At 37.1% G+C, this 72,089-nt stretch overlaps 1 protein-coding gene and 1 long non-coding RNA gene across 3 annotated transcripts in view; both read left to right on the top strand.

Moving 5' to 3' along the window:
* Positions 1–4,364, top strand: part of LOC139709264 (uncharacterized) — a 23,790-nt gene extending 19,426 nt beyond the window's left edge. Inside the window, exon 3 of the long non-coding RNA XR_011709395.1 lies at positions 4,280–4,364. This is a non-coding gene — a long non-coding RNA (uncharacterized lncRNA). The remainder of the gene's footprint in view (positions 1–4,279) is intronic.
* A 15,210-nt stretch (positions 4,365–19,574) lies between these two features.
* On the top strand, positions 19,575–70,173 carry LOC139709268 (TOM1-like protein 2). Of its 2 annotated transcripts, none has more exons than XM_071621217.1 (14): positions 19,575–19,778; positions 33,575–33,659; positions 37,452–37,530; positions 42,702–42,824; positions 43,791–44,000; positions 45,708–46,046; positions 47,432–47,510; positions 48,269–48,432; positions 50,562–50,784; positions 51,886–52,024; positions 54,189–54,285; positions 62,293–62,376; positions 63,192–63,258; positions 66,218–70,173. In XM_071621217.1, the coding sequence occupies exons 1-14, from the start codon at positions 19,727–19,729 to the stop codon at positions 66,373–66,375; spliced, it is 1,899 nt and encodes a 632-aa protein (XP_071477318.1). In that variant the 5' UTR covers positions 19,575–19,726; the 3' UTR covers positions 66,376–70,173. The 2 variants fall into 2 exon arrangements, with proteins under 2 accessions (XP_071477318.1, XP_071477317.1); XM_071621216.1 differs by having other exon boundaries at positions 62,290–62,376.
* The last annotated feature ends 1,916 nt before the right edge of the window (positions 70,174–72,089 follow it).

Here is a 72,089-nt window from a genome sequence, read left to right as displayed (position 1 = left end):
TCATTGTATTATATCCGAGGACCAATATAGTTTTATGAAAAATCGTTCTGCATCAGAGTGTATAAAATATACGGACAGTTCAGGATGTAATTGATTACTGTCAATGTACTGAAACACCCGCTATTATTATGTCATTGGATTTCAAGAAAGGTTTTGATACTATTAATCATGATTTTTAGTTTGGTTTGTTGAAGGAACTAAGATTCAAAGAATCTTTCATTAGATGGATCAAAACGTTGTATAGTAATGCTAATGGTAGAGTAATGAATTATGGTTGGATATCTGAAGAATTTTTTATTAAAAAAGGTGTGCGGCAAGGATGTCCGTTATCAGCTCTTTTGTTTATCATTGTTGCAGAAATTTTAGCAGCAAAGATAAAGAAGAATGTTCAAATAAAAGGTATTTTAGTACCTAATATTGAATCGGAAAATGAGTATAAAGATATTCGAATTATTCAATTTGCTGACGATACCACAATTTTAGTTGATTCTGTTGATTCCTTCACAGAAGTAATGAAAGAAATAGAATTTTTTGGTGAAAATGTTGGCCCAAAAATTAATTGGTCAAAATCTCAGTTTATGAGACTGAACTTAGATATTGAAACTTTTGGAGAATTAAATCTCACAGAAGACGCCATAAAATGTCTCGGTATATATGTTGGGAAATGCTATAAAGAAGTTGAAGACCTTAACTGGGAAGGCAAAATAGGGAAAATAAAAAATACACTGGATTTATGGAGAATGAGAAATTTGACATTGTATGGAAAGGTGACCATTATCAAACAATTAGTTACATCTCAGTTAGTATACACAGCTACAGCAGTACCTGTGCCCTTAAAGATAATTAGGTCAGTAAATAGATTACTGTATTCTTTTTTTATGGAATTCCAAACGGGAAAAGGTAAAACGCACCGTATGCTGCAACCCAGAAACAGGAGGAGGACTTAAAATGGTCGATTTGCTTTCAAAATGTTTATCTCTCCGTTTATCATGGATTAAGAAGTATTTTTCTGAGGAACAAATGTCATGGAAGATTTTATTTCAATATTGGACCCAGAAATGCCTTTGTGTTGGAAATTTAATTGCAAGAAAAATGATACATTAAGAATATGCAGAAGGAGAAAAATACCTGAGCTTTATTGACCTTTTCTGTTCATGGTCTGAGTTAAAGTACATAGATATGTTTAATATTAATGATATAAAGAAAGAAGTTGTTTGGAATAACAGTCATATTAGATATGACAATGAAATGTTATGTTTCCAGAGCTGGATAAAAGAAAATGTTATCACAGTGAAACAGATTATAGAAGATGGGGAGTGGAAAGACGTTACATTCATAAATGAAACCTTCCGAGACAGGCAGCTGCTCGCCTCATTTGAATTGTCTAAGTTAAAAAAAGCATTTCCCAGGTTTTGGTTAGACAAGTTACGTAATAATAGTAATTTCACGGTTTCAAATGGAGTTAAACAAGGTGGTATATTGTCTCCATGTATGTTCTGTCTCTATATTGATGGGCTTCTGCATCAACTGCAGGCACTCGGTGAAGGATGTTACATGGGTCAAATGTTTAGTGGCGTTCTCTCATATGCTGATGATTTGATCATTTTATCCCCAAATGTGTCAGCTCTGAAGGAAATGATTACTATCTGTCAAAAATATGCTTCTCAATTGGATTTGAAGTTTAATAGTGACAAAAGTCAGCTTATTATATTCAAATGTGATGGAAAAGAAGTTGTAGATCCAAGGATAACAATTAACGGAGAGTATGTGAAAATTGTAGACAATATATGTCATCTTGGTCATATTATTACAAATGATATTATGCATGCTGATTTGTCTAAAATTAATGGTGATTGTAACCGTCAGTGTAATATTTTACTGAGTAATTTTAAATATGCCAAGTGTGAGGTACGTAATGTTTTGTTTCAAAAATTTTGCTGTAGCTTTTATGGCTCTCAGTTATGTCCATTATATGACTCCTCTTTAGATGCGTTATATAGACACTGGAGAACTGCTGTTCGAAGAGTATGGAAATTTCCATGGCAGACACATAATGCATTCTTGCCTTTTTTAGAAGGTGTTTTTAGAAGGTGTTTGAATTTTATAACAAAATTTTTAAACACAAAGAATCAGATTGTTTCTTATATAACACGAATGAGTAGATTTGGTGCATATTCTGTACTAGGTGGTAATTTGAGATTTTTGAATAGTAGGTATTTTTTAGACCAGTCGAAGATAAACGAAAGATGAAAGGCATTATGCGGTGAAATGGATGAAGCCATGAGGAATGCCGAGCAAATAAGGAAATTGATACATATGAGGGATTACAAAGAATTTTCTTTTTTAAACTCTCAAGAATGTAATGAGTTGATTTCGTATCTATGTCTACATTAATGTGGCATAGTGTAGCTGGAATGAAATACTTTCAGGGAGAATGCAGTTTTTTTACTGGTCACATTATTATACAGAATATAGAGAAAAGATGCAATTTTTATTTTTTATTTTTATATCATCATGACTGTTTCGGGGACAGTTGCTGAATTTTATACATATGTTGTGCTGCATGTACACATAGTTATATACATGCACACTGTCATATTGCTGGTATTTGCGGGAGTGTGTGGGGGGAGTGAGTGAATGCCAAATTGCGAATGCATTCGAATGTGCGTATATGGGTGCATAGTAGAACATCGTACTTATTGAACAATGTGTGCATGTCTATGAGGGCATGCACGGGCGCACGTGCGCACTTGTGTGTACACACCATGTACTAGTAGTCAGAGAGTGAGGTATATTGTGCTGGATTGGGTACGTAGTTTTTTAGCCGGGATATGGATGGGTGCTGTACTCCACTCTCTTCCCCGGACAGTCGGAGTGGGCACGGGTGAGGGAGGGTTGATGGGCGAATGTATTAATAACAGAAAATATGTGGATTTCTGTTGGATCTCCCTGAGGGCATTTTTAGACTTATGTGTGTGTCTGTTTATTTTTTTTTATTTCATTTCTGTATCCATGTCTATACATTGTATCTGCATGTTTTTAGGAATATTTTATTGTATATACTATATCTGCTTTGTAAGAAGCGAATAAAGAATATAATAATAATAATGATAATAATAATAATAATAATATACAGACTCCTGTACTGCTGCACACAGAAGAATTTGATGCTATTGAGTTGTCAACAGGTGATAAAATCAGTGTACAGAAAACGTCAGCTAAACATTATTATAGATTATTTTTGCATAAGAAAAAACAAGAACCTTCATGTTTATACCCTGTGATTTTGATTGGAAAAAGGCATTGCAATATAAGTTTCATCAGATTAATGATAACAGAATAAAGCAATTTAATTTTAAGCTTTTTCATCGAATACTTCCCAGTAAAGACAATTTGTTTAAATGGGAAATTTTGAATGATAATTTGTGTACTGTATGTAATTGTAAAGAAACCACTTGTCATTTTTTGCTGAAATGCAAAAAAATCAAAATGTATTGGAGAGTGGTTTCGGTTTTAATTCGAAATATTTTCGATCTTGTAATAGATATCAATGAAAAATTCATTATTCTCGGATATGATATAGGTAACAAAAAGATGAAATTAGTAAACCTTTTTTTGAATTATGCCCAATTCATTGTCTACAGGAATTATGTCAGAGAAGGCAATGAAAGAAACAAATGTTTGTTCAATGTACATCATTTAATAGAAGATTTGAAAGCGGAATTAAGATTTTATATCAGTTTGAAGTGCAACCAAACGAGATTCGATGATTTTGGATTAAGAAGAATACGCAATTATTTTGGTTGGTACCATTGATGTACCCTTCTATTATTTTTTTCCTGTCATAATGATTATGTTGAATGCCTTTTGGATACTTGCAGATAATGTGATTGTAAATATGCGAAGATATGTGGAAAAATAAAGTACCTCAGATGAGGAAAATAGAAAAAAAAAATATGGGTATTCTTGTACTGCCAAATTCTGGCAGGATGCATTTATGAAATATGTCACAATCTGACAAGTTGTTGTTTAATCAATTAGCATTTTTTCTTACTTTCAGCCAAAGCAAAGAATATTGTGAATTGTGAATTATTTACGATATTCTCAAGTTCAGTGACTGGGCTGCGTGGTGATAAGATGTTCGATGAAGTGTATCTTTATGATTGGTGAAGTATAGATCGAGTTAAAACACTACCTTTCATTATTTTGTAGATGCGTTTAGAGAGATATCGTTATCACAAATTAACGTGAATATGTTGATTATATCCGTATATTTCAGCGTTAAAGATAAGAGTCAACGCAGTAGTCGAGGAGACTGGGTTCTATGTCATCACCGCCACCGTGGTAACACCAATCAAAACAGGTTGGTTTCTAGTTCTCAAGAAGACATATTATACACAATGGTTGCCATGGTTTTAGGATCAGGTGCTGGGGTGCTATCGGCAGAAGACATGCGGTCTTCCTCTTTACTTTTATCACCTTAATAACGTTGGACATACATGACGTCACAAACTGATGTTGTCTTCTCATCCAGTGACGGCTGCACTGAAAATTTTAAAATTCATAACTTTTTACGGATTGTCCGATTTCCTCAAACTTTCACTTGATGCAAACTTTGAACTTGCTTTATAGTCCCTCAATCTTTATTTTGGTGAACTTCTAATAATTGTGAAGCCCAGGGTCTTCGTTAAGATTATTATCATTTTTTTTTATTATTATCATCACTATTATTTATTTGCTTTTGTTTTGACTTAAGAGGAGATTGTTATACTTTTCATTCTATATTTCAAGGGAACTGCAATCTGTAAACCAAGCTTGTTATCGTGCAAGCCTCATTCATTTTTCCAATGCACAAAATGTCCCGTTTATTTATTTACTTACTTATTTACTTATTTATGTATGCATTTATTTATTTATTCATTTATCTATCTTTCTATTTATATTTTATACTGCTGGGTAGTCCTGTTCAGTTTGTAAAACTGATTTCCAAAGGTACCCTGCAGTAATAGCAAACATCATGACTGTTACATGAAAATACTAAGCTATGTAATATGAAATATGTATTTCCGAAACTTGCAGTGAAAACATAAACACATTCTTGTAACATATGCACGACTGAAAAATCCAACGATTTTAAGTACAAGAGAGGACTAAGTAAAGTCTTCATAGAGGGCACTTTTCTCTTGTCTTGTAAAGTATTGTTTGACGGCTCCTTCGCTTTCTTCTTGTCTATAATAATGTAGTGAGTGTGATTAAAGGGTGTCACACATTGTGGTAGCAGCAAGTGTAACTATAGGGTAAGTACCACGAGCCCCATTCGATGGAACACATGTGGCAATGCCCTTTTGAAAAGCAGGTAAAAATGAAACAATTTATACAATTTATACACATACATACATGTAAAATGTATAATGTTTAATGTGTGCTTTATAAAACGATTTCGAGGTAAAAGCTGTGTTTATGTTTTTTTTTTCTCGTCGAAACTCACACGCACTGACTGATTATTCAGTTGCATACTTTCATTTATCGTTTGTTTTATTTTGTATTTGTTGGGGTTTTGGGTGTTTTATGGGAAATTTACATTCATCCTGACTGCAACACGCAATGTCAGTGCAGATGATAAGAAATATATTATATTCAGTGATTTTTGATAGGTTAAGAGTAGGCCTAATTACACTTTCCCTTCGACCGCGTGCAACCTACAATCCGTATCTATTCAATTTCGTCTGACATAAGATCGTTTTATATAGAACAAATTCAGTATTTAAAACATAATAAAATGTATCTTGTGAGGCAGGAGAGAAACCCTTAGTCCAAGTTATTGACTTTGAATTTTGATATTGGGCTGACCAGTCCTATAAATATGTCTCTATAAATCATGAACATGATTAGAAGGTCGATATAATCTTGATCGTTGTTTTTGTGTCTTTTCACTACCGGCTATTCAGGAATCGATAGGGTTAGCCCTCAAGATCAACGGGAGTTCTACTTATCCACGCACTGTACCTATGTCGCTGTAAGGCCAAATTCGCTGTATCTCATCGTGGGCTCCAAAATCGTGAATTACACTACGCAAATTGGAGAAGAAGGGTTAGCCAAAGCCTAAAATTTTAGGCAATTTTTTTTTCTTTCTTTGCCTGTATCCCTTTTATCTGACATTGTGTTCAAGTAAATCAACCGAACTATACTGTTATGGGATTCCAGCATGTGGAAGGGCCAGCAGGCGTATATCTTTCCAAGCCCTCTGATCCTATTTTCGCTTTACAGATTTTTCAGAAGACAAAACATGCCAGTATAAGAAGAAAGAAAAAAGAATAGCCATGACACGTTAAAAGAAAACTTTGTATCATCTTAAGTTTGTATTGCATCTTCCAATTGATACCCTAAATATAATGCCGTTCTTCTCGGAATTTGATTCTGCAGTATAGACCAAGAATTGTATTCCTCAAAGCATTCACCTTATAAAGCAGTTATTTTATAAAATGAATATTATTCGAAATTACACGACAGTTTATAAGGCTCAGAAGAACTTGTAATAATTTAGACCAACATTATATCTTCTATTTCGTATTTCTGTATAATAGTGCATTTTGTCTTATTTACTCGAATCAACTCGTTCACTGGTACTTACTTCTGACTACACACTCAATGAGTAATGTGTCATGTGTAAGTCCAAATTGGAAAATACTTGCAGAAAGTCAAAAAGAAAAAGGAGACTGCAATTTGTGGTTTGGTGTATTATGTTACGCGATATGTTTTCTATACCAATTACACTGCACTATCGTATCCACTTCCAGGTTGCAAATGAAGTATACTCTAGTTGATTAATTCCCTTTTGCTTTGCCTACCATGTGTCACTCACAGATTCCGGTATTTGATTGGCTCTGGGTCAAAGTTCACAAGATGGCCGCCACGAGGTGGGAGGGCGAGGATTCTGAATACGTTCAGCAGGACGCTGACAGTCTCGGGCTGCAGGGGATAAAGTGGGAAATAATGAACGATGCATCTCAACGGACAACTTCGCCACGTATTTCTGATATATACACTTATTTGCAGATTATTCTATGACTTTGTTTATGTTGATTACGCTGCATGAATATACAGTGCACTGTGTATCCTATTGGGATATGGACAGAAATTAGCGGAATCTGGTTACAGTAAATCATCTAAACTCAAAAAAGTTCTGCAAGTCCAATTTGGCGTACCATATTTCTTTCAAAACTATATCATTTCATTTAAATGTGACATCATAAGAAAGCCTGATTACTTATCTTTAAAATGACACCCCACTTGCTATGATTGGGTATTACTGGAATGCGCAGTATGACTGAGAATGAGGAAAGGCCAAATGTGAAATGTTGCAAAATAGAGCAAACATGTTATGTCAAACAGTGTAATTCCCATTTGCTTTGTCATTTCAGGGAAGGAATGTGCTTGAAAAGAATGCATTGTGAGATTATCATTAGATTCCAGGCTTCATCCATGAATTACAAAAATGCAGTAGTATCTGCAGATTAAAATTAAACATAAAGGTTGACCAAACAGTCACCTAATGTCTAGGAAATGGGAGTTTTTGAAAGTGCTGTCATTTCAGCATTGCTTATTCCAGTGGCCTTTTTTCATCAAAACTGTACATTATCAATAACAGAATTGTTGCGACTTTTCACTTTTGATCTGTCCCCATACTCAGCTGTTTTGCACATTCCAAGAACACCCAATCATAGCAAGTGAGGTGTCATTTTAAAGATAAGTAATCAGGCTTTCTTGTGATGTCACATTTGAATGAAATTACATAATTTTGAGAGAAATACGATACGTCAAATTGGACTTGCAGAATTTTTATTTTTAGGAGTTTAGATTTGCATTTGTTAGAATATGGCGTCAACTCGTGGGTCAGTAATACCGCTTACTCATTTTTGAGGCTTCAAGAAGTCGTCAACCTAAAACGAACAATGTAGGGCTGGCCGGCGGATATGGGGGCCGGGGAGAAACCCGCAAGTGACACCAGAAGTTGCGCCCCCTATAAGTTTTATTTTTGCCTCCACTTTTTAAAACGTGGCGCCGGGGCCATGCAATAATGTGCGACCAAATATTAAAGGAAAAAGACATTTTATAATCTACCAGGTGAAATACTAGCAGCAAATTACGAAAATTACAACAAACAAAATAATATGCATCGTCAAAATGCTTTTCTTGAAGTATTTTGTATATACGAGATTCAGGATTAGATATCGAAAGCGTAACAACCGCGATGTGTTATTGAGTCGTGGCAAGCTACAGTGTATATAAGTGTCTTTATACGACCAAGAGTAGTTCATACACAGATGAAGAGAGTGAAGATACACTAAGTATGAAAGCATGCATCATTATTTCAGTTGATTTATATAGAGCACCATGGGCTTGACGTACACACCCCTGAGAAGACTTTCGACTAAATAAATAAATAAATAAATAAGAACAGAAAATAAATTGAGGAAGAGTTAAAAACGCCACGACGCTTTCAATTATGATTGCTCAACATCATGCTCTAACAACTACTGTACAAGTTTATTTTCTTCCCATCTCTAATATTATAAGCAAAAGCACATACGTACAGGGGAGAGAGATGTCAACATAAGTAATCAAAAAGGGTACGATATACCATTAATGATAATACATTTAATATAATAATACCTTTTACCATAATACCTTTAATAGTGGCTGAAGATTGGGGGGGGGGGGCACTAAAAGTATCAAGGGCAACATATTATGTACATAATGTATCCATCGACACATACAGATATTTTGTAGCTTAAGTATCGATGTGTTATAGTCTACCAGAATTGACATTTCCCTAGCGTTTACACTTAAAAAGTTTTCCTTGTGGTTTGTTTCTCAAGGCGTATAATCATACACGAAGTATAACACACAACATTATTCATCTTTTCTTCTCACAGGTATATACTGTGTTTGTTTTTGTTCATGTACACGTTTCGTATAGTTTAGGACTCTCATATTGTACACAGTAGGTGTGCGTAGTTGAATTAATCAAACATCGTAGATTGATGCTTTAACACTTCAAGTTACTCAGAATAAGGACGTATAGTCTCATTGGCTGTGTGTGATACCAACTCTTTTCGAATACGTAACATGTGTAACAAGCTCATATATTAAAAAAGACGCAATTCAGTGTAAATATCACTTCATTCATTCATTTCCACATACTGAGTAAAACGACAACAATATAGCATACATAGATATAATGGTACATTAATATAGCAAAAGAGGAGAAATCAACAGGAATAAAAGCTTTTTAAAGGTTAATCTCTGTCAGACAAGTTAACTATAACACGTGGCTCAAGTATGACAATACATAAAGAAATCCGCAGGATAGCTGAACACGTACAGGGGAGCTGGCCGAGTTACGTGTACTGTGTATTGTCTTTGTTGTCATAGTTTGTGGTTTTTTCCCATTAGTCATTAATCATCAGATTTCACAGTAAATTCTTGACATTGTCATGTGAGTTTGCGCTTGTGTTTGATCATAATAAAGAATGTACTTTTTCTTCATCATGAAATAATCCACTTGAAAAGGTTTATGTTTCGTGTCTATTATATATGAACAGTTTGTTCGCAAAAACCGATAAGTCCATTTTTGAAGATTTTGAAGTACCATCTCTGTTACAAAGTACAAAATAATACCTTTTAAATGATATATTGGTCACTACGTACATTATTGAAGTTATGGTCAAAAGAAGCAAAAATTTTCTTATTTCCTATTCTCTTTATTTTCTTGACCTTTAATCGAAAATTTCTCCATTTGGCAAATATGGACTTATCGGTTCTTGCAAACAAACTCTTCATATGTATATATATACACACAAACATATATATGAAGAGTTTGCAAAAACTGATAAGTCCATTTTTGAAGATTTTGAAGTACGGCTTCTGTCATAAAGTACAAAATAATACCTTTTAAATGATATATTGGTCACTACACTAAAGGTACATTTTTGAAGTTATGGTGAAAGGAAGTAAAACTTTTCTTATTATTCTCTTTATTTTTCTTGACCTTTAATCGCAAATATCTCCATTTGGCAAATATGGACTTATCGGTTTTTGCGAACAAACTCTTCATATACATATCATATATGATATATACATACATTTGTGTGTGCAGAAGGGCTTTAGTAACGCTGCTAAGCGTGATTGCCAGCAAAATGAAAGAGATGAGTTTTCGACGAACCCCCTCTGACGATGACTTTATGTTATGGAGGATGTGCATGGTGGAAGGATACGGTTTTGATGTAAAGTGTTTCGACCGAGCAAAATATGTGAATGATGACATTTCATCTTCAAATAAGCACGGCGTTAGCGGGGGTGGCTAGTAACTGATCAGTGGGAATCAGTGGGAATGCTGGGGGTGGTTGTTCCAGTTCTTGTGGGATTCATTTAAGAGTACATCATATATCTATTGTGTGAAACTTAGTTTGCTTCAGAATGGTCTCATATTCAAGTATTGTGCAGTCTAATCGCCCCGTCATTGTACAGGCATGCTAACCTGGAAACAATAAACTGCACATTACTTGAATATGAGACTATTCTGAAGCAAATAACTTTCACACAATCATCCCCTAGCATTCCCACTGATTCCCACTGATCAGTTACTAGCCATCCCCTTTAAAGGACAAGTCTACCTGCATCGGTTCATGAACATGTGGATTGAGAGACTGCAGCAATATTAGTAGAACACATTGGTGAAAGTTTGAGTAAACTTGGACAATCCCTTTATAAGTTATGAATTTTTGAAGTTTTAGTTCGATGATCGCTGGAAATGAAAACTACTAAAACTTGTGATGTCTATACATAGAACGATATGAAATATATAAAGAAAAAGCAACATATTTTCACTTTTCTCGCATATTAAAAGAGCACATGAATTGCCACTTTCAATAGGCATGCAGGGAGGATAATAATACTCTCAACATAAATGTCTGTTTGTTTGTTTGATTGTTTGATTTTTTGATTTATTTTTCTTCCAACACAATTTCATACATAAATCAAGATTATTTTCTGTAATATCACATGGAATATCAGCAAGCAGATTACAAGTACATGATTCAAAGAAGGAAAATCGATGTGTAAATTAATTTCATTAACAAAATATAACTCGTATTACCAAATTTCCAAATAATTATCTGAGAAATTATGCAGAAGAAGGACTGCCACTATAAGCAAAAGCTTGAGCACGTGGCAGCCCAGGGACCTATCTACATAATACACACACACACAAAAATATATTGTTTGCGGAATGGACAAATACTACCAAATATAAAACACTGTAAATGCATTATGTTTTTGTATTCCTAGTGCATAGATACGAATAAGAGTAAAGTGAAATATGATGATGATGATGATGATGTATGATGATGTTGACAGGGTAATGATGAGGAAAAATGTGATGATGAAGATGAAAGTGGTGGTGGTGATGCTGAAGATAATGGGAATAAAATGAAATGATAGACACAGAAACATTGCGTATATTTATTGTAGTTTTAAATCCAATTTACATGAAAAGAAATGTGCTCAAATAAAACAAAATATATATTCAAATGCTATATTCATAGATTGTAATCTGACAGTAATGTAGTTTTCAATCTAGTCTTGAAAGAATATAAAGTTTTACATGATTTAACATAATCTGGGAGTGTATTCCAAAGATTTGGTCCATTATGTCTTATAGATTTTTGTGCAATTAATGATTTGGGATTTACTAAATGAAATTTTGCGAATTACGAGTGGGATATGAATGAACGGAATAATTCAGTTTAAAGAAATCGTGAAAAATGTTTGGAAGTAAGTTGTTCAAATACTTAAACATAAAAAGCAAATGAAAGGTATTTATATCAAATAATTATATTCAGTGTCTTTTACTGATAAAAAAAGTGAACTGGTGTGGGCTAAGTATCGTGATCCAGTACAGATGCGAATGGCTTTCTTTTGTAATAAATAAATAGGGTTGAGTTTAATTTTTGAACTTGTAGCCCACACTAGATTACAATGCGTAATTATATAGTCGGATTAAAGAATTGTAAAGCATAAAAAGAGTACGTTCAGGAAGATAACTTTTCATCTTTGAAAGAACACCTATATTTCTAGAAATACAGGTTGTAACATAACGTATATGACCATTCGAGGTTAGGTTTTCATCAATAAAAATGCCTAAAAACTTAGTAGAACTTTTACGTTCAAGAAATACATTATCAATCCTGATATTATTTACGAAATCATCTGTGTGAGTTTTCATATGCTTAAAATAAATATCATTTGTTTTATCAATATTAAGTGATAATTTATTTTTTTTTAAACCAGTTTGATACATTTGGTAACTCTGCATCAAGTGTGGATACTAACGTTTCTATATCATCGTGGGAATAAAAAATATGTCAGTTTAAAGCTGGGGGAATTTGTACTTTTGTCATGAAATGAAATTTAGTGTTATTCTCTTTATATTTTTATACTGCTTTACGCATGTGATCTTTACTGTACAGTAGTCTTCTCATCCAGCAGTGACTACACAGAAAATGTAAAAATTCGTAACTTTTTAACAGATTGTCTGATTTTCCTCAAACTTTCACCGATGCACGTGTTCTTTTGATATTAATGCATAAGCTAAATCCACATGTATAAGAAGGTGAACTTGTCCTTTAAGTGCAGCAGAGCCGCAGTGGTGTAGTCGAGACAACAGTCTTATGAAATCATTGTAAGAATTAAAAAAAAAATCGGTCAGGAATGTGTCTACAAAGTAAGGATGAACAGTTGTGAAAATAAAGATTTGTCTATCTAAAATGACAAAATTAAGACTCTTGCCAGCAAAACAGAAAAGCAAAATAAAATCTGTGTACTGAAACTGACGTTATCGTTTATCCATCGTTTACTACACTATTCCATCCTCAAAAACATCTGATCAACGAATAAATATTTGATAAAATTATATAGGCCTATACCCCGATCGATAAACATATATTTTGGTAACAAAACGAGAGTACGAAGTGGTTAACGTCGTCGAAACCCAGACCGGCAACACGCATGGACCTCAGATCATCATCCACAGCTCAGCTCAAACTTGGCCCTCGCACCCACAACCGTTACGGTGACCGCGCTTTCTTCGTTTGTGCCCCCCCCCCCCTTCTTTGGAACAACCTCCCTACTCCACCTCTGTTGACATCTCTAAAAAGAAACTTAAAACCCATCCAATTTTTAGAACAGAAGGAATGATTATGTATTCATTTGTAGTAGATTATTTGTATTCTAAGCTGATTTATATGCTTTGCTTGTCTGTTGGTTTTGATAATTGTAAAGCGCTTCGAAACATATTGTATTAAGCGCTAAATAAATATTTCATATTATTATTGTTATTATTAATGTGGATAGTTATTAGTCACAAAAGAAAACATTAAAAAAGATCAATTTCACACTCATAAGGAGTTCCATAACACAAGAGCTTAAAGGAGGGATTGACATGGTACGATGATATCGTTTTCAGTGGATCCTCATAGGCCTACATACCATTTTCAGAACATGATAATTTTCTCAGGATGACTTTGCATCAAAAGCAAGTACTTACGAGCGCGTGGCTCATGTGACCGATCGGATCATTGAAAAAAAAAATGAATTAAGTTGAACTGAATTGATTTAAAGTATGTACACCGGTTTTTACTTCGATTTGTAAAACTTAAAGAAGTTCCCTCATGAGACAATTCCAGTCCATTTGTAAGATAATTGTATAAGAAAGAGTAAAGTCTTGCAAGTACAGCTGCAGTGAGAAGTGATCAAACTCGGATAATAGGGAAGATATAAAAAACTGTGAAGTTCAAGAAATTACTGCAAAACGGTTCTTGTGCAGTTTACATGAATATGCAAATTAGTGAGCTGATGATGTCATTGCCTCACAATTTTCCATTGATCACACTGTATAGGACCTCCAAAACAAAATAATGAAAATTCAATTTTTTTCTCATTAAAGTATCAAAAATAATGCTGTTCCAGATTGAATAAATGAAAAAAAAACACAATTATCTGTCAGATATATCAGGATTTTAGACTGGTAAAACTACGTTTAAAATTTCACAATGAATGTAGTCCTATACACCCGTCCTATATATGGAAACTTGTGAGGGGCTGTCATCACCATTCCACTATTCAATCGCCTATCATATTCAACTTGACTGTTTACGAACTGTTTTGGGACAAATCAGTACATAATTTCGTAAGTTCCCATCCAGTATTTTCGTGTCCGATTTTGGTCCTATTTTCATTGTGCAAAGAAAACTGCCAGCTCCTTCCTTTCAAATAGTTTTCAACTCCACTGATACTCTTTGACCTAAAAAAACACACTCTTTTTTGTCCTCGATAAATCTTAGATTCTCAAAGGAATGTTGCTGAAAACAAGTAGACTCATATCAGTAGGAAATGTTATGACGGTGTAATGGATATTTTTAGTTATGGACACATTAATTATGGTAGTTTATATTCCATGCATTTAGTGGATCAAAATAAAGTAACCAACATTACCCCTCCCCCCAAAAAGTAGCTGCCAAACCAGATCGTTCGACCCATTATTAAAAGGGAAATGAATAATTAATACGGTGCACTCCCGTTATAACGAAATGCTCGAGCGGGACCGGCAGTTTCCTTTCGTTATAACCGAACAAATACAATATATAACGAAAAAAAAGGAAATCACGCATATATCATATATATATATATATACTGTTTGTTAAATACTCATCATACACTAGAAAGCTATGTGAAATGGGAAGTTACCTTTTTAATTTCATTGAATATTTCATTTAAAAGAGAGCATAATTATAAAGTTGTTTGTATTGTCACACATGTAAACTGACGGTTAAGGATTCGGTTACAATTCGCTACGCCAAAGGTTCGTTCCCTACAAAAGTTCTTTACTTCGAAGGCTCCTTATTCCAAAGTTTTGCCATTCCCGGGATCCCGAAGGTTTGTTCATTTGAAGCTTCGCTCTTCCGCAGATTCGTTATTCCGATAGTTCATGATTTAGATATTAGTATTTGGTTCCTGTTCTGAAGGTTCGTTGATCGGAAAATGAAATGAGCAAGTTGGAAATGAGGTTCGTCATTCCGAAGGTTTGTAAATCATAAAATGAGAAAGGTTCACTATTCCGAAGATTCGTTGTTCCGAAGGTTTTTTTAATCCGGAAATGAAACAAGGTTTGTTATTCCGAAGAAGGTTTGTTAATCACAAAAATGAGAAAGGTTAGTTATTTCGAAGGTTCGGTTATATTCTAAAGACGATTATAATGTTTGCAATTCCCAAGTTTTGTTAGGAGTCACCTTTTTCACTTTTGGATTAACGAAACTTTTTTTTTAAATATTCTAATTAACGAACGTTTGGAATTCCTATCATTTTTGGATTAGCGAACCGTCGTAATAAGAACCCTATTTCATTGTCGGATTAACGAACCTTTGGAATAACGCCAAAAGATCGTTAAAGGAAACCATATTTCATTTCCGAACTAATGGACATTTAGGTGTATCAGAATCTGTGTGTTTTGTAATAATAAGAACCTTCGGAACGATAAAACGAACCTTATTCAATTTCAGATTATTTTATACAAAAACTCAAGTTCCCGCGAAAAACTGTGCGTGACACACGGAGCGAACACAATGTGATTGAAGCGTTCGCCCATGCAGAGACGCTTAAAAATACTTGTTCCGCTATGTATATTTACGACAGCGATCCGCATTTCGTTATAACGAAGCACATTTCTTTTGTTTTTCTTCATTTGTGGCGCTCTGAAACGACTTCGTTATAACGAAAATTTCGTTATAACCGTGTTCGTTATAAGCGATTTTTTTTTTTTTTTTTACAATAGACTTTAATGGCAATAATTTTTGGACCAGAAGTTTTATTTCGTTATAACGAAATTTCGTTGTAACCGTGTTCGTTGTAACGGGAGTGCACTGTATAATATATATAGGGCCTACACAGTGACCCAACAACAGCATTGAAATCAGATTTAGATTTAGCCATTCATAATTATTTTTTTCACTCGCAGATTGTGTTACTATAGCTAGGTTTCCTAAGCCCATGACGCGATCAAGGAAAAAATGAAGACACTCAAAAATCACGACTGGAGAGCTAAATTACAGTAGGGCCTATGCGAGTTTAAAAAGAGAGAGGGAGATCGAGAGAGAAGTGAATTTTGAGGCCTGAATAGTCGGCCTAGGGCCTACTGTGAGTCTACTGATCTAGGCCCTACGTAGTTTTCGTTTGGACTGTAATTGGCCAGGGAACTTGGTAGTCAGGCCTACGAAGAAAAATTTTTTTTTTTTTTTTTTTAAGATTAATGACATTTAATAGGCCTACAGGCCCTATAGGCCTATCTAAAAAAAAATGGAAAGCAGATCTCTCCAATTTCATTTCAGCTTAAACAGTTTTCAAATCTTATCCATCATTATTCTCTATTTTTTAGAGCCTATAGGCCTATGTGGTTTGTTAAACTATGTATTTTGATGTGTGGCGTGTGTACAAAGTGTCCTACTCAACACTCGTATACTGAACATGTACATTGTACACAATGAAGTGAATGATGAATGAATGAATGAATGAATGAATGAATGAATCTGAATGAACGAATAAATGATTTATTACCAAATTTAAGTTCACGTTTACAATCACACATAATTTATACAATCATTGAGAGTACAGTAATAATAATACAATTAACAGGAATACAAGACATGAAAGTATAGAATCAAACTTATCAACAATATGAATATGAAAGTACAAACATATTTACAAATTAGGTAAAAGAGTCCAACAAATAGCAACGCTATAGTGGACGTTGGCCCTTGAATACAGAAGAAGAATATATAAATTCAACAAGAAAATTATTTACATCATAAACAAGTGTATTTACACTATGTACAAGATTAACATTTTGAAATTGATAAGTGTACTTACATTACTTATATTACTAAAATTGAAGTTTTTGCTTTGTGAATTACAAAATAAACAAGTTTATTCCAATTATGTGTATTCTTCCAAGCTATTCCAATAAATTCTTTTTGAAGACTTTACAAATATTTTTACGAGAGGATGTATAACGTAAATCAGTTGAGAAATTGTTCCATATTTTAACACCTGAATATGCTATTGATCGCTTCCCTAATTCTGTTCTGACAGTTTTTAGTTTAAAATTGCACATTTCTTTGTTTCTTGTTTCGTATGTATGGTCAATATGAGAAAAATAATACGATGCTTTGTGAGGTAGGTCATCATTCAATAGATCATAGATAAATATTCCAATTAGGTATCTATATTCCTTAAATACATCCAATAATTTTAGTTCATGTATACAATAAAGGTGCTGAGTGATGCCTGAAACTTTGGAATGTTATCATTCTCGACATTCTCTTTTGTAGAATTAGAATAGAATTTAAGAAAGTTTTGTTTGTTCCGCCCCAGACCTCCAATCCGTAGGTTATGTGAGGTAGAATAAAGGCATTGTATAACAGTAGCAGTATTTCTTCAGAAACGAAGTGTCGTATTCTATACAAAAGTCCTTTTTTTTTTTTTGCTTAAAACAGTGCATACATTATTGATGTGTTTCTTCCAATTTAAATTTTCATCAATACAGATTCTGAGAAAAGATATTGAATCAACTGACTCTAAAATGGATTCGTTAATTGACAATTGACCAAATATTTCAATTTCTACGCCTACTTTTAAAAATCATAATTTTATACTTAGTTTTATTGATATTAACTGTTAGCTTGTTTGAATTACACCATACAATCACATCTTTTATGTTCAACATCTGCCAAGTTTATATTATGCCAATTTGTCTTGAAAGTATGACAAAGATTAGAATCATGCATCGGCAAATAGTCTAAAATTTTTAAAAAAATATGAAGTTGAATTGGGCAAATCATTAATATAGATGAGAAAAAGTGTTAGACCTAAAACAGATCCTTGAGGAACACCACACGAGATCAATTTATTTGAAGATATGCAGTCATTATAACATACAAATTGTTGCCTGTAGTCCTAAACCATTGTAAAGCTAAACCTCGGATTCCGTAATGTTCGTTGACCGCCATTCATCAGTACTGTTTGTAATTTGATTAATTAGATTTAAAAGTGAAAGTTTGGTACTGTATCCATGCCTGAATCCATATTGATGTTTATATAAAATTTCATATTTTTCCAAAAAATCTACAACTCGTTTATTGATTAACTTTTCAAAGAAGTTACTTATTATCGGTAAAATCGAAATTGGTCTATAATTATACCTGGATTACTTTTATCTCCTTTCTTAAAAATTGGCACTACCCTAGCTATTTTGAGCTTATTCGGAAAAATACCTCTTGAAAATGATAAATTTAGAATGCTAAAGGTTCACTGACGAATTCCTTTGCATCAACTAACATTCTAGCAGGTAAGTCATCCTACCCGCTTGCTTTAGACTGATCAAGAGTACAAATCATTTCGTTCACATCTGAACTTACAACTGGCAAGAAAAAGAATGTTTCTTGTTGATACGGACCGAGATGATTTGCAAAGTTGTCATTATTAATCTGAATTTTACTTGGTAAATTTTCACTTACGTTTACCAAAAAATCGTTGAAAGTGCTTACATATCTGTCGATGAAGTAACTTTTACATCTGACCCATCATTTCTTTCCTGACTAATTCATCAATTCTTGTGTTATTTTGCGAAGGTGTCTTTTTCAGAAGTTCATTTATAAGGTTCCAGGTTTTTGTTTTTTTTTTGCCGTTTTTTTTTTGAAATAATTTTCCACAGTAGGGCCTAGAGCTTTTTAGCTGTCCAAATTACTGAAGTCAGTGTGTTTCTAGATCTTTTAAATTTGTCAACATGTGCTGCATCAAACCCAGACTAGATGGTTTTTTGATATAAAACATGTTTTTTTTTTCGTATGGATTTTGTTATCCATGGATTTGACCGTTCTTTGTTGAACTGGTGCATGTTTATTGCAGACCTCCAGGAATATAGTATAAAATAATTCATAAGCTTCATCAGGATCAGTACATTTAATAATACGCTGTACATAAATTGCTTTCCATTGCACAGAATTGCATTGAATTATACGCTGTTACGTCTTCTGAATTTGCCTTCGAAGCTTCGTCTTAGTGTGGGTCTATGTTTAGCGATGACATCATTTTCCATAATAGCATATAACATCGAGCTTTAACCACGTACCACCCAACTAAGATTTGAGGTAGAATTTGATGACAAATATGTAACAAATGATAAGATCCTGCTCATTATGAAGAGTTGACATGTTTATCAGTCCAAGATGATTGAAAAATCGGGGTTTGCTGCTGCTGCATAATTTTCTTGTTATTAAACACTGACCTGTCGAGCTGTCGACTCGAAAACGGGAAATACATCTGGCCGTAGTAGTATAGTATGCAGCATGCATTGTGAGAGCTAAACGCAAAGACAGGGGCCGATCGACGCACTCCCACACACACACTGCATACACGTCGCACTGCACACTAACATAGTCTTCGGTGATCTTGTAACACCTATCTGTATATGTGGGACCGTACACTGTATGTGAGATTTGACATTGTATTCAAGTTGTGAGATTCCAGTGACAGGGTCGCTGAGAAGATATTGAGTTGATGTGACTGAAACGAAACTGCGGCTTATGCATACGCACCAAACAACCGAAAGACAATCATGTCGTTCATGAGAACAAATCCTTTCACCTCGCCTGTTGGCCAGAGGATAGGTAAGTAAAGTGCTTTGACTGTTTCACGAAAGACAGCCGATGTTTTGATATGCCTGACAAATGTCAATCAGACCATTGCGGCCACTGCAGCACTGGCCTCAGTATACCACTGCACTGGCGATGGCCCGGGACACCTGTGCACAAACGTCTGCTGTGTTCAGTGTGGTAGCTGTGTGTGTGACTGTGAGAAAGCTTTTAGTGTCTGCCTGCAAGCCAGTTCTTGACCAAACTTCAGACGATCAAGTTTCTGTAAATCGATTATTATGAGTTCTACATTCAAAGTCTAGAATAGTCTAGACCTAGCCTAGTCAAATGTTAACTGGATGTCGATTGATCACGAGTCACACCACAGAACTACAAACAGAGTAAAAAAATAGACCCCAAAATAGGCAATATAAAGCTAAGCAAAGAAAGCAACTGTACAGTAGTAGTAACTACTAGAACCTAGACTAGTAGAACATAGTCTAGCTCTAGTTTCTACTCTTCTCTCTTCGCGCAATGAACACCAGCAGTGCAGTCCCTGTCTGGTTCTTGGGGTGTTTGACAGTATCTGCTTAAAATCATAGCAGAAGAAGGAAGAGTAGAGCATAGTATAGAGGATGGAGTAGCCAACATAGCACAGGGTCTGATTACCACGGTATGTCAAATATTATTATTATATTAACGTAAGATGTGTTCTGGGGTCGGGATCTCAACTCTATCCATGCTGTGAGTTATGAATACTTGATGACCCTTTTGGGGGTAAATCTAAGCTCCTTATTCCAACTATGTACAGTCCACCATGTGGTGCATTTTTGTACTGTTTGGTAAAAACTATACACAGCCTTGCTGTACACAAGTGTCGGCATCTGGTCGGGATACTGTTTGGCAGGTCTTTTACTAGTTATGAATAGTGGCACTGTGCAACCACAAAATAAACTTGGTGCAGCTACAATGTAAAAAACAGCACTCCCCTTCTACCGGTACTACAAGTTCTACTGGAGCATGAGTTTCTGGAGACTGAATCTCCTGCCTGAAACTGTTTATAGCAGAGGTACATTTGATCCTATGGGTTCTAGAGTCCTACTGTAGTACTGGTACTTTATACTATTGGTACTCTAACACTGCATGGAGTTGAGATCACTAGCGAGCAAACAATGCAAGCATCAACAATGCCCCAGAAAAAGCAGTCCATAACACCTGTAGAACTCCAATATTACGGGTGCTGTTCGTTATTCTGCAGGTTCATTATTCCGAAGGTTCGTTGATCTGAAACACGCAAATTCTCTATACCTAGAGGTTCGTAAATCCGAAAATGAAAAAGGGTTCGTTAATCCGAAAATTTGTGGTGTTATTCCGAAGGTTCGTAATTCCGAAGATTCGTTAATCCGATAATGAAATTCGGAACAATGAACCTTTGGAATAACGAATCTTCGGAGTAAAGAGCCTTATTCGGAATAACGAACCTTTGGAATAACGAGCTGTAACCAATATTACACTGTGACCAGCCCGAACTGTGCAACTGAGCACCATAGTACACTGTACAATATAGCTAGGAGCTGAAGTGTATGATATAAAACTTTGGGTTCACAAAATAAAGGTGTGTCACATTCATTCACTAGCAAATGGCAGACACAAACTGAGTTTAATACCTCTTTATGATTAAAAATATCGATCATTTTTTATGAGATTTCAGTTTGTTTCAGTTGCATATAGCCCTACATGGCACTATGCTCAAATTCCAAACAGTCTTTATCTTTATAATAAACTACCGGGTACCTAATATTATCATTATGCTGTAGGTCGGGGTAGATCAGGGTTTTCTCTGTGCTCTTCATGTAAGGCACACAGCTTTGTAAGCCAAATGTTGCACACATTGTGAAACAGGGCACAGCAGCCTGTATTTTAATAGACCTAGCATATATCCTTCAAACTGGTATGAACTCTGTGCATTAATTGACACTTCTCACTTTCGTGATGGTGTTAAAATAACAGGGATAAATTTACATCTCACAGAAGAATTTCAATCCCAGTGGCGGATCCAGGCGAGCTCGAATGGAACGCACCCTCCCCCCCTCCCTGTATTTTTTGTGTTATTTAGAAAAAAAAAATAAGGGGTGGGGTGCGTGTGCCCCCCTCCCCTTTGATTTTGTAAAGGCGCCCCCTCTTTACGGAGTTCCTGGATCTGCCCCTGAATCCCATGTACTAAACTGACTATACAGTTGCAACAGGAGTATAATGGCAAGGCCATCTTATTTTTCTTGATTTGTGTACATAGAAAACATGGGGGGGGGGGCACCACTGACCCTTTACCCTCACCCTAAGAAACATTCCATGGCCCTAGCATACATTAACAGTATGTCTTCTGTATAAAGGAGGAAAATTCTTAATGTTTCTCTTGTCTTGAAAAGTGCCATTACTTCCTTCTCATTTGCTCAATGTGGTACTCTATGGAGAATACAGTTTACGCTCACAAAATCAGTTTGGGAAGTCCCAATTTGGAAAATATTTTACTTGTGAAATAAAGTTGATATGGTACACATAATTACATTAGGACCATCATTTGGTAGTTATGGATGCAAAATTGGTAGTGCACAATTTCCAAAAGAAATATGCTGAAATCAAAAGTAGAAGGTGAGAAAAAATGTTAAAAACATTTAGCAGTAGTCTTCTACCAGGAGTATAATGGCAAGGCCATCTTATTTTTCTTGATTTGTGTACATAGAAAACAGGGGGGGGGGGCACCACTGACCCTTTACCCTCACCCTTAAGAAACATTCCAAGGCACTAGCATACATTAACAGTATGTCTTCTGTATAAAGGAGGAAAATTCTTAATGTTTCTCTTGTCTTGAAAAGTGCCATTACTTCCTTCTCATTTGCTCAATGTGGTACTCTATGGAGAATACAGTTTACGCTCACAAAATCAGTTTGGGAAGTCCCAATTTGGAAAATATTTTACTTGTGAAATAAAGTTGATATGGTACACATAATTACATTAGGACCATCATTTGGTAGTTATGGATGCAAAATTGGTAGTGCACAATTTCCAAAAGAAATATGCTGAAATCAAAAGTAGAAGGTGAGAAAAAATGTTAAAAACATTTAGCAGATGCTACCAGGAGTATAATGGCAAGGCCATCTTATTTTTCTTGATTTGTGTACATAGAAAACAGGGGGGGGGGGCACCACTGACCCTTTACCCTCACCCTTAGGAAACATTCCAAGGCACTAGCATACATTAACGGTATGTCTTCTGTATAAAGGAGGAAAATTCTTAATGTTTCTCTTGTCTTGAAAAGTGCCATTACTTCCTTCTCATTTGCTCAATGTGGTACTCTATGGAGAATACAGTTTACGCTCACAAAATCAGTTTGGGAAGTCCCAATTTGGAAAATATTTTACTTGTGAAATAAAGTTGATATGGTACACATAATTACATTAGGACCATCATTTGGTAGTTATGGATGCAAAATTGGTAGTGCACAATTTCCAAAAGAAATATGCTGAAATCAAAAGTAGAAGGTGAGAAAAAATGTTAAAAACATTTAGCAGATGCTACCAATGAGTTTCCATCAAACTTTTGTTGTAGTGTTTTATACTCTGGCAGAAGATAGAACAGCCTGCACTAACATATGCATGCTATACAACCTGTATGAATGAATGATATTTAAGCTTGCACACGGGATATTTCATCTCCTCATTAACCAGACGGACTTATGAAATCTTAAAATTTCCATGAGGCAGATAATATTAAAGAATGGATTGTGGAATTTTTGCAGTCTCTTTGGTTGAGAACTCTGCAAAGATGTTGCCAACCCTATGCTTTATATCAAATGATTGTACAGTACTTGTATGATCTCTGATGAGAGCCACTGTAGTGTAAACACATGTAAGAGTTTGAACACTTGTAGCACCAGTTTGTGTGCTAGATTTAACTGGGGATGATTAGCCATGCATCCAGTAAATTAACTGTGCATCCTGTACACAATGTATAATAATATATACTTAAATGTCTTACTATAGATATTTGATGTACAGCTAGCCATGCATTTAGTAATTGCCATGTGTTGGTAATTAACGCACACCAGGTCGAAAAAAGAAATTTGAACAAATTTGTCCACTGTTTAATACATATCCGATACGATGTCATCAGTAGGAGTAGTGTGCATTATGAGGTAACAGTGGAATCTTCTTGTGGTCTGAACCCCACTCACTTGAAATTCACAATTTGAGAGCTTTATATTAGAAGGTTGCTTCTAAAAGAAATAAATTTGTGCAATTATCTTAATTTCTTATTGATGCTTTTGACTGATGAATGTATCTGCCACTGGAAAGAACATCCATTTGGCAATTGCTTTGGAGTCAAATTCTGACTGATATCTTGACAATTTCCCCCATTCAAAAACCTTACTTCAATAAGCACAATATTCTCCTCACAACCTCAGCTACAATTTTGTACATCCAGACACAATTACACCTGTATATGTTACTTTATATTTTCAGTGCTGTAGTAAGTGTTTGATTTTTGAAACATACAACAAATACTTATAGAGCGTAGCCACGTCCAGCTTCTACATGTAAATAGTTGGAATTTTAAAGGCATTGCCTCAAACTTCAAATAAGAGATGTTTTCAACTGAGATTAATGACTCTAGACTAATTTTGAGCAGTTTATGCATCATACAGTAAATATGAAAAATTTTATTTAAAGAAAAGCATGACACACACAAAAAAAATGTGAAGATATAAAACTAGCATCTACAATGGAATGTCTGTCTGTGCAGTGCGTATTTTGTCCTTTAGACAGCTGCGGTCATGCTACGATGGGGAATGACTGGCTGTCTCAATGATTTGAAAATTGATAGTGATTAGAAATGATGATAATACAATTCATAAGAGGTCTACTATAGACATCTATTAATACAGATCACTAAGCACATGAATACAAAGCGAGGCATAGTTTTCAAACAGCCACACAAAAGCAATGATACTGCACTGACGTCCATCAATGCCCACTAAGGCTATGACAGCAAGCGTTTAAAAAGTACAACGTCTCAGTTTTGTTGGTACTACGACTATAAATATATGCAGGTACATAATGTACAATATGTTTGCACATCTGTCATAGCGTAAGAGACAGGAATGCATTGATCAAAAGTTAGTGCAACCATCTGTTCGTACCATTTGGAATGTTTGTGAGAACGTACTGTATACAATGTACAGTGTTATAGAAGTGGTGATATCCAAATTTCTATTTACACTGAAGATTAAACTTTGAAAATGTCTTCAAACTTTCAGAGTTTGGGTGAAAGTTGCTGAGCAGCCTTGCAAAATTTAGTAGAAGAAAAAACGCAAAATATACCGAAGTGTGATTTTTTTTTTAAACTTTGTTTCTAACTTTGCAGAGTTTGGTGCAAGTTGTCATGTGTGAGTTGCTCACTACAGAAACTTAGCAATTTTCTCATGTGACTTTCGAAAGGACAGATTTAGTACTGGAAAAGATGTACACTTCCCACTGGAGTATCAAAGGAAACCTTTCCATGTGGAGACAAATCAAGCCCAGAATGCTGGAAAAGACACCTTTCCCCCTCTTGCCATTAGGTGTGTCTTCATCAGCCCGAAGTTTCAAAATACAAAATTGTAGCACGCTAGTTTGCTGTTACTAAACTAGCCCGATGTCAAAATAGCGCGCTATTTGTATTGTGAAGATGCAAATTAATAGCACACTATTTGATCGGGAAAGTTTTCCCCCAAAGCTTAGGCTAGTTTGTGAACTAGCGCACTAATTTGTTTGCATAGACTATCAGCCCAAAAATTTCACGATCCCACCATACATGCCATGCACGGAAGCACTGGCTGGTGCACGTAAGCAACAGATGTTACAAACTGTTTACTTCATTTTGCTTTCCGGCGAATAGAAGCCCGCGTCTGCTTATCACGGATAGGGTGTTGATACGATTTGCACACTAATATACAATGTAACAGGATGGTAGAAAATAGACCTGAAAGCTCATTACAATGTATTGTGTGCACGATCGAGATCAACGCGACGAACATGAGTCGATCATGCTTGTTACTATTCTGATACCTACTGTATACCTAAACGAGTGTCTGTACCAGTCTTTTGTGTATCGTACATGCAGTGATACGGGAGATTCGAACAAGGAAATCCACTTTCGAACTGAAGAGTGATGCAAAGTATGCATTCCTTCAAATTTCAGGCTAATTTCCCCAAGCGGGCTGTTTTGAGCTGATGGAGATGCACATTCGCAATATCGGGCTATTTTCCCAGACTGCAAAATATCCCACTCATTTGAACTTCGGGCTGATGAAGACACACCCATTGTGGGTTTTTTTTTTTTTTTTTTTTTTTTTTTGGGGGGGGGGGGGTTCAGACCTTTGGGGCCTTAAAGAGAATCTAGTCTTGTCTCAACACGGAAAGAAAAAAAAAATAGTTTCCTCGATACCCCAGTGGGAATTGTTGTTCTCCATTAATACGGGTCTACAGTGCTCTTCTGAACTCCTTGATCAATCGTGAATGCAGATCTTATTTTGCGAGGCACAAATTTGTAAGCCAGTTACAATTGATTATATTGCAGGCTCTTATTAATTGTAAACAAATACAGCAATGCTGCAATACACGTGTGTATGATACTGCACATATATCTTTTTTATTTGCGCGGGCACTGAGCAAAGCATTTCAAAAGTCATGTGAGGAAAATCACACAGTTTCTGCAGTGAACAATTTAAACATGAAACTTTGCGACATTAGAAAAATTGCACCCCACCGTGCATTTTTTTCTTGGGCATGATTTTCCAAGGTGGTCACTAGGCAAGTTTCACCCAAACTGTGCAAAATTAGCCCTGGACAAAAAATGCCAAGTTAAAACACCACGAATGGAAGGGCTGAAATATGGCAATTGTACGTAAATGGGCCTATGATAGGCCATATAAGTCTGTCCATAAAGAGTTTCTTTGTGTACATGTACAGTATGTGATATGATCAACACATCTAGTCAAAGCCTAATAGAGGTAGCTGTCTGAAAAGTACTACATGTATCAAGTATAATAAGACAGTAGGCATGCTCACTTTTGAAATTTGACATATTTGATCTTAAAACTATTCAAAAAGTCTTAGATGTCCTTCGGGCAGAAAAACTTCACTTGTTTTGTGTTCAGTTATTTCAAAATGATGGACACCGGTTTGTAATGACAAAGAGTGTGTTTGCTCATATCTCGAAGTCTGCCTGTAACCTTTGAACAATCTGTTCTGTACGTCAAAAATTACCTTCCACATTTACACCACATTCCATGCATGCAGATACAGTGTCATCTGTTCACGTTTGTCCTCGATATCGTGATTTACTGTAAATGTGTTTCCATGCGATGTGGATTAAAACACTCTGTACCAAAGGCTCATGAATTTTCTTGAAGAAATTCTTTTAAACACAAAAACGTGTTTGCAATCACAGTGGAGGGGCTGTGCGAGATAGAAGATAGTAATGCCATAGTCTTGATTCTAGCCTGTCCATATCCCCCACCCCCAGGCACTCCTGTACTGGTATGTAGCCTGAATCATATGCATTTACAATCTAATATTGATTGCGATATTTTTCCAAGACTCATCTATCCCATTTCTCTCAGCAAAGTATTACACTGCTGCTAGCATCAGCAGTTAAACACACTTCTTGCTGTCTCAAGATAATTTCATATACACTGTAATAAAGGTAGTCTGTGAAGTAGACTAGATTGGATACACCCATTGGTGCAGGTTGGGGAATGACAGCATACCAACCTATGTACCTGTTTTCAAGTCTCATTTGTAATTATCTTACACCAGTCATACAGGCTTTTGTCCCATGTAAACAATGGTCCAGGGCAAATTACGAATGGGATATTTTTATCTAAAGGGGGGTGTCATGCAACTGGAAGAGCATGATTTTAGAAAAGCTTTTGCTGTACACACATATTCCATGTCTGATATCTGATATAAGGTTTGGTCACAGCAATATAAAGTGCATTGTACTGTATATATATTTTTTTATTTTGCGAATTTTGCGAGTCAGGTGCTATTTGCGAAATTAAAGACACGCAAAAATAATAACTGATCCCGATATGAATGTGACGCACACGTACATGCTTCTCCGTTCAGTATAGTACTCCACGATCGCGAATTTAACCATGGGGTCATATATTATGGGCTGCAAAGTGTCTCATGGATTATTTTGTTATGAAATCAGTCATTTCGTCGATGAAAGAACCATTTCATTATTAACGAAATTATCATTTTGTCGACGAAATGTTCACGAAATTTTGTCATTTTGTTGCAAAATAATCATTGCAAAATGACTGATTCTGTAAGGAAATATTCCATGCGACACTTGGCGTTCCATAGTCTTTGTTCATGGTTTATACCATGGACAAGATTGTACCACCTTCATGAATTCGGGCCACAGTGTAACATACATTGTACTATTAAACCTGTTAAAGATGGGCTGATTTTGCTACGACACGCATTTCCCATAGACACTTGCCCAAGTATACTCAGGAGTTGTCCTCATCAGATTAATTGTTGCTCCATTTCTAGCTTCAGTGACTTGGTGATATTTTCTTAGAATATTAGACCAAGGAGGTACTAGTACCTATACTGCCCTCAGATGTCCAGATTGTCCTCATTACTACGCTTTGTGAAAATGCTGCCAAATGTAAATAAATCCAAGGACATTTATTTCAATATCCCTCAGGGTCATTCAATGCACACACGGTGATATCAGTCTGCAGTAGAAATCTATTAAGCTAAGAATGGTGTATCACTTCCCAGTGAGTGTAGTGAGTAGTTGTAATGGGGAGCTATAAAAGTACACCAATGTATGGCGGAATTGAGCCCCAAAAGTCCCGATTATGACTTAATAAAGGTATTTGACATCTTAAATCACATGCTGTATATGATAATTTTTCAATAATTAATATTACAAAGTGAAGTGCACTGGTTCAGATGGCAACCATTCACTGAGATACAATAGGTTTAGAGTGTTGTGCATGGCTTGCTTGTTTTTATGGCGCAGTGGCTATATTTATATTTATATTTGTAGATGCTACATACCGGTATGTATAGTTATACATATCTATTTTATGTATATGTAATGTATGGCATACAGACATACAGCTGTATTTGATTACAATGGAAAATTGAAACAGATGCAGACAAGATGAAAATGAGGGAGACAGAAAGAGAGAGACAGACAGACAGAAAGAAAGAGAGACGGGGCAACAACAAAAAGGAAACAAAAACAAATCAGTCTCTAGTTTGTAGACCTTCAAGTCCCATAAAAGGATGGCATGGTATTGGTTTAGGTGAGCATTCAGCTTTCATCTTTTGTTGTGAGATATTGTGAAGTGTTACATTTCTAGGAGAGGAACTCAAAAGTTTATTTGATAAAAATGCGTTTTGAAATTGCTGAGATATCCAAAAACAAAAGTAAAGCAGAGTGATCCTAATAAAACATGGGTTACACCTTTTATTGAGTTTGCTTTGTTTGGGATATCTCGGACATTTCAAAACCAATTTTCATCTCATAAACATGGAATTCCTCTAAGTAGAATTATGATGCTCTTTCATATTTCATAAGAGGTTTCTCATTATCTTGAAAAAACAAAATCATCCTAAAAAAGTTAAAAACCTGAAGCCCCATCTCTTTCGAAATGAAACCATCCCTTTAAAAGTACAACAGTGTACATTACCTTGTGAATGCTTTATGGACAAGCTGGCATGCCACAGCTAATTGGTCTATGTGATTCTGTGCTGGTTTTTACTCTAAAGATATCACTACCAGCAACTTAGGGGAAATGTTTTATTGTATTGCTCGCTGTAATTTTTATTGTATTGTGAAATTCGTGCAATATCATCCTGCCACTAGAAGGGGAATATGGAAATAGGATCTGCAGGGTAGGTTCCACAGTTTAAGCAATGATTACATTTCTTTTTTATATCAATGGCTTTGTTTTTATGATATTTAAAAACATATGTTTCTTGGCAATCTACCAATGGCAATGCCTACCTGGCTAGTGCACATATAAAATTCTTCAACGTCTGTAGTTCATTATGCTTACATGTAGCCGTAATAAAATTCATCAGAATCGTTTTGATTGTAAATTTCAAAATGAATGTCACATATATATATGTATTATGTAGACTGTGTTATAGAAGAAGAAAATTCATACAGTCATCACAAGTCTGACTCTGAATCGGGTTTTAATGTGTTGACATGTGAATTGTGAATTGAATTGGCAATAGCCATTTCTCGTCAATAGTTGTACAGTGTAGCTCATAAGTGAGGGCTGTAACTATAACTGATAGTTAGTATTTAAAGTGAAGTACAAATGAAACCCTGCATCACAAAACCAACAAAAATTCGCCATACATGGATTTTCAGTTTAGGACAGATTCTGGAAGAGCAGACTCCAAGCTTTGAAATGATGTACGTATCTCAATGCAATTGGACTTCCCTATCCATTTAATGGGGGGAAAATACACACCCTTAAGAAGTGCATACTGAAATAAGAGTCTTTGAAGTTTAGGGTGTTATTCAAGTCTTCAGATAATCTCACTAAGCTGTGCTCTGTGCAAGCAAGAGAACATAGAGTGGGGTGTAAAAGTCCAGGGCAACCACAGTGAAGGGATAAACAGATCAAGCTGAAATTTTGCACACTCTTTTGGTCATGACCCTACCAACTTTCAAAGCAGTTAGCATTATCTGTTCAAAAGTTATTAAAGTTGAAAGTGAAGAGAGTGTAATGGGTTTTTGAGAAAAAAAAACAGAGCCTCTGAAAAATACCTTATCACACTTCTCCAAAAAAAGAATAGTGTTCCATAAAGACAAATATGATCCCAAATGTGCACATTATGTAAAAGAAGCATTGCACAAGATTTTCAGAAAATTCTGTATACTGAAAACTGACTAGGATTGTCCATATTTTCACTCATAATGAGTCCTCACGTAAAATCTTGGCATGTAACGTTTTGCTGGTTTTGTGATGCACGGTCACAAATCATGTACAGTATGGTCTGTGTTATCAACATTTCCTGCACTATGTGTTTTGAAATTTAGGGGCATGCTACATCTTGTATGGATTAATCTGTGGTGTGTCATAATGATGCATATATTGACATAATTTAATATATTATATATATTATATTATGTATATATAATATTACATATATAATTGTCAATATCATGTTTGTTTTAGTTGAAGATCGTTCTTGATAATGAAGGCAATTTCAGTATCATTGTTATCATCATTAACATGCTGGATCATCATCATTATTATTGTTGCTTCGTGTATATCACTGTTAGGGCAAGTCCAAGATAAGGTCCCCTCAGAAGGCAAAATTTCATCTTTGCTCAATATTGACATATTTGGTATCATTTTGAAGCTTATGAGTTGAAGTTTTGATTTCCATGGAGGAAAAAATGATATTATGTAAATTTATGCAAATTGCAAGGGCTTCATTTGCATAAATGTAAAACACAGCGTTACGTATGGGACATTTATAAAAATTCATATTTATTCAAAGGAAAGCAAATTCTATTTGATCAATATGTGGACATAAGAAGTTCATCAAATAGTTTAACTTGTTATGACAATTTAGGGATTATGCAAATGATTATGCAAATTAGCTCGTGTCCTATCATGAGATGTCCCATACGTAACAAAATGAGGTCAATTTTTTAGGTTTTTTCTGAAATTGCTAAGGTTATTTGAATGCCCTTTTGGAAAGTTCTAATTTATTGTTTAGAGAGATTAAATACCATAGAAAAAAGAAAAAACAGTAAAAGAAAATTTTTTTATTAGGCATTGAAATAATGTTACGTATGGGACAAATGCGTTACGTATGGGACATCCTCATATATATTGCATGTGAATGCATGTAGCTAGCTGGGAAGGTCTTCCAGTACACAAATGGTCAATCATCCTGAAGAAAGCATCCCAACTTTGTAGCTACTTTTTGAGTTATAGACACTTGAAACAATACATATACTTGACTGAACAATTTTCAGAAAGGGGGAGGGGAAGATGGCAAAATACACAATGAAAAGCAGCATTAAAGGGATGGTACATTGTATAGTTTTTGTAGAAACGGGGATTCAGTTTTCAACATTTTATGAGATGACTGGAAACCAATCATATGAATGACTATTTAAAGAGCATACAATTCTAAGACTAGAGGAATTCAAAGTTAATTTGATGGAGATCCAATGTGAAACGGTTGTGATATAAAAAAAAAATAAAGTAAAATGATTTTTTTTTTTTAATTGCAAGTGATACACAAATTGTCCTTATTCAGTTTCCAGTAGTAGCCGCAACAAAATTCATGGGTATACATACTGAGGTGTGATTCAAATCAATGACTTGACTGCTAGACAGACATCATACATCTACTCGATTACTGAAATTCCACGCAGCAGGTATTGCTTATAACCTCTTAAAATTAATATTTCTTGTGTCAAGTTGTTTTTTATTGAAACTAAATGGCAAACTGCCCTTCATCAGTGGAAGTAAACACTTAAAAATCAAATTTTTTAGTAGTAACTATCCTGATAAAAATAGGGCATACATACTCAGTTTGGTCATAAAAAATATAGAATATGATTGAGTATGATTATAATGGTAGATATTTGGGGGATATTGTTCCCTTGAAAATCTGGATCAGTATTTGAGTAATTTCAATTAATTCCACCTCAATAATCATGCAAAAATTTGTTTATGGGTATTTTGCAAAATTATTTTCCAAAATACCCATAAACATGGTTCTCCACACACTAAACGAATGGGGGACAATGGGCATGCATACTCAGGTTGGTCATAAAAATATGAAAATATGATTGAATATGACTATGATGGTGAATATTTGGGGAATATTGTTTCCTTGACAATCTGGATCAGTATTTGAGTAGTTTCAACTGATTTTACTTCAATAATTATGCAAAATACCCATAAACATGGTTCTCCACACACTAAATGAATGGGGGACAAAGTGTCCCATACGTAACTGTCCCATACGTAACACGTCATGTCTGTCTTTAATTAGAACCTGTAATTAGAGCTTTTTGCCTAATGACATGAAACTTACCTGTGATAATCTTGAGTGTTGTGACTTTCATCACAGTGAGTTACAAGTTGTAGAATGAAATACTTTCAGAGAGTTTTGAGGTTGAAAAAAATGTTCAAAAAAACAAAATTTTTCTGGTCCCATACGTAACGGCACATATTTTCTCTTCTAGAATATAATTGTCAAGGTCATTTTTCTAAATTTTTTACATGATTATACTTCTCCTAGATATCAATCACCATGATAAAGTTCAATATGATCAAAGGCCATTAACACTCTTTTTCAGGTCATAAAAGTCTCTGAATGTCCCATACGTAACGCGCGTGTTATCTTGGACTTGCCCGTTACTAGTAGTGTAGTAATGACTGTTGTTACTGTCCATTTCAACATCATTAGCATCAGTGTTCTGTATTCTTGAAAACTAAAGTACAGTACTGCACTTTTGAAAATCAGGTACTCTGCTTTATAAATCAGGTAATCAATGCTCTGCTAGGCACTATACCCAGTTAATGGAGAGTATTGTATTGATCATTGTAGGTGGGCTTTTTTAAAAATATTTTCATTGAACAATAGATAACATATCTGTACAAAAAGGTTATGAATACACTTGAAATGGAACAATTCAAAACGGAACGAAAATAATTTCATTAGAAAAATGATGATAATAATTTGTTGTTGTTGTTGTTGTTCTTTGTCTTTGATCAGAGAGGGCCACCAGTGAGAGCCAAGCCTCAGAGGATTGGGGTCTGATCATGGAAATCACAGACATCATCAATGAGACAGATGAAGGGTGAGTACACGTACACTTACCTCCTGTTCAAATGCAAGCCAGTTTATGCCAATACTTGATAAAGAAGCAGTGTACAAAGAATTATCGTATAGCCTACAGACCGTTCAGATGCTACAGTGTGTAATCTTGACCATTCTGAAAAACATTGTATAGATGTGCAGTTTCTCACTGCGCATGCTGTTATGGTCATGAGTGACAGCTGTGGGGTCACCTTTTGTGCGTGCTTCCATTAAGCCCCGCCTAGGTCTATCTATGGTCGCCGTATGTTCAGGCACATAATGGACATGATAGAATGCTGATTCGTTATCGAGTTCTAGTTCGAAATGATGCTCTAACTGTCGTTTCACTATATGTCGTTTCATTACATTGTTTCACTTTACATCGTTTCATTAGCATTCAGACGTATAAATTCATGAGTCACCTGTGCACAGCTAGCTGGTTAAAACATATTACGTACGTTTCAGAAACCATGTTATATACAGTCAGACCATTAAGTAATGTTACTCCCGCACGCACTGCGCACGGGGCCGCTTCGTGCGGTTGCGTGCAGGTTCGTGCGATTTCGCACGGGTGCGTATGGCTCCGTGCGCCCCCGTACGCGCCCGTGCGTAGTCGTGTGCCCGCGTGCGGATCTGTACGTCCGCGTGCGGATCCGAACGCCTGCGTACGAATCTGTACGGCCGCGTACGGATCCACCGCATGAAGCAGCCCCATGTGCAGTGCGTGCGGGAGTAACATAACTTAATGGTCTGACTGTATCTGTGATTTTGTGCTTTTTTTACTACTTGGTATTCATGGGTAGTGCTTTATATGGTAGAGAAATGAAATACAACTAGTTTAATTAAGCCCTTTGTTTTTATACTACTAGTGACAATTGTTTGTTTCAGTTGCAGACTTTGAAAAGCCTCTCTATAGCTGAATTTAGAACTGATTCTCAAATTGGCAACACTTTTTAGCTTTAGATGTTTCTGTATCCATTTCAAATTGGCAATTTTTGGCTTTTTTTCTCTGATTTTGTGCAGATTCAATGAACTACACCAGTTCAACTGAATCTTTTTTTTTCAGTATTTATAAGGCTTTTTTTGATGAAATTCAGAGGTGCTAATTTGATGATGACAACATGAACATAATTATTTGCAAGTATTTCTTGGAATGTGGTGGAACAATGGCCGCGTTCGAGCTTTCAAAAGTAAACCAAAGCAAAATCAATCCAATGCATACTGTGCCATACTATGCCAAATTTGGAGCATTCAAGCACTATGTGAAGAAAGCATACCTCGTGAGTTATTTTTAGTGAGGGTCACACAATTTTTTAGTGGTGGGGTCATTCACCTGGCACACTTCTGCTACATACATTTCTCGAACTCGTCCCAAACAAAGGAATGAACCCTTTGCATTATGATGTACCATTTTTTTGTGTGTGTTATGCACATTCTTCGCATGTCAACTCCTGGTACAGTTTTGGTATGCTTTTAATAGAGCACATCGGGAAGTGGTTCACTTTTGGCTCAGTTTACTGTAAAAGTGGGTATTTTTGCGCAACTAATTTTTCGCGCTCAGCGGGGTAAGAAGAGTTTCACATGTTTTTAATTCCGCGGAATCAAGACATCAACTACAATGTACTAGAACATATGGCAAGCAAAAATTCTTTGCGTGCTTTTATTTTCGTGCTAGTTTCGGGTTGCATGAAATGTGCGAAAATTTAAACACCGCGAAAAATTTCCACTTTTACAGTAGTGCGGAATGGAACATTTTAGAAGCATTCGAGAGCGTGCCTCTGTCGTGGGTGTGATGCGATAAAGTGCGCCTTAGGAGAGGGCTGAAACGCACACAATGACATTCTGTTGGAGGTAAAGTCAAAGTCGATGGAGAAGAATGAGTCTATGAGATAGCCAGCCGAAATTACCCGTAACCCTCTGTGTGCTTTGAGTGTCAATTGGCATAGAAAAGCCCCATAGCATTGTACACACTGTCCAAAGTCCCTGGCATGGAAAGGGTTACTACATTGTAGTTACATGTAGTCTGCTTTCCCTGCTGTGGCCACTGTGAACAGGCCAGATTGTACTCACAAATGCTTCCAATGATGGCAACTGCAGAGTGATGGAATTTGAATTGGCTCTCTGCTGCCGATGACTAAACGTGTCAGATGTTCATGCACTGGCATCTGCCCTTGCTGATATTCTCATCCAATTCAAAGAATTTGTGCTTGCCCTGTTGAGGAGTTTTAATGGGAGTTGTGTAGTCTCCCCTATGATGTATTTTATGAAATATATCCAAATGGCAATGAAGTTGTCACAGCTTTCAATTATAATGGCAGTTGTTATGATTGATTTCGAAAAAAAAAAATGACCAGTACAACTGAATGTTATACATGCCATTTATTTAGTGAATTGAGATTTGTTTGGCAATTTGGCAAGTGGTTGAATTTTCAATCGAGAACCATAGTGACGAACTGAGAAATTAGTCATCCCTTTTCAGGAGAAATGATATGAGTGATTTCCCACAGTGGAGACAATATAAAGCACATTTGTGTTACAGGAGGTGTTTTTTTAAATTTTATTTGTGTGTGTGTTGTTAATTTCCAGAATGTCAGTAAAAATCACAAAATCACAAAATACAGTCAACTCCCATTATATCAAAGTCCTCAGAACCAGTGGTTTCCTGGAATGTAAAATATCAAAATTTTGAAATCTTTGAAGGCTTCCGTGGTGGTAGAACGTTGGGTGGTAGAAGGCTTCACGGTGCACCACGTATTCTTTCTGGAGTATGTGAGTGGCCCTGAAAAGGGCCTACCCAATCCCGACGTTTCAGCAAGCATGTTCTCACCGTTCGGTTTGTTAAAGCGAACAGTAAATTGTATAAAAATAAATCTGTATAGATGAAAATTTGGGGACCTGAATTTTTAATGCATTGTTACGAGAATTTTGTTATAATCGTGTTCGTTGTTTTGGTAAAATGGGAGTGCACTGCATACTGCATAAATACAGTACCAATATTTCTCTTATGAAATTTGACCTGCACGATGAATTACCTGGCCATAGCCTTTGCCGATCTGCCTCATCCATACATGAAATACATTGAAGACAATATTGTTAACTGCTTTTCAGAGTTTATTGATTCATTATTCAATTCAAATACTGTGGCATGCAGCTGTTTTCTTATATTCTTGTTTTATTCAGGTGACCTTTCCCACAAAAGTAAAGTAGATTTACGATTTAGCCCTAAATACTATCATGTAGCTGACATTTGAGTAGCTATCCATACAATTTATGCATGTTGTTCTTGTGTGTCTGGTATCATCTGAAACAATGATTTTATCTATTGTCCCCACCTGAAACTGCCAAGAGCTGTTACATTCATTGCGATGGAGGAGATTGCCCTTAATTGCTGTTGTGGCTATAAAGCCATGCTGTCTCGTCTCCCAGATTCTATGCAAATCACGTCATGTAAGCAGCCTTGAGGAGCATCGTCATGGCAACCATGAGCCTTTTGAGACAGCACCTCGTATGAATGTATGTAAGCCGGCTAAAAGTGCTCAAAGAGGAAGAAATATATTGCAGTCGCATTGAGAGTATCGGCAGGTGTTGTGTAAGATTGTTCAACTCCGCTTGTTGATATGCCACACCCTGAAAGAGTTGGGTTATAATACCAACAGGTCTGTGGTGTACTTCCATTACATTACATTACATCAGTCACTGAGCCTGTGTGGATGTTTTAGTAGTGGATGATAATCAAATTCTAACATTCTACCTTTTCTTTTTTTGTGTGTGTGGATCTATGATCACCTGTCAGTGCCAAGGATGCAATCAAAGCGTTGAAGAAGAGGTTATTTGGCAACAAGAAATGGAAGGAAGTTATGTTCAGTCTGACGGTGAGTATTCTTTGCCGTACAATCTCTACATCGTGGATGAGTGTATCTTGACAGTGTACATGGTATGTTTAAGTTGTCATTTTAGTTATCTCCCCTATCTAATGTACAGAGACATCCAAAACATATATATTAGAAAAGGTCACGTTTGTAGCAGTTTTCTTTTATTTGGGTAAAATAACAAACAGGCATATTTTTCTTTTAAGTACACTATAGTAACACAATGAGCAATGAGCAGATTAAGATCTCTTTGCAGGATTCAACCTAACTCAATGTTAATAGCATTTATTTGTTGATCACTGGGGCACATAAAATGTTGCTTTTGGTAGAAAAAATTCCCCCAACATATATTCCAAAAGAACCTGGCAGGTACGTTGTATTAAAATGGGTGTAGATCTAATATTTGCATTTGAGTACATCTATCCCAACATGAAAATATGTAATTGACAGCGTGACCTGACCTTGTTGCAGAAGGCTCCTCTTAAAGGCAGTTTACCATTTGCAGATGAAACAAAAACTCAATTGTAGTACTTCAGAATAGTTCAGAAATGTGAGCTAGGGATAGAAACAACCCGTGTAAAAAAGTTCATCAGTATAATCGATGTTGAGTATTGTATTTGTAATATGCGGTATAGATACAAAATGTGAACAACAGTTATAATAAAACTGTTTCTAAACTAAACCATGATCTACATTTATGGTTTAGTGAGAAAAATAGTGATATCTCCTTGTATTTTAGGCTTCATTGAGAATTTTTATATGATAGGATGTTTTGTGATACAACCAACCTACACATACATTGTATATGCGTCAAATGTGATAACTTAAACATTTTTCAAATCACTGCTCCCAATGGTAAACAGTACCTTTAACAGTGCTAATTACTTGGGATTTGCACTGTCTACATGTATAATTTCATATTTTCTGAAAATTTGCTCGTTTCTCCTGCATCATCGAAGACATGCACATTCCTATCTAACTCCTTCCCTAGCGTGCAAGGGTATTTCTGCCTTATTCAAAAGTAGCACTGGTGTGTAGTTATTGCATATCAATGCCCTGCCATTGAATTATTATGGGCAGTTAGTTGGCCTAATTCTCTTTATTATTAGAGCGCGTATTAATAGATACATGCAGTGAGAATTACACGAGGCACAAGAAGAGGTCATAGTCACAGACTTTTGAGAAGATGGATGTTATGTTTTTAATTTTTAGTGGGTGAGTCACAGACGCGTTTCCTGCTTGATTAAGATTACAGATTGATATCCAGGCATTATTTTCCCCCTCTCATCGTAGTGGCATGTGTGTGTGTGTGGTGGCGAGGCGAGGGGGAATGAGGGTAGGGGTGTGGTGTGGGGGTTGGGGGAGGGGGCTGGGGGCTGGGGTGGTGTTGAGAAGATTGGAGGGATAATGGGAGAGAGATGTGCATTGTATTTAAATTATTGTAGGTAGAATCCCAAACATTTGTTCTAATAATAAATATGAAAATTACCCTGCAGACATTGCAATGGAGATTTCAAAGCAGAAGTTTTTTATGGTCTAGATTACTTTTCTTGTGTTTCCACATTTGTACATGGTCAATAGCACAATCAGGGTATGCAATTGTGTAACAGGGCAAAAATGAAAAAACTGGGTGAAAATGCTTTTTTTGTTGTTTGTTGTAGCTGAGTGTTCAAATTTTCATTTCATGTAAAGAAAGAGTCAAAATTTTGCATTAAACTGCACATAAATTAGCATTTAAATTAGGGGTGTCGAATTACATTGAAATGACTAATATATTGGAAAAATTCATTTAAAAAAAGGAGAATGTTTTTTTCATCTGATATTGCTGTTAGATATTCCTGATAAATATCCCTTTCATTCACCACCAGCACATAGCCATGACATATCACAAAATATGAATGAATTTCATATTTTCACTTCTCGAAATGGATGATCAATTTTGTAGGCATTATTTTGAATTCAAATAAAACCACTTTTACATATTTTATCATATTTCACTTTTGCCAAAGAGTGAAGAGGCGAAACTTTCAGGAATAGGTAACAGACATACAGTGGCCATTATTACAAATTTTTATGAAATTAGGGCTGGTACTTTGGAAAATATTATATTTTTCATCAAAAAATTATCTGTACAGTTTGACCTTGAATGTGCGCTCAGTGTTTGGATCAATTCTCATATTTGTAAACACAGATAGAAGAATGAATGTGAGATTTATGATGACTTGAGTTGATATCCAAGCTGTGACACTCAAACAATGACATATTAAGCCAAAATACTATGTTTTTGCTTATGATATCTTAAGAAATTGAACAAGCATTGAAATATGAACACTGAACACTTATCATATGACCTTCATGCAGTATAACATGGGCGTGTATCGCACTTTTTTATGCTCAGCAATTTGTAAAAATATAGAAAAATAAGTTCCTATTGCTCAAATTTGCTAAAGTTTTCACACAATAGATTTCTACATGTACAATTCATGGTTAAAAAAACGAGGATATTCAATAAGGGGAAAAGATTCAAATTAGGATATATACATGTGTATCTCACTGAAAATACTGAAAAACGGTTGCACTTATTTTACTCAGCATTTGAAAATGGCTCAAAACTCAAAACTGGCTGAACATTTATTGGCAAACAGCGCACCATATTGTAGTGTGTCTTCAGTACTTTCAGGAAAAGCAGAAATATAAGCTGTTTCTCCATGTATAGCTGTACAGCATGGGTTAAAAGGTCACAATGTCAGAAAAATAAGCCAGCATTACACTCCTACCAGGATGGGACTTCAGACCTTATAACTTTCTCCAGCTGAAAGAACCACTGTTTTTTATTGCATGCAAGCAATGCCAGGAAAAAATCCATTAATTTGATACCAAACACATAGGGGTAGACTTAAAATATGGACCTCAAATCTTGATTTTACGTAAGTTGTAAAACGCTTTTTTTGACGCATTACGTGGGTTTTGGGGGGACTTTTTTGGTAATTAATCTTTGATAATTAACAGTAAATGAGAAGAAATTAGCTATTGTCTTACCACATGTGATTACTGATGTCTTAGCATGCTGCATGTGAATTTTTAAGTCAGTTGGTGCATTCTTTTAGAAGTTACAATTTTTTAAAGTGAGAAAGTCATGATTGCATACCCTGATTGTGCTTATCACCACATATGTTTCTTTTTGACACCAATAGAGGATTGTGTAAGTTGTAGTTCCCCTAGATGCAAAGGCTGTCTGATGAGAAGGCAAAATCTAAGCAAAAAAAAAAATAAAAATAAAAAAAATAATCAACAGGAAGAAGATATTCTAATGATGTTATGGTAACCTTCTTCAGGGCTTTCAATGGCATTTAGCAAGAGCTGAAATGCATAGCATATCACCATATCAAGGATTCAGTACTTGCTCTACGTTGCGAATGCATACATTTCCGTAGAAAAGATAGACATACTGTAGTCCAATCATAGCTTTAAATTAGTTCTGCCTCATATTCAAACAACCCCAATCTTCTCTTATGTTGTGATGAGAAACATCATTTGCATTTAAACTGAAAACTAAACCTGCTTTAATTGCACGCTATCGTTATTTTAGTGTGCCATTTGCATCTCAAAAAAAGAATGATGCGACAGATATTGTTCAGCCATGACAACTGTCAAGCAGAGTTGAAACTTGAAGATGGTTTCAGGAGTCTTGCCATACACGGCATGTTTCTCCTCGTACATGAGGAGATCATGTGGTTTATGCCTGCGTAATTAACCTATCAAACCTTTCAAAGTCTTTTCACAGACGTCTCTATCATTTTATGAAATATTGGGGGGGGGGGGATCTGGAATAGAAATTAGATCACTGTAGCGTAAAATGATAGCCCCATTTGGCAACATGATTAGTATTTAAAGATATTTAATGTGTGGTGTGTGGTATAACATCTACTTGTAATGATATTCTGTTAATCGTTTCATGATAGCATACTGCACAGTTTCAAGGTGACCTTTAGAGGGTTCAAGCTAATGAAGAAAATATGAAAGACATGATTTGTGAGAATAAAAACCTATTTAATGCTATTCTCATACCAGATGGTACCTCTGCGTCTAATTAACAAACTTAGTTATACAAAGTCTGTATTTGGTATAGACTTATTTTAATTGAAAGAGAAAATGCATTATTGAGTATGTGAAGTTACATGATTTCAGAATCGTGCAACTGTGGATCTTAAAGGTGATATCGAAAGGGGTAATTTTTTGTAGTTTAAAACCAGAACAACAGAATAGGATGTTAGTGTGAAGCCCTTGAACAACAACAACAACAACAACAACAAACAAACAAACAAAGTAAGCAATTTCCCATCTTACAGTACCAAAGTAATGATGTCATACTCATTTGTTTGTATAACTTGGAAGCAGGTGTGCGCATAAACACTTGGGCCAGGTAAGGTTGTTTAAAACCAGTTTCCATGGCGATGACTGGTTGTGACATCAAACTTTGGTACTCTTTACACTTCTCTTTACACATATCATGGATGAGGCAATATTCCTGTCTCCATGGAAACAGAAGTATTGCCTTGTCTTGTACACATTGAGAGATGTGTCTATAGGCAACATTTTGGCTTCTTATCGATTTATCACATATAGCAGGCAACTTGTATAATCAGAGTTTAAAAGCACGAGATATATTATGTTGCATTAATTTGAAAAATCCTCCTTGTCATGAAAATATAAAGGTATGCAGTTTTATATCCCTTTATGAAATATATATGAATACATAACTGTAAGAGTGGTTATTTTCTCAGAGTAATTTTTCTTGCTTGTCTGGGCGAGATGAATTTCGTGTGTTTTCAGTTCTGTGGAATCAAGATACATGTATACTAGTTAAACATCTGACGTTCAAAAATATTGGCATGTTTTTATTTTCACGCTGGTTTCTGCTCGCGGGAAATATACAAACATTTCCACTTATACAGTATGTACCCACATACAGGTGTGTACATGTGGGTACATACACATACATACACATACACATACACATACACATACACATACACATACACATACACATACACATACACATACACATACACATACACATACACATACACATACACATACATACATACACATAGATGAATTCTGTCGACAAGATTTTCATAATACTTCTGTTCTTCTCCAAATCAAACCCAAAGGTCCTGGAGACGTGTGTTAAAAACTGCCAGCATCGCTTCCATGTTCTGGTCTGCAAACAGGAGTTCTGCAAGGAGCTGGTGAAGGTCATCCAGCCCAGCCAGAACCCACCGACCATCGTCCAGGTCAGTGACCTCTACCTGTCTCCTATTGGTCACCACTTTTTTACAGGTCCTAGCTGTGCTTGAACACTGTCGCAACTGATTGACAAATTGCCCGACATCAAAAAGAATTTCATGAATTTGAATAATTACGCAGTACCCACTGCATGCTATAAGGATTAGGACCAACACTTGCTGTCAGGCGAAAGCTCGGTGATCTAGTGGAGATGACGCCTGTCCGGTGATCAAGAGGTTGTAGGTTTGAATCCTACTCGAGTAGGTACGCCCATGAATTTTATTCATGGCTACTACTAAAATGCTGATCAATACAGTGCTTATTTACGTTGATGTAGGGCAAATTGTCAATCAGTTGCAATTAAAACTTCTCGATGGAAGAATTTCATGAATTTGAACACTGTCACTATCTGTTTCCACCCATTGGCCCCGCCCCAGGGGCAGACCTCACTCTGTGAGCTGAAAACACAATGCTGCATGAGTTCAAAGAGCATAAGACAAGCCTGTGAACTTCAGATGGTGTTACCATTATATTGCCCTATAAATGAATATCTTGAAACACTTTCAATTTTCTGTCGTTCTTGTACATTTTTGATTTTTTTTTTTCACATTTGGAGATTATTACTGATAAAATGGGATTTTGCCTCAGTGAAACAGTTTGTCATACATTTCAGGGAATGCATTTCTTTATACGTGAGTTATGCCTTCCAGGACATCTCCTAGTGACTAAAAAATGCAAAGCAAAAAAACAAACAAAAACAAAACAGCAGCAACAACAACAAAGACAACAAAATGTGCTGGTCATTATGATTATATTCAATACTACTACTACTACTACTACTACTGTCACTACTACTACCACTACTGCTACTACTACTATTACTACTTCTGCTGTTACTGTTATTTTCATTGTTATCGTCGCTGAATGATTTCATTAATCTTGCCTTTCTTTAAAAAAAAATTAAAAAAATACAGGAGAAGATTCTAAGTTTGATCCAGTCGTGGGCGGACGCGTTCAAAAGTGACACCTCGCTGCACGGAGTGGTCAAGGTCTACGAGGAGCTGAAGAGTAAGTCCATTGAGTTCCCACCGACGGACCTGGACACTCTGTCCCCCATCAGGACGCCCCAGAGAATGACCCCCGAGGTGGACCCAGCCATGAGCAGACCGCCACCAACCAGACAGGTAGATATAAGGGGGGGGGGGATGTGAGGGGGGGAAACGGGATGTGAGGGTAGGGGGAGGGGGATAGGGAATATGAGGGGAGTGGGGAGGGTGGAATGTGAGAGGGAGGGGGAATGTGAGGGGAGTTTGAAAGGGACGTGAGAGGGAGGGGGAGGGGATTTAAGGGGGAGGTGGAATGTGAGGGGTAGGGTGGGACAGATTTTCTCGTGGGGTGTGTGTGTGAGCGCTCTCCTAAAGCACATCACACAATACTGTCCTGTAGTCATTATAGAGCGCTTTGATGTTCCCGAAGTGTTTAATCCCCATGGCATACTAACGAGCAGCAACAGTCACTACGTTAACCCGTTAAGGACGAGTCCGAAGTATACTCGGGCAGGCTTCTATGGGAAATGTGTGTTATAGCAAAATCAAACCGTCCTCAATGGGTTAAGAGGGCACACACAAAAGTTCATGATACTGTAAAACCAGAAATATTTTACAGCATGAAACTTTTGCGAATCGGAGCTGACTGACTTTTGCGTGGCATGAAACTTTCGCAAATTATCACTTGGCATTCAGTGCATTGTGTAAGAAAAAAAACAAAAAACACGGTGCATGCACTTTAATTTGGTGAATCCTGGCTCCATGCAAAGTTCGCGAAAGTTTCAAGCACAGGGAAATTTCTGGTTTTACTGTACCGGTAGTCCCTTTGCAAGAAATGTCACCTTCCAGCACTCCTTCTCCCCAGACTCCATGGGCGTCTGGAACTCTTTGCCCCAGGAGGTAGAGGGCTGTACAAATCTGGACCATTTCCAGCGAGATGTGCAGCATATCCAACTCCGCCAGTAATAGGAGAGCAACAGACTGCTTTTTTACCTGCGCAAGCATTGCACATAGAGTAGCCTTTTATATCTTGACACAAGAAAATCATATTTTTTGCAACTTATCATTGTATTTGTGTTTTCCAGAATGTGATACCTGTGGTGCTTGAGTACCAACAGAAAGGTTAAAGAATATTTTCTCATGTTTCATTCATTTTTTTCGACAACTGTTTAAGCTTGGCAAATGGAATTTTGTTAAAGTCATGAATCAGGGCCCCATTTCATGAAAAGTTGATATGATAGCAACCGTTCCTGGAATGGTAATTGTCATGGTAATGACAAGAATCCAGCTTCCTGATTGCCTGTTGATTCAGGAAGTTGCCATTCTAGCAAGAGTTGCTGTCCTAATATCTAATAGCATACATGACTTGTTCCATTGAATCGCCCTACAATATTATCAACCTCTGCTCTGACTATTTGGAAGGAAATAATATCAATGCCAAGACTTGGGCTCTTGTGCAAGACTTATGTTTGTTCTTCTTTGTAGATTTTAATTAAAATATAATTCATATTTATGGATGTTATTAGAATGTGACTTTTTTCCTTCTTTAACAAGATAACTTTCAAATGGCTTAACACACCAAATTTTACCGCTTGTGACTTTTTCATGCATAATAACTGACTTAGACAAGCCAATGAACTAAAAATATGATGATTTTTTTTTTTTTTTTTTTTTTTTTGGGGGGGGGGGTGTTTTTCCTAATGTTCAATAGACTTTTAAGTTTGCCAGATGTCGCTTCTGTGTAAACTGAATGTGTACATTGTTTAATTGTGACATAGCCATGGTATCAATGGTAAAATTGTGTGAGAGAAACAACACTCTTTGCGCCCTTCTTTCTTCATCCAGCCAACGCAGCCCGCTCCTCCAGCTATGGCTCCGGGCCAGTACCCAACCCAAGCCCCGGGCCAGTACCCGCCCCAAGCCCCGGGCCAGTACCCACCCCAGGCCCCAAGCCAGTACCCGCCCCAGGCCCCGGGCCAGTACCCGCCCCAGGCCCCAAGCCAGTATCCACCCCAGGCCCCCCAGAATGCAGCCCCCACCAGCGCAGGGGGCATGGGTGGCAACCAGATGACCAAACTGAGGCGGGACCTGGACCTGGTGCTAGGCAACATCAGAGTGATGTCGGAGATGCTGACGGAGATGACGCCCGGCCAGGAGAGCCAAGATGATCTGGAGCTATTACAGGTTGGCCTTGTTTCTGATAAATGTGGAACCATGAGCATACAAAAAGCAAGCAAAATAAAATAAAAATAGGAGGTAGTATAATTAACACCATGGCGCAGAAAGAGTTAACTACTCTAGTAGTTAACTCTTTCTGCGCCATGGTGTTAACCCGCTGTGTGCCACATTATTCTGAGACAGCAATGTAGTCCTGCTTTGGGAAAACGTTCTGTTTTTAAAATCTATGTAACTTTTATAGATTTCTGTTACGCTTGACAAACAATGAACAAAGTGTTAGCGAGAAAGTCAAGCTTTACTTTGATGGAAATTGTAAGACAAATGTATGATTGCTGTTCTTTCAAATGACCAGTAGCTACATTATTGTATAAGAGGCATGACTTTTGCACACAAAACAGTAATAGAAACTAAGAATGCACTGGCAATTCCAGTAAGGAACACCCCTTGATAGTTAAGCATCACACAAAATGCAAGCTGCATGTGACAGGAATGGAATCACGAGAAACGCTTTCATTGTGCTGCGGGATTTGACAATTTATCGATCGGTGTAGGCGGGTTTGTGAGTTTGAGCAGAATATGCGAAGTTGGCGTGCCATCAACCGAGTCGGATGTAGGAACTTGGCTCATAAAGAGTTAATATACATAGGTGGGTAGATGAATATATATAGACCCGCAAATGCATGTAGGTAGATAGAAGGATGGATGGATGGATGGATGGATGGATGGATGGATAGATAGAATAGGTAGATAGATAGGTGTCTGGTCAGTTGGCATAATGAATGGATAGATAGATCAATAGATTGATAGATGGATGGATAGATGAGTAGATAGACAGAGGTGAAATAAGAGGAAAACAAGTGAATGTGTGTTTAATATGTAGCAACAATTTTTCTAAGTAACAACTTTAGCTGTATTTTGAGTAGCCAATTGGCCTTCTTCTTCCTGGATTTCAATCAATGTGATATCCAGAGTATATTTGTTTGATATTAAAAAAAGATATATATATATATAATCCGGAGCGGGAAAGTGTTATACACTCTTCTGTGTTTTTTCACATATTTCATTCACAAAAGCCATTGATCCCTGTTCTGATAATTGCTTTTATATCATTATTGCTGTGCATGCGTGTGTGTGTGTGTGTCTGTGTGTGTGTCTGTGTGTATGTGTCTTTATGTATTATAATTCCCAGAAACTCAAACCAAGCCTTGATGTTTGGTCATAAAGTTAAGCAGTTGAAATCATTGTAGGTCATATTCTCCAGCTGTCTTCTTCCTTTCTGCTTGCAAGCAATGGCATGATCGCAATAAACTGTCATTCAAATCACTCTTCAGTTTGTTTGTTTTTTCTCCTTATTTGGTGGTGTTGTTGGTTTTTTTTAACATGAATTCCAGGAACTCAACCAAACCTGCCGTGTCATGCAGCAGAGGGTCGTTGAACTCTTGTCAGAGGTCAGCCATGAAGAAGTTACAGGTAAGATTACCAAACGAGGTTGCTTTTAAAACATGTCAGTCGGAACCTGTGACAGGTTCCGTGATATTTCTCTGCCCCTCATCACCCCTTGGAATGCAGTGGAACATTCCAGGTCCTACCACCTTGTCAGACCAAAGATACTGTAATGTAGTAGATTGTAATGACAAATCTTTGGAAATAAGGAAAGGTGACTTGATTTGTAATTAGTTGGCCTGTTTTATTGACAGTGACATGTTTTCTTTCAGATAGTAAATAGAGGGATGTCATTTATTGTAGATAAACAAACCATGTGTGAGTTTGGAGTGAAAGGTTGCTAATCTTCCAGTCGAAACCCCTGATTGGAGTCTTAGCAGAACCCCCCTTCCCCTCCTTTTTTTTGAAAAATTTAAAGACTCGACTGAAGTAAGCAGGTTTTCCTTGGATGCCAAATATGATAGAAATGTAATCTCTCATTTATGAATCTATAGTAGTGGTAATATATTTCTTGTAAACATATATCTCTTTAGGAATTTATTTTTAGGTGACCATGCATGTGAGAGTTCAGACTGTGATCTGATTTCAGATTTTCCTTCTTTCCAAAACTCACTTCTCAGACGTATTTTGTGAATTCCAATGCAATGACTTTTTTCTGCAAGTACTGTCAGACCTCTGCATGTAAGACCTCAGTGCAGATATTTTACACTCTTCAAACTCTTCCTCTATGTAATGTATTGATTCCTTGGCAAAGATATTTGTGTGTTTGTTTGTTCATTCTTCAGGGGAGCTGTTGAGAATTAACGACGATCTGAACAACCTGTTTGTTCGCTACGACCGCTACGAGCGGTACCGCACGTCCCAATCACAAAGCCAGGGTGTGCCGCCACCCCAACCCACAGCCGTGACGCAGCCACTGCCTCCTGCTATGCCTGTAGCACAGCCAGTGGTGAGTTAATTGCCTCCACTCGTCCTTAGTCCCACATGTAACCAGATGTGTACTCCTATGTGGTGCATTGCCATAGACTTGTTTGAAGGATGCATGTACTGAACAGTATAAAAGTGTGTAGAAGTGGTATTGCAATTAAGATGGTGCTGCACGCATTGCACATGTCTTCCAACATAAGAAAAAAAAAAGAATTGCTATTATACAGCATCTGTGCCAAGTACTGGAGGACTTTTAGGACAATTTGCAAGTGATTGGATTAGATAATAGGGAATAATCATACCAGAATGAGTAAAAGAAGTATTGCTGCAAAAATGGAAACTTGCACAGTGTGGACATTTTGGTAGCTTTCAAGCAATGTAAAACTACCACATAAATAAATTTTTGCATATCTTTCATCTGTCATATACCAGGGCTCGACACTAACTTTTTTGTTTGGTGGCCCGATGGGGCCACCAAAATCCTCAATTTCAAATTTTTGGTGGCCCGAGAGAAAAATTTGGTGGCCCCGAAAAAAAAAAACAATAAAAAAACATTAAAAGTCCTGTTTTTTTTAATGAGTCAAATATCTAAGTTTTATCCAGTTATAGTAAGAATTGGAAGTTGGACATACATCTACTCATAAATAAACCTCAACAAACTCGCAACACTCACTCTCAGGTACTCATTCAGTCCTTTTCATCCATCCTTTAAACAAATGTAACTGCTAATTTCCGGCGCAAAAAGTTACGAATTAATTGACGTACTTTTCAAAAAAATTTGGTGGCCCGAAGCGGGCCACCAAATTTGCCCTTTTTTGAAATTTGGTGGCCCGACTTTCAATTTTGGTGGCCCCGGGCCACCGGGCCACCGTTAGTGTCGAGCCCTGCATATACTATATGATATTATACATGTATCTTACATCTTTGATCTCAAGGTAAGTATATAATTGTCATTTTATTAGAGGTGGGCCATAGAGGGTGACATTTTCAGAACATGCTCATCACACCCTAGTCTGATGACTTTGTGCCTACTGACACCATTTTTGAAAAAAAGAACAAAAAAAAAAAGCGAAATCCAGGGTGCCCCGGCCGAAATCGTTAAAAATCCAAGATGGCCTCCGTTTCGGCTTAAAAAAGACATTTTTGGCTATAACTCGGCTATATTTTGGTCAATTGTGATGGTTTTGGTACCTAACCCCATGTTTTAGGGGTCAAGGAAATGGAATATAATGATAATTTTAGCGTAAAACTAGATCTTCCACTTGATACTAACCTTTTTCCCATATTTAGGGTTAAATTTTCCTTGTCCTTTACCCCTACCCCAACTGCCATTTTTTTCACTTTTTTTCTGCATTTTTTCAAGTCATGTTATCTACCATGCTCTTAATAACAAGTTCTAGTTATCAATCTGGTTTTTCTACCAATGATACAACAAGAAATATACAAATAACTTTCATTATACATGTATGTGTCATGCAGATACCGGTATGTGGCTGGTGCATTCAGGATGCATGGTAACTGTGCAACCAGTGCTAATACTGTTTCTGCTCTATAGCCCACCTCTAATTTTATTTGCAATTTTCTTCATGTTTGCCCGTTGTGTAGCATGAGGGATTTGCTGTTGTCATGCAGACCAGTTAGCTTTTACTATATTGTGTGCTGCCAAAGTCATTAACAGTCACGGATGTTTGTCAGCTGTTTGAATTGCTTGCTCAATTGTTGTGACCTTTCACAAAATTAAAAACATATCAGTACACGATTCATTTCACCCAAATTGGAGCCTCATTTGCCACTTTTCTCCTTGTCGTGCACTCAGTTTGAATGTGTATGGTGAATCGTGGGTATGAATTGTGATTCTGGTGCAAGAAAGAGATGTGAAAAACATTGATTATTCCATTACAAAAATTGTGTCTGGAATTTTAATGCCATTTTACACCGTGCTGAAAGATACTTGAAGTGTATTTTCCAAAAATTGGGATGAATGATTTACACGGTTTTGCAAAATTCGTAATTTTTAGAACTTTGTGAATAACTAGTGTTAATTTGGGCCGAAATTTCATCCTCTGAGTACGGAATTCAGAGCCACAAAAAATAAGCGTCCGGTGCTACGATCCACTGTTCACCAACCTCTTTTACATCTTTACCTTCTAGCATGCTCGAAGTCCTCCCCCTGAGGAGAACACGGGAACACTGATAGACTTTGGAGTGGATGAGCCTGTTGCACCTGTTGCTGCCCCAGCGGTCCACGCTGCACCCCCTATGGGGGGCGTGATGCCACCAGCTCCGCCCTACGATGGCCTCCCGTACCCAGAGCTTGGCCCCAACCCCGCCCCTGCCCCTGCGTCTGGACTGGCAGATCAGCTAGCAGGTCTCAGTGAGTATCATACGTACCTCAAAGTGTGCACCCGGATGATAGTAATGGGGGTGTGCATTGATAACACCCAATAGGATTAAACTGTTTCATATGCTACTTCAGGATCTTGAAATATAACATCTTAGCTCTATTTTGCAGAAAACCCCATTCAGTTTGGTTAAGCGGTCACAGAGAAATGTGGATTATTGTAAAGCATGTCATGAGTCTGATTCTTCCAAGTTTAGCACTTGGATGCTCTTGTGTGTAAATACAATAGACAAAACTTGGAGGGAAGAGATTTCTGACATGCTCTACAAAATTCCTCATTTCTCTTTGACCACTGAAGCAAATCGAATGGGGTTTTCTGTAAGATGTGCGCAATGAGTTATAGTTTCATACCCTGAAATTGTACTTTGATTGATTCACTGTTTTTAAAGTTATCATTGCTGAAGGTCCTGTTGTAATTTTTTAGGGGGACATATGGTGTATCAAATGTTTAATGCGGGGTACAGAAGCTGGCTTACCATGGGGAGAACAAATGCACAAGTCTTTAATTCTTCCACTTGAGACATCATCACTGCCATTTAATTTGCATAAAAACTCTGTCTTTAGAACTGATATCTCTGCTTCATAACAACATGTAACTGTCATAACTTTAAATATTTTGGGTATGTATTTGGTGAAGCCTCTCCAGTTCTATGTGATGAATTTTACTCCTTTTATTATCAAAGGAGGCCTACAGATGATTTTCAGACTTTCACATTTGAACAACTACAAATTGGTCATACCAGGTACAGAGTATTAGAATTTGTAGTGATTGAGACTGATAGTGACTGTTCCTTGTACATTCTGGACAAGAGGCAAAAAGTGCCAACTACAAATGGTTTGTCCTAAGTGACAAGTTATTATTACCAAAGATAGCAATCAGGCATTTTTTTGAAGGAAAGTGTTCAAACAAAATTTAGGTGCTAGGTACTCAAATTCTAAAGTTTTGATATGCTGGAACTGGTGTCATTATGGGTCTTTGAATGTTCAAGGCAATGATTCCCCCCCCCCCCCCCAAAAAAAAAAAAGAAGAAATACAGAAAAATTATGAAATATTTGACTTTGTTTCCCATCCAGGCATGACTGGAGGGAGTGTCAGCAACACGCTGGGCCAAATCGGCAATGTGCCGACATCGGTGAATCCACCCCCGCCGGAGGATGATTTTGACATGTTCGCCCAGAGCAGACAGACCACGTACCAAGACAGCCGCAGATCGTGAGTTGAAGAACATACCACTTTTATTCCAATGTCTCAGTCATTGGACATTTAAAAAGAGTTGACAGTAATTGTTAATAAAGAAACAAAAAACTTTGATCAATCCTGTTTCAAAACAAGCAATTCCACTGTCTCCAAAGTTCTCCTTATTTCATACTAGTGTGTAGTTCTGTTTTTGTAGTCCCGATGAAATTACCAATCTGTAAGATTTGATATCAGTATTTTAAAGCCTTACAATCGTGGCGAGTGGTTTGTGCGGCACAGAGACGAACGCAACACGCTGCCTCCCCCCATTCTGTATCAATGTCGTGACACCGAATGAGAATAGCGTTGGCTCAATGGGTCAGCGAACAACACTGGGTCTCAAAATCATGTGACCCAAAATGGCTGTCCGAGCCACGCGAGCTTCCGAATGGACGCACACTCACAGTGCGCATGCGCATGAAGAGAGGCCAAAAGAGCCACGCGTCTTCTGGCCTCTCTCCTCCAATCACCGCAGCTCGCGGTCACTATGTTTGTGTATGATTTTTTATTTTTTTTAATGATATTCTTTAGTTGAGTTTCATTCAATATCAAATCCATATTAACAATGAAATTAATATTACCAATAACAACATGCGTACACACACACACACACACACGTGTCTCAGTGGCAGCATTGTCCCACACGTTTATGGATGTAGCACTGCAGTCTGGCATTGCGCAATTGCATGCACAAACTTTGTTCGTTCGGGAGTTTATGAAATAACGTACCATTAGTGGTTACGATCGTCTGACTTTAAAAGTTTACTGATACGCGACTGATGTTAAGAGTTTTGCGAACACACACTTCGTTATAATTATTTTATCTTTTTTTTGGTGGGAGAATAACATTCACACACCATATATAGCACGTGGGACTGTCCAAAATAGACAGTGCTTAATTTCAGTATGGATGTCTCTATATATGGGAGAAAAAAAGGTCAATGCATCATTTGACAGTACTTTCTTCAATTTTGCAAGGCCAACATTTGAATATGATTGATTTGGGTTAGATTGTAGATCTTTCAACCATTTCTACTACTGATAATAGCAAGTTGTAGATCCAATTTGACGCACATGTGTAGGTCTGTTGTACCACAAAACACCCTACCATATAAAATTTTCTCAATAAAGCCTAAAATATAAGGAGATATCAGTATTTTTCTTTGAAACCATAATTGTAGACGATTTAGTCTGGAAACATTTCTATCATAACTATTGTACACATTTTGTGTATTTTGATATACTTAACATCGATTATATGGATTCAAATTTTTACATTGGTTGTTTCTATCCCTAACTCACAGTATAGAAGTATTTTAAGAGCACTAATGGTAAATTTTTTGTTTCATCTTCAAATGGTAAATTATGCCGTTAATAATTTTGGCGAGGGGGGGGGGGGATTTGTGTATTAAGAGTCATTTGGAATTGTCAAGATTCACTTCTTTTTTTCTGCGATTACCTTCAGAAATCTTTATATTTCCAAACTGCCCCCTTGTTATAACTGAAATTATACAAAAGGAATGTATCAGTTTTTATACTTTTCGGACACATGAATATCATGCCTCATCGTGAAGGAGCTGTAGAGGCGCAGTGGACAACACCACAGACTGTCAATCACAAGGTCTCAGGTTCAAGTCCTCTGGCTGCATCAGTTATTTCCCAACAGCAATAAACTTCATCTCCATTACTATGTCCTTTCGAGCGGACTTTAAGTCCTGGGTCCTGTGGTTGCATGCTTACCAGCATACATGGCTTCCTCAGTGGCCATGGTAAACATACAATCATGAGAGATGCCAACCAGTACGATTTTATTAGTATGATAAACAGTGTGAAATATGATAATATGATATTGTCCCCTGAAAGTACAACTTTTCATCTTTCAAGTAAAATATAAAATGAAGCCAATATCAACCAATGCAAAAACATTGAATGAATTATTGATGGTTTTTCTGACATTTCACTTGCCCAGAGCCAACGGGCTAGTGATGGTGTCAAGATTTCATGAAAATCTGATTTTCCTCTCAAAAACCTGATTTTTTTTTTTACATTCCATCTGTTTTTCTATGTCAAAAAGTTGATATCTCTGGATCATACGATACTGACTGTAATATCCACTCCATATGTATTCTCTTCCCTCCAGGGGCAGCACATACCAGGACAACACAAACGTGGACCAGGCTGGCGGAGCCCTGGCAGGCTTTGTTCAGAACAGGGCGAATCCTTACCCCCCTCCAACGGTGAGTCGGTGGTTCAGTTCTGCAGAAATGTTCTGAATAAAAGTGACAGAGAAATCAAGAGATAGAGAATGAGAGGTTTCAAGGTACAATCTCAAGAAAATGCCCACAGAGTAAGGAGTAAAGTTCTGTGCATTCACATGAGAAAGTAATGTTGAAAGTGCAGAATTCACTTGGACGAGATCGCCACTTGAGATAATGAAGTATCTTCCTCCTGTATGTTTAAGTGCAATATCTCTCCATGATGATATTGATTTTGATATATAGACTAAAACCAATGTCGCTTCATGATCAAATTGATTTCAATAGATTTAAACCAATTTCTTACCATGATTGAATTGATTTTAAACCAATGTCTCTATATGATTGAATTTATTTCAATAGATAGGCTAAAACCGATGTCTCTCCATGATCAAATTGATTTTAATAGATTTAAACCAATGTCTCTCCATGATTAAATTGATTCTAATAAATAGATTAAACCAATGTCTCTATATGATTGAATTGATTTCAATGGATAGACTGAAACCGATGTCTCTCCATGATCAAATTGATTTTAATAGAGAGATTAAAACCGATGTCTTTCCATGATCAAATTGATTTTAATTAACAGATAGATTAAACCAATGTCTCTCCTCATAATCAAATTGATCTTAATAGATAGATTAAAAACAGCATCTCTCCATAATCAAATTAATTTCATTAGCTAGATTAAAACCAGACAACAGAATAGTATTAGAATCATCAAAGTTGGACTTATGATGATAAAGTTTTGAAAATTGTTAATTTGCATGTTTTCACAAAGCAGTGGATATTGATCATAGCTACATACAGTGTATGCAAGTCATATGAGGTGATGAGTGTCACATGGAATGAATTGCACATTAACAAATCCAGCCAAGGTATCATAACTCCAATATTTCTGTATTTTCTTTTCTTGTTTTTAATCAAAGTGCTACCTGTTCTTTCTCTAAAACTTTACATACATTTGAGAGTCATCTCGATCTTTTCTGATTATTATTATTATTATTATCATTATCATTTAATTCATGAATATCATTATTATTATTATTATTATTATTATCATCATTATCATTTGATTTATTAATATCATTATTATTATTATTATTATCATCATTATCATTTAATTTATTAATATTATTATTATTATTATTATTATTATTATTATTATTATTATTATTATTATTATTATTATTATCATCATCATCATTATTATTATTATTATTATTATTATTATTATTATTATTATTATCAAATCAGCTTCAATGTTCTTTCAGTGTAAGGTATTTTACACTGTCTTATGAAGATATTAAATTTGGTTTTTATGCCTCCGCCCAAAGGGTGCCGGAGGCAGTATGTTTTGGTTTTAAAATCAAGAAAGCTTCATTTTGACTTGTTGCAGTGATAATCTACATTTCTTCAGTGAGGTGGGAGGAATGTCTAGCAAATGATTGTTGAGTCAGTTGGTATGCAGTTTTCTTGTAGTAATGATTACAATCTGTTACATTTCACCACATGCCATCAGTATGAGAGTGTCATGGAGGAAGAGGTGGGTGAAATTTCCAGAGATTACGGAAGATAAAAGGGGCTTCAGATAGTAAAAAGATCCCGTTTGTAATCGTGCTCTTGAAATGAGCCTCTACTTTTGTATCTTAGCAGGGTTCCCAACCCATCAGGGAAATCAGGGAAATTATTTTACTTTTTTTCCTTTCAGGGAAAAGTCAGGGAGTTTGATAAAAATGCCTCAAATCAGCGATAAATCAGGGAACTTTGATTGGCCCCAAAACTCAAAAGTAGTCTGTCAGACTCTGTTATATTTTGTTTGTTTATCAAAACAACATCCATTGGATGGCTGGCTATGTGAAACTGGAAATGAGTTGAAATAATTATCATGGAGTTTTGAGACTTCATCAGGGAAAAATCAGGGAATTTTGTTTTCTTGAAATGCTGGGAACCCTGATCTATAGAACTGTGGCCCACATAAACAGGCAGAGAAGGCTGTACACAGAGACTCTTAACTGGCACAGAAGCTCATGAAACAGTGAACTGCCAATGCATTTTAATAGCTCTCAACACCGTGCTTGCTAGAATGCTGTACACGTGCATGCAATGTATTGTACAGGTTTATCATGACCAGCACACAGTTTCTAGGGTTCTAGGACAATTCTCCATATCGCATATAGCAAAATATCATCCCAGAATGCATTGCGCAATCAACATCCTGGCTTTTATGCAGTCAGCTTAACTTTCGGTTATCGCCAAGGCGTTACGTACGCAATGCACTGCATGCCAACACGTTACGTACACAATGCACTGCACGCCAACGCACAGTTTCACTTGCATCGGTAGCGTCTGCTCAACGTCGGTCACGCAAATTTTACCTTTTCAGCGAGTGTCTGTCTAAAAGCTATTAATCATGGATGATCACGAAAGATTCAAGAACTATTGCTCCCTACACCTGCCCCGCTGCCCCCGGCGAACTAGAGGCCCATTGCACTGCTGCTAGTGCTGAGTACATACAACTGTTGCACTGAATGTGCCGTGTTCATCTATTCTTCAGATCATTTATGAGGCCGACATTACTGAAACTATACCCCTTCACAGAATTCAGAGATGTTGAAATCCCTAATCTGAATGTTTTCACGTCATATTTTACTATTTTGACTTAGATAAAATAGTTGAAAATTGACCCATGTGTACGATCTTTTCATCGCACGTGACGATCTCTATTACAGTCCCACACATACAGATTTGTGTAAGTTCTCCACACAAGCAGCCTATGGCAAAATTGTACACGATGAATAAGTGTGTGGGACGCTAGCCGCGCCGCTGCACGCAGCGTGCATGCATGCATAATAGCGCGCGGAGCGATAGCTGCAACCGGAAGTGGGGTTGACTGCAAATCGCTCCAAAATACGCCGATTAAATTAGTGCGCCGCCAACGTTGGTTCTTTTATAGCTATATGTGATATGGAGAATTACCCCTTTGGACAATTACCAAAGATCCTTCCCTTGACCCTAACCCTAATCCTAATCCTGAACCTAATCCTAATGCTAAGCCAAACTCTACCCCTAGACCTAACCCTAACCCTAATCTTTACTCTATTACTAACCAGTATTTAGCTGGTGTGTGTGTGTGTGGGGGGGGTAATTGCCCTCGGGGGCTAATTGCCCTGATACTGGTTTCTAAGTGTTTGTGAAGTGAAAGGCAAGCTGCCCTTCTCTTCGTCAAATGTATTTGATAGGTCAAGCCATTTAGCGAGTCAGTGCAAACCCAGCTTCGGATGAAACTTTAATGGAAAACACCTCTTTTGCAATCATGCATGTAAACAAAGCCCTTTGTCTTGTACAGAGCTATTATGTATGGCTTGGTATTCAGATGGCTGAAGAGACTGTACACATAGAACACAATTTAGTCAAGTTGATTTTCCAAAATGCGATTGCAAAAATGCGATTCTCATTTTATTTCACATGCAAAGCGTGCCGCAACTATTGTTGCATCACACTTGTTTCTGTGAAAGTATGTTTGCAGTTCCCCATGTTAATGTGAAAGTTTGTACACTGTTTGAACACAAAATAATGACTGTAATGTGTGCAGTTCTAAGCATTGGTAGACTATATGTGAGTGCATCCATGGAGCTCTGGTGTTGCGTTTATCATCTCTGTCGTGAGTTGAGAGGGAGGCCGTGTCACTGCGCGGCTCCATTGTGCTGTTTGACCTGAAGACCAGAGATGAGTAGCTGGCAGTGGTTGGTGTGGGCAGGTCTGAGCTACACGTACAGCTGTATAAACGCATTTCAAAACAACTTCGCACTTATAATCTCCACAAAAACACGTTTCTACCCTCAGATGCGTTTGCGATTGCACTTTTTTGGTGTTTCAGAAAGACGTTTCTAACCCCCTAATCAAAACAGCTTTACGTTTATCATCTGCCCAAGTCTCTCTAAAAGTTGTTTCAAAACCTTAATGCTACGCCAGAAGTGAATTGATAAATGCACAGGTCTGTAGATCATGGGAGTCCCCATTTGCAAGCCCCATAACCTCCCACCAAGTGTTGTCTGAAGATCAGATGTAGAGGTCAAGAGTCGCTTACCAAATCCAAGTGGATTTCTCTGCCATCAGTAGAAGTAGTATCAGTATGGAATATTTCATCATAGTTTGAAAATTTGCAGGAGTTCGACTCAACTAGTGTACTGATCAGAGCAGGACTTTTTTTTTCTTTTTTGTGAGCATTTAAACTATTTACACACAAAAAAAACCAACCAGTCATCTGCAAAATCATGAACACTGAATTTTACCCCAGCTCTAAATGTTAAAGTTTCTGCTCTTACAGTAATCTCTTGAATTTTTCTTCATATGGGTTAGATACGTAAGACATCTGCCAGTTACCATAGCATTAAGAGAGAGAGCGAGAAAAAAATGTTCTTGTTCAACTTCATGTTGTACTGTACATTAGTACCAAAATCTGAATTTCCCTGAATGTGTTCAAATTCAATTATTAGCATGTGATGCACTGAGCTCTTGACACAACAGTCCGACAGATGGAATGCCTGAATGTGAAACTTGTCTGTGTGTGTAGTACATCAATGAAATATTTTACTGGTGGTCATCCACTAATTGAGGCAGGAAAACTCATTTGGTTTAAAAGATCTTATTGCTAGATGAAGCTTTGCTGGTCGGGTTTATTGTTGCTTCTGTGAATGCTGACTAGAAAAGGCTCAATATGTAATAGTATACCTAATGTATGCATGATAAATACATTATGTAGTATGATTATTAGTGGTACATGTACTGTATGTAGTGTATTGTGGGCATTGCTTTAATCAGTCTCAATTGAGCACCTTCATTACTGCTATAGTTACAGCAGGGTGCGACATAAGCACTTGCCTGATTGCCCGGGGCAAGTGAAAATCAAATTCGGGCAAGTGTTTATGAACAATGAGAACAAATGCTTGCCCGAATTGGGCAAGTAGAAAGTTCTGAAGCCACTTTTTTTTCACTTATTCCCCCCCCCCCCCAACAAACCCACAAAGTCAACCATTAGTCCATGGGCCAAGACCCGAAAAATGGGTTATGGGTACCACCTGAGGTGGCAAAACCTTTTTGGTGTCATTTTGTTTGTCGGACATAGATATGCTTATCAAGCTATGATAGCATTTCCAAATGAGTAGCTTAGTCATAATAAATGAATTTTTAACCAATTTGGTCTCGTTTTTATATCCCTATACTTCTGAATCGAAACTAAACAGCTATACAAAGAAGAGCACTGCCTTCTGTATGTCCACAGGTATTCTGTTGTAAACGCGGTGCGCTTAGTCTTTATTCAAGGCAGCGAAGGGAATATCCAAAGGGTTATGATGTCCCCAGCTGTCATGCGGTGCGCTTAGTCTTTATCTAGACCAATGTACCGTTATCATATCTAAAGTTCCTAATAAAAGGGATTATCTACCAAGGTATACTGTTTTTATACCACCCTCTCAACAAATACATCAGTTTTAAACAAAAATCACTCTGTTCATTTACAACATTATTTATTATAATGTATTATAAAATGGGTTCAAGAATGTAGCCAATAGGAAGCGGTGAAATGAGTCACATGTGCTTTGGTTACTCAGTCCCATTGCACTGCGTGTTAAATCCTATTGCCGATCGTCTGTGCGCGCGGCGGCTCCTTTGAATTGCATACATACGCGCTGTCAATCCTGTAAACAACTTCTAGTTCGGGCTGCCGGCCGGCCGGCCGGCCTTTCTTCCCTTGTGCATAACATGTGTGGCGTACGTATCATACGTACAGTGTACAGTAGACCAAGCGTTGTGGGACCGGACGCGTACATGGAGTCACTTTGAAGGGCAAATCCAACGATTTAGCAGGTTAATTCTCACGCCGTTTTCAGAGTACACGTTATGTTGTCTAGTAGGCCTATATGAGGAGTCTATATCAAGTCTTTAAGGTAAAGGGTGCATATTCTATGTAAGATAAGTAAGTTTTCATGCGGGAACTTAAGTGTCCGGAAACCCAACCCCCCATCATACTTATATGTGCGGGAGTTCCGAGTGCGACGTGCGTAAATGTTTGGGACGAACATCTTCGGACGTCTTGACCCACAAAGGTGCATGAAAAACACTGAAAAATGCTGTTAGTTTTCGAATTTTCGACCCATTTTATAAAACAAATGATGCACAGGATTATTTCGTGGCATTAGTGTAGGCGTATAGCTCACTCTCGGGTATTTACAATGTAGTGCAACATGCACTCGGCTTCGCCTCGTGCATGTTTCACAATTGTAAATACCCTCGAGTGCACTATACGCCTACACTAACGCACTCTATCCTGTGCATCATTTGTATATTGTAGTGTACCGGTACATTGTTTTTGCATTATCTTTCATTGTTGGATGGAAATAAATCGACATTGGCGTGGTATTAGCATTTTCACCGGAAAATGATAAATAATTGAAAAATACGGTAAAATTCACGAGGAATTGCTTTTTTGTTGTTGTTGTTTTTAGATAAAGGGATATACTTTGTGTTATAAGCTTTGGATATTCCCTTCGCTGTCTTGAATATCAGACTAAGCGCTGTGGACATCATAACCCTTGGATATTCCCTTCGCTGCCTTGAATAAAGACTAAGCGCACCGCATTTACAACAGAACACCTGTGAACATACAGAAGACAGTGCTCTTCTTTGTATAGCGGTTGGTCTCGATTTAGAAGTATAGGGATATAACAACGAGACCAAATTGGTTTAAAATTCATTTATTATGACTAAGCTACTCATTTGGAAATGCTATCATACAGTAGTAGCTTGATAAGCATATCTATTCCCAACAAACAAAATGACACCAAAAAGGTATTGCCACCTCAGGTGGTACCAATATCTGGCCTGGCCCATGGACTACATACAGAAGACCAAAGATAACAGCTGTTTAGTGATGCAACACACAGCAACTTTCCAACACTTAATGAAGAAGCCCCAATGCAATACAACAGCAACACTTGATCAGACCAAGTTTGTTACTCCATTGTGTTTAAGCATGTGAATCAGTATGTGCTGTTATTCAGATGATTGTGTTGTATTAAGCCCTTGACTAACACATGATTTTTTACATTATTTTCTTACATTTTGACCTTTCTTTTCGCGCAAGTAAAATCAATGTTCAGGCAAGTGTTTTGAAGCAAATTTGAAAATCTGCATGCCCGGCTGGGCAAGTGGTAAAATAAAGTTATGTAGCACCCTGTACAGTTGTAGACGTAGTGCAATACAACCCAACTTCAGCTATCTGATTAGATATAGTTACGTGTGTAGATTACTAAAATGGGTCACGTTCTCTCCTCAGCTATGTGTTTGTTTGTTTTAGGTTCACCCTGCATAAATATTCCTGACACCCAATACCAGTGACATGTGAGGGTGATAAGGATAACAAGGCAGCATCACATGACAGTGTCACATGACAGTGTCACATGACAGTGTCTGCATGTAATATCCCTTGATGGAGTTCCCTCTGTGAGGGAAATTAAGAGAAAAATATTGAGGTTTTTATACATATGGAGAAAACATGCTCAGATATTCAGAATTTCAAGTACCCTACTCATTTAAAAAGAAGTAAAAAAAAAAAAAAAAAGACCCCAGGCATATGTATGATTTGCTCTTTTATTCAAGTGTTTCATATACATGAAAATGATAGAGATGAGCAGGCATGCTCCGTTATCTAATACTCATATTTCCATTGTCTTGCAGTGTGGCCGTATCCCCCCTTCCCCCTCCCCCAAGAAAAAAGTAGTTATCCTCATGTTTGATGATAATGTGTCAACTTACTTTCTGCATGGATAATCATTATGTTGTTGCAGTCAGTGTGGTGCCCAGTTTTACAGATTTTATCGTCAACCATGAGCTGTAAAATCCATTCTTGACCGTTTCCCCAGTGTATGTCAATCTTTCAATCCATGCCAACCAATTGAACCAGTGTCTCCTCCTCCCAAACAGCAGCAGCCCACCGCTGCACCGACGGCTGCTACGACCGGACGCAGCGGCCTAGATGATGTCGAGCAGTGGCTTACAGCGAGCGACCTGGTGAGATATTGACATACATTGTAGAAGCAACAACAACAATAACAAGAACCAAATGCTTGACAGTGCATTGACCCTGCCTGCCATGTCAGCTGCTTCTTAATCTGTTATTCATTGGTTTCCCTTCTCAATCCCATTCACGTGTTTGCCCACAAAAGTTCAAACTCAGTTCAGAAGACGTATCGTCTATCCAAAAACATATTTGAGGTAGACCCAGAAGGCATTTTTCTGACGAGCACATATAAGTCAAACAAAGGGCACTGTAAGTATTTGATGGAAATTCCTATAGGGGATTATTCCCAAAACATATTATGTGGACTCAGTTTTATTGAAACACCCTGTAGAAGTTTGAGGGATATCTTGATATGACTTCAAAAGTCTTGAATTTATGCAGTTTTAGGTAATTTCATGTACTGCCCTGTCTAGATCAGGGAGCATCACAACAATGATAGATGTCACAACAGTGCAATGATATTAAGAAAATATAAAACAGAAAAACGTAAAAAGCATTTTCTTGGATACAAAAGGAGCACTGCACCTTGCTCCACCAGAAGACACAGATTAGATATGAAATTATATTGATATTGACATTGATAGTAATATCCAACTAAAAAATAAAAAATTGAGGGAATGCATACTTTGCATTAAAAATTAAGGAATATGTTTTTATATTTTTCCAAACTTTGTTTGCTCTTGCAATTTTTTTGACAATTATTATAACTATGATTGTTGCCATTGTCATTATAATTGTTATATAGTTGTTATCATAATAATCTGTAAGTATGCTGTTTCTTATGCTTTATATTTACTCTTTGCAGTCCAAAGAACAGGATGACTACGCAGCAGCTAACACAAATGCAGCGGATGGCGGAATAACAAGTTCAGGTAGGTAGCTCTAGATTGCCTACAAACCAGTATCCAAATGATGCACAGACCTGAGTGTGTCAGTAAGAATTGTGTGCATAAGGCAACTATGGAATGCTTAACCCACGAGGTGAAGCCAGGTGGGTTTAGGCTAAATTCCATAGTTACCGCATGCACGCTATTCCTACTGACGCACGAAAAGATATGTGCATCATCCGTCGTACAGAACGGGGGACAAATTCTTTTTCCAGAAATCCATTTTTATACCCCCGCCAAACAAAGTTTGAAGGGGGTATATAGGAATCAGCGGACGGTCGGGCGGTCGGTCGGGCGGTCGGTCGGGCAGTCGGTCCGTTGCAAATCTTGCGTCGCGAACTACTTCCTCAGTTTTAAACCGATTCCCATAAAACTTGGCACAGATGTGTGCCTTGGGTTGTAGATGTGCAAGACGTATTTTTTGACAGTACCCAAAAGTACGTTGCCATGGTAACGGCATATTATGGGCAAAAATGGGCACAAATCTTGCGTCGCGAACTCCTCCCACAGTTTTTGATCAATTTTTATGAAATTAGGTACAGATGTTCATCTGAATATGTTAATGTGCAAGACACATATTTCCGCAGTGGCAAAAAGTGCGTTGCCATGGTAACGGCATGTTATTGGTAAAATATAGGGCAAAATGCTTCATGGCAAAACTGCTTCATCAGTGTTCTTCCAATTCTCATGGAATTCATATTGAATGTTTGTCTTAGGATATAGGTCAGCATGACACATTTCTTGACAGTGACAAAAAGTATGTTGCCATGGTAACAGCTCACATATTATGAGCCAAAATGATGGAAAATTTTGTGTTGCAAACTACTTCCTCAGTTTTCAACCGATTCCCATAAAACTTGGCACAGATGTGTGCCTTTGGTTGTAGATGTGCAAGACGTATTTTTTGACAGTACCCAAAAGTACGTTGCCATGGTAACGGCATATTATGGGCAAAAATGGGTACAAATCTTGCGTCGCGAACTCCTCCCACAGTTTTTGATCAATTTTTATGAAATTAGGTACAGATGTTCATCTGGATATGTTAATGTGCAAGACACATATTTCCGTAGTGGCAAAAAGTGCGTTGCCATGGTAACGGCATGTTATTGGTAAAATATAGGGCAAAATGCTTCATGGCAAAACTGCTTCATCAGTGTTCTTCCAATTCTCATGGAATTCATATTGAATGTTTGTCTTAGGATATAGGTCAGCATGACACATTTCTTGACAGTGACAAAAAGTATGTTGCCATGGTAACAGCTCACATATTATGAGCCAAAATGATGGAAAATTTTGTGTTGCAAACTACTTCCTCAGTTTTTGCCCAATTTCCATGAAACTTGGTACAGATGTGTGCCTTTGGTTGTAGATGTGCAAGACGCATTTTTCGACAGTACCCAAAAGTACGTTGCCATGGTAACGGCATATTAATGGCAGAAGATCAAGGAAAGATCTTGCGGATTTAACTACTTCCTCAGTTTTTTGACCAAAGCTTATGAAATGTTGTTGGGCGGGGGTATAACCAGTCGCTGTAGCGACATTTCTAGTTTTCATCATGTACACTAACCGGATGGCTATTGTTAAGTGAATGCATTTCTTTTTGGCTTGCCATAGATCAAACCTTTATTCTTAGAACTGTTACAAGGAACGAGTACAGGCATTATCTAACAATGTTTCCCATGTGAAATATCTCGAGTTTTTGTTGAGCCCACTGGAGGTGTGGGGAGACTAAGGGATTGCCTGCGTCATCTGTCCGTCCGTCCGTCATCCGTCTGTCCTTCCATCCGTAACGCTACAAAAACTTGAATAACTCTCTACTGAGGACTTCAATTTCTATCAAACTTGGAGGGAAGAGTGGTTATACCAAGTTACACATTTTACCAAACACGAAGATCACCTCAAGGTCAAAGGTCACAGGCAGGGGTCAATGAACTTTAGGGCCCAATGTTAAGTTTTTAAGGCGCGTTTCGGTTATGGCTCATAACTTTTGATATATATGTCCGTTTGTGACCAAACTTGGATGGTGAATGTCCCTTGGGAAGTTGAAGGTCACCCCAAGGTCAAAGGTCACAGACAGGGGTCAATGAACTCTTAGGGCCCAATGATAAGTTTTTACATCACGTTTTGATTATGGCTCAAAACTTTTGATCCACACGTCTGTTTGTGACCAAACTTGGATGGTAGATGTTCCTTGGGGAGTTCAAGGTCACCACAAGGTCAAAGCTCACAGACAGGGGTCAAGGAACTTTTAGGGCCCAATGTTATGTTTTTACGGCGCGTTTCAATTATGGCTTATACATGTAACTCTTGATCCATAAGTCCGTTTGTGACCAAACTTAGCTGGTAAATGTCCCTTAGGGAGTTGAAGGTCACCACAAGGGCAAAAGTCATAGGTTGGGTCAATGAACTTTCAGGAGTTACGAATGGGCGAGACACATTTTGGCACTTGCCTTGTTTGTTTCATGTGTGTGATCATCATGATACACCTCAGTCAAGTGCAGTAAGTTTTACAGTGTTTTGATTTCACCAACAGCGCTAAATTGTGTTTTTATATAGAAGCGATATCGAATGGCAATGACTGTATACTTTGTGAAGTCTCCCAAAGAAAAAAGTGTTTCTCTCTCACTCTCTCTCTCTCTCTCTTTCTTTACTTTTTTATTTTTTTACTTTTAGATCACAGTGTTGTGATAAACCACATGTAGACTTGATACTTCTGTAATATTTTTTACAGATGAAGTAACTGAGAATAAAATTATCGCAATATATCTGTGAAATATAGTTCTGCGGTAAATCAGAAATGAAATAAATACTTCCCAGTATTTGGACGATAAGGAAACAGTGGAAACTACAGAAGGGGGAACTCAAAGTGAAACTGATTTTGATTATGTCGTGAAAACACAACGGATGACCAATGTATCCTCTCTTTGGTCTCGCCACCATGCAGAGTTCGACAAGTTTCTCCAGGAGCGGGCCAAGGCCGCGGACACCCTCCGGGCGGCGGACAACGTCGGTACCCATAGCAACGTCATGGCCCCCGCCTCCAGCTCCCAGAACCGGCAGATGCAGATGAACGAGACGGAGAACAACATGTTTGCATTATAGGTCGGAGGATGCCTGGAGGGCAGATCTTTTTTCCTTTCTTTTTTTTTTTTCAAAATTCTTTTTCATCCTTTTCTCACAGGACTTCTGTCTCATAGCAACTGCACCTGTCAGTAGGGACACCCTCGAATGAGGATTTGGTTTCCCATCACCTTCTTGGTGATGGCTGTTGCATTTCAGTGATTCTTCAAGTTAAGATCTAAGCCACTTGGCCCTGGATGTATGTATGTATGCGTGCATGCAAACAATTCACAGAAAATGAGAGAAAAAGAAAAGTTCATTTTTATAAGATGTAGGAAAGACATATGCTTATAGGGATATATCACAAATGTATTTTGTAAGGCATGATATTGCATACAATATACCAGACACTTGCGGTAGACATGATAAATTTTCAGCCGTTTCATGCAAATATTATCATTCGATTTCAGATTCTAATATATTTAGAACAAGTGGTATAGATTGCAGTCGTAGAGGAGAAGGCGATGTGCAGTCATTAAACACACTTCCTGAAGAATCGTTGCTTATCAGATTCTAAAAGTTGGAGTATTAGTGGCAATTTAGGCACTGACATTGTTCACATGTCACAGATCCTTTGTTTCTTTTTTTAAAAATAATATTGAGTGATAATCCACATTTTACTTACTCTTTATATGTTATTGTATAAGGGCTTTCTTGTCGCAGACCTATATATAATGCAAGCGATGCATAAATGTATTTGAATATCGAAATAAGTTAGATACGAATATCATGTTGAAGACCGCAATGCCTTAAGCAGTAGATATACGTATATATTTTCGGTAATTAACTTCATGTGATCTTTCCCCCCTTGTCAGGCATAGGGTATTCATTGCAAATTAATTTGATATATTAATCAAAATTTGGCATGAATAAAGATGTGCTAATAACATGTGTAATGAATGTACATGTACATGCAAGAAGCGTCTATACATGTGTATTTCCTTTTTGTAATTATAGTTTTGGATTAATTAGGAATAATTCAATTGTAATGTCTTTTGTTTTCTTTCTAAGTCAACTCATGTACCTAAAATGACCGATTTGTATTTACGTTAAGTACTGAAACAATGTTATGTTTGATAGTTTCTTCTAAGATTTTCTCCTGTATGTTTTTGCTTTGGGTTGTCTGCCCCCATTGCCAGTGTTAATCCTGCTACAATATGCCGCAGCAGGCATATCCTAGTATCACAATGTATTTTCTTTGCAGAATGAAGGCATGTGATTCCACGTATGCCTGATAACAGATATTCAGACCGGGTTTGCAAGACGGTAACAGTGGTTGCCACAGCTAACCCAATATAAGTGGATGGAAGCTGGAGGAAAAAAGAAAATTGTTGTCTTATTGTTGTCCGACTAAAGATATGTACCATTTCAAATACTAGTTCATGGTTTAAATATAGACTCCCCTGTATTCTGAAGTACATACCGGTATTTGCACAGTTTTTGAAGATGTGCCTGTAGAAAAACATTGCAAATTTTTGCTGCAACCTTTGATATATATGTCCTTCAATGTCCAGTGTTGTGTAGCACACACAAAAGGATCATGCAACATTTGATGGAAAAAAACATGGCACCACTCTCTACAGTATTTTAGACAGTGATAAGGTGTGGTTTGCACTGAAAGATTGAGTTCTGATTTTTAACAGCAGCAACATGTCAGTGATTACTGAGATTAGAGAATGCTTACGCATTACTCACGTATGCATGCTTTACCAGATATTTTTTCTGTGGCCAAGAGCAAATAGATTTTATTTTCACTGTTCCCTTGTATATATTCTGATATCATGAGTCTATGTCAGAGTTCCTGAAGTTTGTAAGAAGTTGATAGATACGAGTAGATCATGTTTTTTTCCTATGCCAGAATGCCTACGCCTAATTACGCATTCTTCTCAGCCCTTGTTGATGTATATTCTGCTTAACCAGAGATTTGCACGTGGTACAATATGGCATAATGCAGATCTACTGCTTCATTTTTGAAACCATTACTTAATTGAGAATACCTGTTAACTTTGGCCATTCCAGTGTACGTCCTGAGGGTTGTTTGTTTGCTTGTTTGTTTGTTATCATTTTCTAAAGCTGCTTCCAGTGATTGCCGTATTTTGGATTCTGATAGCAGAGTAGAGGACTGTAAGCATTAGCCACGGTCTCTGCAGCAAAACTTCTCGAAGTTAAACTTTGAGAACTCTTTGTGAACTTTGCTCGTCTGTTCACACTGGAAGCCAGACTTCTCAAAGTTGCAGTTCTTGAAGTTGTGGTCACTGATACACGTGTGTGATGAAGAAGAAAGCACACCATCTGACAGCCAATGATTGTGAAGTGACAACTCACACAGGTACATCCAGCTGAATGCGCTCTTCATTGACCAGCAAAAAACACAGGATTGTGCTTGAAGCAGCCTAAAATTATGCTAAATAGCCATGAAATTACATGTATGTCAACCAATTGTGGTGCCCGATAAGCTGACAAGCAAAAAAAAAAAAGTCCTCAACTTCTATTCTCCCAACTGAACTGTGGCTCTCAATCACCAAAAAAAACCCCAAACAAACAAACAAACAAAAAACATGTCTTCACAACATTTTAGTGTCATTTTCTTCCAAAAGCAGCATGCAAACTAACAAACCAACCAAAAAGAGGTACCACAGTGCAAAAACTGCCGTGAGATTTCCTTCCTGTAGAAATTATGCCAGAATTTAATAGCCATATTATGCCTAGCATAATGCCACATGCTGAAATGTCAGCCAACTCTGGCAGCGTTGCTTCATAGACATCGCCTGCAAACAGGCAGTGGAATGGTCATGTGACGCACTAATAGGATAGTTTCAGTTGGTAGCAGTGAGACTGCACAAACTTCAAGAAGATTTGCAGGAGTTTGGGAAATTTCTCTAGGTTTAGTGAGAACTTTTGCAAGAAGTTTTCCGGAAGTCAAACTGGCAAAACTTTGAGAACTTGAACTTCACAAACCCAAACTTTACGGCATTTTTGTTAAGTTTTGCTTTGTTTTGTTATGTTTTGTTTTGTTTTGTTTTGTTTTTTTAGCAGTAAGGCTGTGGCTTTTGAAAGCTGCATAATTGTTGGCCAAAGTATATCATCAGTCTCAAATTGTAGCTGCACAGAATAAGTTGTTTATTAGGATGTGGAGTTTAGACCTAATTGTGATCAAAGTATTGATGATGATGATCATGATAATGATGATATTTTCTTAAGGTTGTATGTCGGCATAAGGTCACGAATCTCAAGCTGTTCATCAGTAACAAAATTTCTTCCTCTTCTAAGACCAGTTGGATGGATTTAATTCCATTGATGTGTCAGCCGTTTCTTTATTTTGCAACTGTGTCTACACCTTTTTTTTTCTTTTTTTTTAGTAATTGTATCATATGAACATTGAAAGTAGCATAAAACTATATATATATTGTTCCTCTATTGACAGTGTAATACAAACCAGTGAGATTCAAATGATTTTGTTTTCTATTGATATGTACATAAATTTGTGGAATGATATAAAAATTTTAAGAATGTTTATATATGATATGCTTCACACCATTGACTAGACCCATATATCATGATTTTCTGAATGTAGCCAAGTAGAGTTCCTGCGCTGTAGGCACTGAATGTTTTCATGTCCCAGGCAGATATGGGTGTGAGGATTAACTGAAAGACAGTTACGATGAATTCACCTTGTGCATGATGTAGAGTGAGACTTGTAGTGAGCTGAGAATGGAACATGGTCTGATGTGTTCGTCACGCTTCACGCACTCATGGCATTCATTATTTAGCATCTGCAACAAACGGGACATGAAATTGGTGGCATTGAGCATAGTAATGACACCGCTGTCTTGGAGATTACACTGTATTATCAGAAGTTCTTATGAAGTTTATTTCCTTATCTTTTTCCTTTTCTCAAAACCATGTGTAAGGATTATAATGACAGGACATTTAAAAAAGAAAGGTTTTTGTAGCTCGCTATATACATCATGTTTTCTGTAAATAAAATTCAGTACGTGGCATTGTGCAGCATGTGCATGAGATTCCTCTGGGTGCATCCAAGCGGGAATAAATATGTGTACCCAAACTGTCTGTCATCACTCACTCACTTAACTGCGTTATGTTGTGCCAGAGGGCTGCTAGTGGTGAAACAATGCCAAGACATCCTGCATGAATCTGCGCCTCTGATCAAGATATTTGCAATCTCTTTAAGGCACGAACGGATGGTTATGTCGTCTTTGCAAATAAAACCCCGAACAAAAAGGCAGAAAAGAAAACAAACAAACAAATCCAAAGGTCTCAAAGTAGCGAAATGGTATTAAAGGTGGTACGTATTTCCGCACCTGTAATGGATTTGCCATGCATAGGGTACAGCCACTGCTTCGACAACTCTAAGACCGGAGTCTTAAAATACCTTTTGGCTCGAAAAAATGGGATTTCATAGAATGACACGTTTGAGTAATCATTTGTTGCAAAATTTACAGTACATGTAGCTACTCTGGTTACCTTCAACTTTTATTGCTCTAAAGCTACTGAAACACACACATGAAGGTATTGTGAGGCCATTAAGATGTATACAGAGTGAAACAAAATCAGTTTGCAACTTTAGCGAAAGATTACATGGGGGGGGGGATTAGAGCATTTTTTCAGATAAATGATACATGTAAATGTCTTTTCTAACACACTTTATGTCTGCAAACTCTCCTGTGCTGCAAATGCAATTTTTTTTTAACCACTAATAGGTTCATTACAATGTACAAATGTACATGTGCTACAAAGGAGAGATATGGAATCTTAATTACACGGGAATCCCCCCCCCCCCCCCCCCCCCCCCCGCAACTCCGATTCATTTTCTTCTGAAGTGCCTTTTTCTGCTGTTTGCACCCCGTTTCCTCCCCATTGTACTCCCCTCTATTTTCACCTGTACCACTGCTGCTCATTCGCTCTGTATCACTGGTCCCACACATTGATTCTGGTGTTCTCGTGGAGGTGACACTGACAGGTATGGAAATGCCATCAAACAGGAACAGTAGCCACACAATATTGGACTGAAAATGATCTGTTTCTCTTCACACCATGTGCGTTCTTTATGTATAGTTGTAGTGACCATTCTGTGCCATATGCTCCAAATGCCTGTTATCTTTTTTTTTTTTTTTTTGCTTTTAGTTTTTTTTTTTTTTTATCATTATTATTTTCTTAAATGAGTACAGAAATACAATGACAAGATATACATATGTAATTCCTGGGTCTGGATTTTCCCCCCAACACAAATGTATCGAAAAATAAAAGATGAATTTGTCAAGAACATAGCCGTGAACTCGTGCTTAGATTTGTTTTGATGACTTTGGGTTTGAATTAGTTTTTGATAAGCATACATGTTTCTGTTTGTTGTGTGTGGTATAGAATACATTACGTGCATGTATACACTGTAAATGTATGCATGTATGATATGATTGATTGATTGATTTGTTGATTGATTAAAGGGTCTTTATTCAAATAAAATCTGAGTCGGCGACTAAAAGTCGAATTTATACACAGATATACAGAGATTATAAAGCAAAACAGATAAAATAATAACATATGCTGTCTTTTTTTTTTAATTGAAAGAATTTGGAAAATAATGTTGATATCAGAAATATTAATTCTGCATTTACAAAATTGGTTCCATGCCTTACAAGTTTCTGCATGGTTTTGTGTTAATTTGAATTGATTTTCTA

Source organism: Diadema antillarum, unplaced genomic scaffold (genome assembly GCF_040938485.1).
Source record: "Diadema antillarum isolate AM-2024a unplaced genomic scaffold, OU_Dant_1.0 seq00001423_RagTag, whole genome shotgun sequence".
NCBI classification, from domain to species: Eukaryota; Metazoa; Echinodermata; class Echinoidea; order Diadematoida; family Diadematidae; genus Diadema; species Diadema antillarum.
This window is presented reverse-complemented; position numbering and strand designations above follow the sequence as displayed.

Bases quoted from the DNA above. Each gene is read 5' to 3' on its own strand.
- LOC139709268 (XM_071621216.1), top strand. From the start codon at position 19,727: ATGTCGTTCATGAGAACAAATCCTTTCACCTCGCCTGTTGGCCAGAGG. The intron at 33,660-37,451 runs GTGAGTACACGT...ATCACCTGTCAG, and splicing joins ATCAATGAGACAGATGAAGG to TGCCAAGGATGCAATCAAAG. The intron at 42,825-43,790 runs GTCAGTGACCTC...AAAAAAATACAG, and splicing joins ACCCACCGACCATCGTCCAG to GAGAAGATTCTAAGTTTGAT.